Here is a 72,089-nt window from a genome sequence, read left to right as displayed (position 1 = left end):
GTTAACACGCCTAAATATTAAAAATGACCAAGAAGTAAAATTGTTGCCTTTAGTACAGTACCAAAAAACCTTTAAACTTTATAGAAGAAGGACAAATGGCAGAGCTGATGGACCAACTAGGACTGTAAAGGTGTGCATTAAAAAGGGATGTATTCCTAATGTTTAATGATGATAGGTCATGGAGATAAGTTACAAATCTGGTTGTAATTTCCGGGCATCATGCCTCTTTCCATTTTTATTCCTCATGGGAACCGATAACAGACATGCCTGAAGTGGCCTAATTGGATTAAACAATTTGTGTCTGCCTCCCTTAAATCATTTTCTCCCGTCTCACCACAAAAAAAAAATAACAGTGTCTGGACAACAATGGAGCTGTGTCCTTGCTTTCTGCTCCAATACAGTGACCATAGAGACCACTCGTTTCACTGGGGTGCCTTGTTGGACCGGTGCCCAGGAAATGGTCATTGGCCCAAAGCTTTTGGCAAAGGCCTTGTGGGCAGCTCAAAAAATATGAGTAAATGGATCACTGTCAAAAAACAAAAAAAAGGCTGTAGAAGCCTGCAGAGAATATCAGATTGCATCATAGAGAATACAGCATATAAGACAACATACTGACCAAAGGAATATCCAGCCAACCCAAGAAAGCCATCCATCCTCAACTGTTCCAGTTTTCATCCATCTTCATGGAGCTCTGCAACCTGGCACTGTTCTGATTCACTAGGTCTAAAAAACGAAGGCTGAGGTGAGTCCTCACTCCTCACTGTACTATTCAGATTTTATGTTTTCTAACCTCTTGGTGAACAGAAAGCCTCCTACCATCAGAGGGAAAGTCTGCTCTGCCTACTCGAGGTCTGGCAGCTCATTAGGTTCTATTCTTGACCATGTGTGGGAAATTGTAGAGAAAACCCAGTCCTTCCAGTGGTGTTTTATATATTTGAAGACATTTGTACAGAAAAAGACTGATTCTGCTCAACCACGGTGCAAGCCGGTAAAACATACATTGGTAGTAACTGCACCATGACGATGCATGCATGAAAGTATTCCCCATTCACACCAGCAATCTTTCTTCTACCTACTGTACCTCCAAGACTCTATTTTGTGACTAGTTCCTTTAGTTGGATTGAGGTGCATTTTAATTTTCCTTTGGGATATTTACTTTGAGTATTCCTTCTTGTCCAATTTTCCACACTGGATAAAGCACATATGTGGTAAAGGGAAAGGAGTTACCATAATGAATATAATGTTTGCAAATATTCTTGAAAGGAGGTCCTTTTCAACCCTAGCTGCGTCAAGACTGATTGTTAGAAACGCAGAGTCAATCAAGAATATTGGACTTTCATGTCTGAACTTGCAAGCATCATTTGCAAAATCTTTGTGTCCAAGTCTAAACCTTGGGTGCAAAAATGGGAAGCAATCTTTCATCCTTGATTCACATCATTTGTAGAACATTTGCAGAGCTCCACCAATGGTCAGATGGTGGTGTCATTGTTGAGCAAGTATTGTAGCGAAGTGCTAACAATGGCAATTAATCAGAAAACCCAGATCTAGCAAACAAAGCACCAACACAGACTGCAGAAAGAAGGATTAGGGCTCCCACAACGCAAAGTTGTCCCGTACCAAGCTTAGACTGTCACTAAGATCATGTAAATGGTATTCCCAATAAGCTATCTTTTAACACATTAAAATGCCTTTTTGTCATTGTATGGTAACCTTTAAAAAAACATGTATCAATTGGGAAAGGTTCAATCAATATAGTTTGAGTTGGATTTTCTCCAATCCCTGGCTTTCAATTAAACCATAGATTTTCAGTACTCACTATCTGCCAAGCTTTTTTTTGGTTCCCACCAGTCTAGTTAACTTGCTGCTTAATGTCTGTAGATGTTCAAAAGCAAATAGTTCAATATGTCTGTCTGCTGTTTGATGCAGGGCTCGTATACACAAGGGCTCTTAAGCATGAGGTTGAAAACAGCTGGATATCTTGTTAAGAAAAGCAGTGCACAGAAACAGTTCTGTTTTGTGTAATAAGTAGAGCACGACCGATTTATCAGCCAGCCGATAATATCGGCCGATATTAGCGTATTCAATGACTATCAGTATCAGCTCACTTTGCCGCAGATATGCGCCGATAAAATACTAGCTTTATTCACCAGTCAAACAACCTTTCATTTCAGTTTCATTGTATTACACTTGCAGATCTATTTATATCTCTACAGGTTGTACACAGATCTAAGGAAGACACAGGCCGATATATCGGTATCTGCCCCAAAAATCCCATATCGGTCGTGCCCGAGTAATAAGACTTGAAAAAAGAGCTGAAAGATGTTAAAATGGTTTCTAGACCTTATGGGGAATGCTGACTTTGGACTATGTGAAACAGATAGTGGAAGTTTACCATTTTGCAACACATTTTGAGAGTTGATTAATTGTAAATGCTGAAATATTCATGATAGTGGTTAAGAGACAAATATGCTTTGTTCATGTGTCTTACATTTAAAGCCTGTTACGGGTAGTTTTGTCACGTTTGAACACCAACCTTTCTTTTTTTTTCTCTTCGCTTTAAAATAAGGCATCACAGAGACTCTTTTGATGAGCGAAATTGAATTAATGCGTTCAAATGCACTCTGATCAAATCCAGCATCATTACAGATATGCTTTACTCCGATCAATTTCTGTTTACATGGCGAGATAAAAAAAAAAAAAAAAGCAAAGCCTTTTAAGATTAGCATGATCAAAGTGAGACATAATGATGGCCCTTAAGACATCAGCCCATGCTAGTCCACTGCCATCTTGGTGTAGACTCATGTGAGGTTGCCTGTTCATTAAGTGCTCAGGTTTTGTCACTTGATGTTATTAATGGAGATCAAAGCTTCAACACGGTGAAACAGCTCCATGTTTTCCACATACATTTTGACCTTCCAAGTTTCAATGAAGTTACTCGTTTTACTCCAAGTTTCAATGATTGTCTCTTAACTGGAAGGTCGGGGGTTCAATCCCCAGCTCCTACAGCATCATCCATTGTGTCCTTGGGCAAGACACCCCAAGTTGCTCCCGCTGCTTCAACAGTGGTTTTATGAATGTGTTTGAATGGCATTAGTTACTTCTGATGGGCACTTTACATAGCGCTTTGAGTAGTCAGAAGACTAGAAAAGCGCTGTCCAAGCTCAAGTCCATTTTCCATTTATTACCTTGCCTATATGAGCTCCTGACCCTAAATGACTTGCATTAAACGTGTCTTAGTCAAAGTTTTGTCTTCAGATAACCCACCATGTCTTCTACAGGCTTTTCCACCTTTCTACCCAACAATAATGCAGAATTCATGTCATGTTTTCGGTACAAACAAGGTGAAAAGTGCACTACAAACAGGATCTCAGCAGGCAGGTAAATGACAAGCCAAAATGTCCTTGAGCAAAAGACTGAAGTACATTTCACATGAGGCGAGGAGAGAACAGCGAAAAAAAACATTGTTCCCGCTCAACGGAGACAAGTAGCATTTCACAGCGGTCTGCCTCTTCCTCTGCTGCTCTGAGATTTACAACATTTGGCAAAAAAAACGCCTCTGTTTCATTTGTGCATACTCCCGTTCCTTCCCTCTGCCTTAAAGTCAGAGATTTGTTTCTCACCGCTGCGTATCTGTAGATGTACATTTGTTACTGAGTATTATCTACCAGAATCTTAAAAAATATCAATATCCTCCCATATCAGCTGAACACCACAGTGTACAGGAAGTCAGGTTTGATATGGTTCCATTGGGAGCCCAGTGTTTTAAATGTCTTATTTAACTGGTTTCATGTGACTTTTCCATCACAACAGATCCAATTGGCGCTTCTCAAAGGTGCAATGGTGCACTCCAGACTGGCCAAAAGCTGCCATTTAGCATGATTGACCATCATCCAATCAACGTAAGATTGGTTGGTGTGCTCAAACGATTGACCTGCGCACCCAAATCAGTCCAAGCTGCCAAAAAAAAGAATGTAAAAGCATCACGACGGACCGCAGTGCGCTTTAATATTGCACACAAATGGAATGTTTTCCCAGGGAGAAGAGTGTAACAGGAAAGCCTGAGAGGGACATGGGAGTATAGAGAGAATAAAAAACAAAAGGAAGATTGGTTTTGATGTGAGGCCAGCAGGGACTGTATGTAGTTTTGAGAAGAAGGGAGATTTACCCTGCACTTTAGCATTGTCTCCCTGCATAGTTTATCTTTTTTGAGAGTTCTCCAAGCAGCACGGCAAACATGACAAAAAAATCTGTGAGGGATTGAGTATCCCTTGTGAAGCAAAGCGAGGGGGACCTGATTTCTTCAACAGACACACGTATGGACAGGGATGTAACTGGGAAAAAAATATATAAATTCAATCACTTCCATTCCTTTCAGCTGTGTGTGTTGTGTTGCGATTGTGGATCTGTGTGGGCTCTGTTCATCCCGAGAATTATCCCTGCTCAGCTGGAGTCACTCACGTATACAGCTCCAATACAGGGCCCAAGCAAATACATTTAAAAAAACCCTCGCTGGGACTTAACAACAGGGCTCCCCAGTGCAAGTGAGAGATGCATGCACAGAGCTTTTGAACATTTCATTTATTGATACGCATTTTCATCATGCACTGACAAGACGACTGAACACAAAACAGGCAAAACAACATCTCACTACACTTGAATACATGCGTGTTTTCATGCAAAGACAGGGTAAACATAGATGCACTTCCTTCCCATCCTCCCATCCCAAGCAATGTAGAATATGCCATAATCCTTAGGTGAGTTATTGACCTTGGCTGCAGCAGCAGGCTCAAGAGGCTGCATTGTTTCCTTTCTAGAGACACAAACACAAATAAATGCACGGACCAATTCAATCCTGCAGCGGAAGGTGGGCAGACTCCTTTGCACTTTTGATACATTTTGAAACGTTACCCAAGCACAGCAATATGCAACACTTTACAACCCACACAGACAAATTACCTGGAGGTGCAGTGGAGATTTGTCGGACTGTGCCACCGTAGCCGTAGAGTGCATCTAGCAAGCAGAGCTGTTGGTACGGGGGGTTAGGTGAGGTGGCCTTGGCCGCGCTGTGGCAAGCCATCAGCTGGGGCAAGAGCCAGAGGCGGCGGGCGTTGATGGGTACTGGAACAAATAAGAAGGGAAAAGAGGCTCACGGTCCCGCAGTCCCGGCCTGAGCTGACTCCACATCGACTTGACACATGGAGCACTGCGCACCGAGGAAAGGAAACGAGACACACAAAGGCTTTATGCAAACGCAAAGGGGGGGGCGCGAGGGTGAAGGGTTGGGGGGGGGAGTGAGAGAGATTGAGGGAGAAAACACCCACAAAGGTAGGTGGGCTAAAAAGTGTGTGTTTGCACTTGGGGTGTGTTTGAGTGTCCACATGTGGTCAGCAAGGAAGGGCTAAGTTTTGCTGTGAGGCACTCCAGGGCCTCTGACAGATGCTAGCAGACAAAATAAACACCGCTCATATTCTAACTTGGACACACAAGGCACTCGCACACACAAATCATACCTCTGTATGTAGGGTGACCAGGTGTCCTGGATTTCCATTTTTTTCTTCCTTTGAGACAATGTCCTACATTTGATGAGCTCTAGTTTTCAAGGTGCAGGATAGTCACCCTTCTAAAAAGACTTTCATGCAATAGCTGTGTAGAAGGCAAGCGAAGGCTATCAGCTTGGCCCAGTTTCGATTCTAGAGTCTGTTGGGGCCCTAGGCAAAAATCAATTGGGGGCCCCTCCAAACAGCATTCTTAACCATCATGTCTACCAGTGTCCCAACGCTTACTCGTCTTCCTCTTATTTCCTGTTCCTTTTTTCTCTCCTATATAGACGGATAATTCCTCTTCATTTTTCTTGTTGACTTTCATTACCAAACTTTGGTTTTCACAGGGTAACGAGAGTGAGTGCTGTCAGATGGTGCCCCATTAGGGAGGTTTCCTACTGTCGTTGCAAAATGTTGACATTTTGGGGCCGTTGCTTTGGTTTAATTTTGTTAGCCATCAGGGGAACCCCTACTAGTGTGGGGCTCCAAGCAGTTGCCTGCCTTGCCTGTTGACAAGCAGAGCCTCTGCCATGGCCTGTATTATTTAAGTTGTTGCTAGTTCTGCTTTATTTCTGTGTTAATTGTTTAGCACCAATACGCCAAGTCAGATTCCTTGTATGTGTAAATGTACTTGGCAATAAAACCCGATTCTGTCAATCCATCAGCCAATACATGAGGTCAAGGGCTCAACCGGTCACCACTATGACAGTCCAAAAATATAACCCCCTCCCCCACACAAACACAAGTCTCAAACTGTGTTCAGTCGAATTGTGATAGCCCAAGACCTTCACTGTGTGTCAAAGGCATGATCCACTGCCCTCTCCGCTCCCTCTTTCTCATTATTTATCTGGAGGCGATTTCTTCAGAAAAACGTCCGGCAGAGTCAATTCCAAGCTCAAACCCAAACATTTTTACCCCATGACTCGTGCGTAATGATCTGTTGCTTCTGTGATTTATTTTGTTCCGCAAATGGCCTCCGACTGACCCCAACCAAAGCTTTCATTCCTTGCTCTACCAAAACCCTGTCCTTTTTCCTTCCCGCCTCTTTTTAAGAAGCTAACCGCTAATGTAAGAACTGACTATATTTGTCTGACATTAGACATATGAAACACAAAGTCGGCAAAAAGAAAACATATATAAACATATTTAAATGGAAAATAAAACCTGCAATGCCCCCGTAGGATTTTCTTTTCTTTTCTTTTTTTTCCCAGGCTTAATTACAACTTGTAATGCATTATGTTAATGTCATGTGGCCTGTGTGCTATTCCCTGATTAAAAATCCACCCACACTGCCTTTTGAACTGGTGGAGATTGGGAAAAAAAGCTCTCGAAACACTTCTTCATGTTGGAAAAAGTGTTGTGGAATATTTGCCCTGTGGCTTGATCAAACAGCTCGTAGTGAGTTATCAAAGTGAACCACCACCCCCCCCCCCCCCCCCTTCACTCAGACACCTTTTTTTTTTCCAAGGGAAGGATTCCTACGCAAAGGGGGGCCTCTTCAAACGGAAAGACTTTCTACAGATATAGAAATAGCACGCAATGCATGAGGGAGAAGATCATCTCAAAGTGAAATTAGCCAGGAGGAAATGTAAAGGCTTGTCAGATTTATTGCACTTAAAAGGTTTGAATTAGCTTAACATTTAAAAAAGGGATGGACACAATTCAGTTCCTGAGATGATCAAAGATAGCAGCTCATCATCAATATTTGCTTACAATGACTGCCAAAGAGGTTCTTGTGGATTTAGAAACTTAAGCATCTTGTAGCCCCAACACTACTTTGTCATTTAAATTTGTCTTGTACATGTTAAGAAGGGTTTTTCTACAGAACGTACAAAAGTACACCAAAGGGATCGCCTAGCTTAGCATTACTATGCTATAAGAATCAGGATTACCCAATGGCAAGATACTTAAGTGCTGTGGTTCTCAACCGCTGTAGCCTCAGGACCCACCATCAACACCTTCATTGGGAATCAAAACCCTACATTTCAGAAATGTTTCAACCAATCAGATACATTGAACGGAAAATTGTGCAGTTTGGACCGCCAGTCATGTGGCAGAAGAAAGACACAGAACAAAACAACTGTGTTTAAACAGTGCCCCATAGACGTATGCATTTTTTTTGCTGTCCAGGCACATATTCACAACCAACTGAAAACGACTACATGACCCAACTTTTGGGTCTCGAACCACCAGTTGAGGACCACGGCTTTAGTGAATTCCGCAATGCCTGTGACTCTTTAAACATCAAAACAATTGGTCAGAGCCTCTGATGGAATGTTAACTCAATCAGAGGGAAGCATTTAGGATCCATCGACGAGATGCATTCCAATAACATGGTCCAAATGGGAATATAGATTATTTTTTCTAATGTATTTGTTCATGCCTAAATCTTTTATCACAGGCCTACACAAAGGCTATAGTACTTTTGTGACTTCTATCCCATCTCTTCATTGTATTATTGACATATAGGCCTATGTATATATTGTCCCATTTTTTGACCTCCTTTCATTGTTTTTCATTTAGCGCCAATCTTCCAACTTGTTTCACCTGTCTTGTCTTTCTCTGGTGTGCTTAGCCCCCTGCTCTTCACGCTGCTGACCCACGACTGCGCTCCATCCTTCAGCAGCAACCACATTGTGAAGTTCAGGGACGACACAACAGTGGTTGGTCTCATCTCCAACAACGATGACACGTACTACAGGATGGAGGTCAGCCAACTGGCCATGTGGTGCAGAGACAACAACCTCTTCCTGAACATCGACAAGACCAAGGAGGTTGTTGTCGACTTCCGGAGAGTCCCCACTCCTAAACCCCCACCATCGACGGTGCTGCTGTGGAGAGAGTGAGCAGCATCAAGTTCCTGGGGGTTCACATCAGTGAGGATCTCTCCTGGACAACCAACACCACATCACTGGCCAAGAAGTCCCAGCAGCGCCTCTACTTCCTCCGCAAGCTGAAAAGAGCACGAGCCCCCCCATCCATCATGTGCTCCTTCTACAGAGGCACCATCGAGAGCATCCTGACCAGCTGCATCACTGTGTGGCTTGGGAGCTGCACTGCTGCCAACCGTAAGACCCTGCAGCGCACAGTGAAGGCTGCTGAACGGATTATCGGTGTCCCACTCCCCTCTCTTCTGGACCCTCTACGGTACCCGCCTCACCCACAAAGCAACCAGCATTGTGCGTGACCCCACCCACCCCTCACACAGCCTCTTCAGCCTCCTGCCATCGGGGAAACGGTACCGCAGCCTGCGGGCCGGCTCCACCAGACCGGGAAAGTTTCTTCCACCAAGCTGTCAGGAAACTTAACTCTCTCCCCTCTCTTCCTTCCCTCCCCTCTGCCCCCACGAACACTGGACGTTGAAACCCCCTCCCGTTTGCCACCAAGAACTCTGGACTAATAACTCTGAAGCTAATTATTCAAAAGTACACTCAGTTTACTGCACATTGCGTAAGTTTACAGAACTCTGGACTAATAACTCTGAAGCTAACTTTTCAAAAGTACAATCAGTTTTCTGCACATTGCACATTTTGCACAAGTTTACTTTTTCTTAAAATGTTATTTTATTTTATTTACCATTTTGTACCTTTTGCACAATTTAGAATTTATTACTGTAAATATTATTTATCTTATTTTTACCTCATTTTATTTGATCTATTTTACCTTATCTTATTTTACCTTATTTTGGTTGTATTGCACCGCGGGACGGAGCCAAACGCAATTTCGATTCCACTGTATGTCTGGCATATTTTGAAATTGACAATAAAGTTGACTTTGACTTTGACTTTCATGTGATTACCTACCAATGGCTGTAGGTGAGGCCACACCACAGGTTTTTTGCAAGCCCTGAAGAAGACCTCAATGTTCTAATCTTTAAAAATGATATAGCCATTGGTGTTTTGTTGATTGAGCCATTATAATAAAACCCTTTTAGGTATGTCCTTCCCCATTGTTAAATTTGTCATTCTTGGAGTGCCTATTTTCCACCGTTTTGTATGTATCACACCTTCCCCGATTTTCCAAGAGCACCCAACACATTTTCACATTTAGTTTAATCTACTTTGACCACATTGATCAAACCAGCCATCCTCTGTTTCCTCTTGAAGCCCTATTTGAATTCATGTGGACTATATTGGAGCAGTGAAATGTTTCAAAAAGGACAGCAATAATTTAGACTGCGTTAAGAGCAATGTCTGTCTCTGTTTCCCTTGCTACCTTTACCCCATTTTTGACATTGATTCCAAGTACTGTGTGAAACATTAATGATGCGGATTTACTCCGGGCTGGTCACCCTTCCCTGTACTTCAGTTAAGCTCCAATTGTTTACAGGCATTAAGCCATTCTCAAATTTGAACCCGTCTCAGTTTATTTTTTGCCTCTTTGTCCCCCGTGAAAATCAAATGGCAGCTCAGACATTAATTGTAATGTGAGCTCAAAGTTGAGCTCAACTGTCAGGGCCCTCACATCAGAGACTTTCTAGAGAAGCTTCCTTCTCTTCTAATTTGAATAATGTATGGTCTAATACTCTAAGCCATTACATAACTTCTTTCATTCCACTTAACTTTTATGTGTCGCTCTATTCCCCACTGCTCTGTCATTTCAAACATGTCCTTGGTCCCAGCAAGTCCTTTACACAGCTTTTCACAACAGTTATGCTTCGAAGAATGACAGGAAATGACTGAAAACAGTAGTCAATGTTGACCATGTCAGTTGCATAATGTAGGAAATTTCCTTTTTTCCCCTGCCAAAAGGTAGTCTATCAAATCCAGATTCATCTGCAACTAAAAGGAAAATCCAGAGGGAATTCTGTTCATATTTCAGGATAATAAACAACAAATTGGACAACCCAAAAGATATTGTCATATTTGGCTATGGTTATGCTAATTTAGGCATTAATTAACTTACCTGATGTGTTAGCATTAGTGTCAGATAGCTAATATTACCAATTAGCAGATTACATCATAAAAAAGAAAACATTAGCAAACATAATTAAAGCTTTCATCAAATAACTAGTATACACAATGATGGCTTAAATTGATTGATCTAGGCAGTGTTTGAATGTTTCTTTTTACGAGCTAACGTAATGTTAACTAACATAATGTTATCTAGGATGTGGTTAATGAGATAATTAGCTGTTGTCAAAAAGTAGCTAACGGGTTAGTTAGTATGTCATTTGTTTTACTTCAAATATTTCCAGAAATCCCTTTAAATTTTCACTACAGATAATCTTTACCATTGTAACAGCTCTTAAGCTTCCAACCCTGAGCAGGAAGTCCAAGTAAAAAGACTTCCCTTCCAATTGTTTTGATTCTTGGTCCTCTGACCAAGCTGCCATATTGAACATGCTGGAAGTCTAAACAGGCTGCCTCATCAGAAACAATCTCAATATGTCAATTTCACAAGAGTACGTCTTTGTGAAAATAAAATAGATTGATAATGACTCGAATATTTCCTTCCTCTGCTCTTCCTGTTCACGCCGTGTAAATTATTAATGATTCTACCTGCACTTTCGGTTGGGAAATTTTGATTGACATCTCTAACAAGGTTGTGGTCCAGTACTCATTTCCTCAACATCGAGTGTATTTCCCATATATTTGCTGGAAAGGTTTTCAAAAAACACATGGGATTCTTGGAGGAATTTACAACCACAGTGTTTACCACCAACATTTATAGCCATCATTAAGTTCTCCTAAGAGCTGAAAACTAGGTTGCCTGATGCAGGGCTGGTTTTGGCCTTCCATATAATGGGGAGCTGGTGCAAATAATAGGTGGGCAAAATATGTGATAGGCAGCGCTGATTATTTATATTTTAGCACTGATTATATTGAGAAATATTTATTAATGTAAACATCAATCCAGATGTAGTTGAATGTCATACACAAGTAACTGCTTATTCATGCATTGATAATATAGTATTCTTTTCATACCTCCCCCTTCCGGTTGGGGGATGACCAGCTCTACCTACTGAGCCTCAGCCACCCCTTAAATGGAGTTGACCAAATGTTTGCAGTGGATAGGTCTGCTTTAGGGGTTTAACTGCTACTTGTTGGGTCAGAGGCAGCCTAGCCCTGATTTTTTTTTCGAGAAGTCAACTGAAGAGATGGTGATATTTGAAAAGCCGGAAACACTAATTTATTCAGTTATTCAGTTGATTTGAAATGCTGCCATTTATCTGCAGGCTGCCCACAACCTTCATAACGGTTTGTACTTAACTCTGGTTACAATGGATCAGCTGGATGACAAGTCTTGTTTATTTCAGCATTTATTTGGAAAGCAAAGACAGATACATATTGTCTTAAATATATTTACTGCTTGCCGTTTGATTAACCCATGTAGTTATCTTTCTAGTGGCTGTTTTCTCATCTGCTTTAAACATCCTAGTGTCCACACAATCCTCTACATCTATCCAAAAACACATGAATGAAACATTTGAAGACCTGCTTTCAGCGTAAATGTTAAGGTGCTATCACCATCACCTCTTCTGTTGAGTGACAACACAATGTTGCCCATTCTGCCATTTAGAATTGTCTTTTTCGACTTGCATGAAAGCTGTAAAAAGAAAATTAGATTAGACAAACAAACCAAATCCGCCTTATTACTAGTTAGACTAGTTAGAACTTTCTCTGCAGTGATTATGAATTCTTTATTCAGAGCCCCAACTGGCCTGAGGTGTACCCCAAGGCTCTATCCTTGGTTGCCTTTTGTTCTTTGAGCACATGCCTTTACTAAGACCATAGATTGTATATACTTACTGAGGGGCTTTGAAAGGCTTGAATGGCGGTCACCATATAAAAATTACTGTATGAAACAAACTTTTGGTCAACCTTACACCAGGCACAGAGTTGGAGCTGAGGCGGGCCTTAAGCCTCCTGACAAACAGCTACACCGCAACCGCCTACAAGTCAGGTCAGCTACTCACCTTATAAGAGCAAAAGACCAAATTAGTTTTTTGAATTTCTTGCATTGATTTTGAGTCGATAAAGCTTGTTTTATCACATTCGGTCCTTTTATTGTAAATTTTTTCTAATTCAGAGTTAGGCCATATATAATACATATTTTAACTGGTTTAAAAAAATTTTAATTTATTCTTTCCTTTATAGTATTCAGACTATGATAACCCTTTCCCCCCAAAATGGTACATGATTTAAATGAAAGTGAGGTTCCCAGAGAACGCTGACATTTCCATTATCGTATAACGTGACCTCATTTGATATGATTTTCTACGTTATCTACCCATGTAAGTGCATTCATTTGGGAAGAGAAAACGTGGAACTAAAGACAGTGTTGATGGAAGTGAATTAACTATCTCTGCAAGATCAGGAGAGGAACAGATAATTGGCGTGTGTGTGAAAGACTTCCCCTGGAATCCTCTCAGTGTCTGGTGACACGAGGAGTCATACATTGTAATGAGTGTCACAAAAGGTTAATGAGGGGGGCCTCCTTCAGCGACCTGCTCCTGGGAAGACTCTCACCGCTGATAGAGATGGAAAATGAAAAACTAACTCTTAGGTACACATTTAGATCTCGATTATAGTGAAAAGTCGACAAACCCTACCCTCTACTCTCCCCCCCCCCCCCCCCCCACACACACACACACATACACACTCGCAAAGAATCTCCAACAGGCCGACTCTCGAGGACCTCTAAGGATAGACAGAAAATTACTGGTTGGATTATATTTAATAATTGGTTCTGTCTGGTTCTGCGCTCTCCACAGTCTTGAGTGAAAAACCAGAATACTTTAATTTTAAACAGAATTTCAATTACACTGAGAGCTGCCTTGGAATAGACTTTCATGTTAAAAAAAATATACTCATCTTCTCAGCCTGAACCTCAGGTTACCCCAGCTATAAGGCAACTTATTTGAACAAAATAAAAGAGTATATTTGAGGGTATGTGCACTGGTGGATTCTAAAAGTAATACGATTACAATTCAAAACTATGTAGATGTTGTCAATTAACAACATTTTTGACCTTTCTTCTTTGTGTTTCAACAATGTTCCCCCCTCCCTTGGGTTTCTGTTCTTCTTCAACTTCAACTTATTTGGACAACAATATGTGTTGAAATCAAAAGTTTTTTCACCTTGCTGTTTTTGGCATTTTTTTCTGCTAATATTGCCAGCAGATTGCCTCATCAAGTTTTCCATCCAAAAATAATTTTCGATTTTCACTTTTTTCTAACGATAGCAGGCTAATGCATTATTCCATTGATCAAGCCATTTTGCAAATATAAGGACATACTATAAATAGGACATGGGGAAAAGAGAACATGCTGTTTCTGTGTCTGTAGCTTTAAATGCTAATGAGCTGTGCCTGACCACGCCCCCCATTAGAAAGCGGATGTGGCTCTGGTTTTCCTGCACCGTGCCCTATGGTTTACAGTGAGAAGGCAGACTCAGAGGGCAGAACAACCACCTAGCTGTGGGAGTGTCACCCACCTGGGGGAGGGGTTACTGCCCTTTGTGATGTCATAAAGGGAAAATCTCCAAACGGCCTGTTTGAGCACACATTTTCTGAAAAGTGTAGCAGGAAAAAAGACGGAGAGAATGGACTTTTCTCATAATTAGTGGGTTTGTAGACAAGCTAGGGACACATATTAGTGTTAGGAAACTATGGTAAGGTGTGTTTAGTGTAATATGTGACCTTTGGTGGAAGGCGAACCAACCTCATTTTGATAGACAGCCATGTTGAAGATGATGAAATTATTGCACTTGCAGTCTTCTCCCAGCACCTCACGGAGATATTTTTTAACACTTTCCATCTCAGCCAAAACAGGGAAGGCACTCTGTGAGTTGTTCTTTCCACTGAAGTAATAATACTAATGAGTGGAAAAGACGACATAAATATATATCTATATATATATATATATATATATATAGCTCCGTCACTCTGACATCTCTCCATTAGTGCATGTCCGTAGGATCCTGTTTGTGCATGTGTGTGTTTATTGCAGCCTATGTGTGTGTTGCATGACTTACAGAGTGTAAAAAATGAAATTTCCCCTTGCGGGGATCAATAAAAGTAAATCTTAATCTTAATCTTATATATGCCTGGGAGACGAATTCATTTACACATTTTTACACGAGTCTACAATCTGTTGATATATGGATGCATTTACACTGCAAACAATGTATTTAAAAGGTATATGGGCATTTTTTTCTGTCAGGCACTTTGAATTTACCAGCATCAATCCTGTGTAGATCTAAAATAATGGTATGCTTCCAGTTTCTTACCTTTTTCACCTTATAATGTTGCGTTTCAGGCGGCTCTACTGCAGTAAGAGTAATGTGAAGTATGCTGTTTATTTTTCATTTCATTGTTATGAGCTTTTATACTTACATGTGGATTGTTGTTTGCCTTTTGTGTTTTTATTAAAATGATGGTACTGTACTGTAAAAGCAGCTAAATGTGTGCAGCATTTGGAGTCCAAAGACAAATTTCTACATTTGGTAAGAACTATGCTGGGGGGGACTGGTTCACCCAGGATCTCCATGGGTGCCCTTTTTTGGGTTCTTCACTTTGATCTGACAAGACTCTGTTGCCTTAGTCCCAACCCTATATGTAGATTACATTCAAAGTACTCCATGTAAATGAAAATAGAACACTTCCCGGCAAAGCTGAGAAGCTGAGTTTCCTTTTCACCTCTCTCGGAGATGCAGAGCCAAGGGTCCTTTTCCTACCCTCATATATTTAGGTATGTGTGCAGACTTGTGTTTACAATCCGTATAGGGTCTCCAATCTCCGAAGGGATATCAAAGCAAACAGAAATTGCGGTGCGGGAAAGTTTCCCCGCCGAAAAAAAAAATACAATTTGGCTGGGCGAAAGGGGAGCTCTACAGTAAGTCTATCTCGGAGGAGCAGGTGTGTTTTGGAAGGCAACTGTTGTGATTGTCATCTATTATAGAGAAACCCAAAGTTTGCAGGCACTTTTTTGGAGAATTGAGGAAACTGTCAGAAGGAGGCACACAATTACACACAAGGGGGGGAAGGCGGAGCGGTTCAACACAACACATTTCTATGCACGTACCAGTTTGGTTTTTGCATTCATTTTTTACACCACAATCTGTTGAGCTATGTCTACAGGGTCCTATCTGTAAATAATTGATGTATTAGAAAATGGAGCATTTCTACCACTGTAAATGTCCATGAATAAATCACGATTACGAACACACACCCGTGTGTGTGGCTTACTTAGATTCCTGCGTCAGTGCTTGGACTGTTTGTGCAGTACAGCTCCCTATTAAGAGGCCCCCCTTTTACAAGCTTTTCATGTTGTCATCACACTCCCGCTCCTCAGTGCTGCGATTGATTTTTTTCCCCCCATCCATCATCCTTTTATGCTTAAGTCTAATGCGGTTACTTTCAAAAAATGAATTTTTTTTTTTTTTTTTTTACAAATGAATGATTAGTGCAAGACACAAAAGAATGGCACGACACAGAAATCAATACAATTGGATTAACTCCATCTGAGCTCCCCAAAGTGTCATTACTTCACTTGTACATCTATGGGGCATTAATGGACCAATTACTTCAATACACTTAAGCTAATTTGAATGTTTTTCTTTTTCCATCGTAATTAAACCCTCATCTATTATTTGAAGACTTGAACCCGAATGTGATCACACATTACAGTTCCGTTGGCGCTCATTCATTTGGGAAAAGGGGATAAAGGGAGATAGGACAAGATGCAGGATTGTAGTCCTTGTGTTCCAGTTGTCCTCACTTCCTTGCTTCTAAGGTGGAGGCCAGGGGGGCTGAGACAGGTCGGAGGGAAGTCAGGTTATGGAGGGCTTTATGGGTGATGATGAGGAGTTTGAAGTGGACACGCTGGGGGATGGGGGGGCCAGTGCAGGTTTTGAAGGACGGGGCTGATTTGGTCACGGGTGTGCCTTTTAAAAAAAACACTTTAACTTTTCCCAGATTTGAACATCACCTTTGTGCGTCTTTCTCAATTCAAACTAATTTGCTGGCCATTCTAACTTCCGAATCATCAAGTCCATCACACCATCCATCCATCTTCATTCACGCGCCCCTATGTGCTTCCCACCGACAAGAGGTCAAAGGTGGAATGCCATTTCGGTTTGAGATGTCACCGGCCGCTGTGATGATTTATCACTCCAACGTCCAGACACCGTCATATGGAAGGAAAGTAACCCAGGACTCAAGACGGAAGAGCCGTCCTGATTGTGATCTATGAGTGTGACTGTCGAACATGTTTGTCTCTCAAAATCCAAACACAGAGATTGGCTTTTATTAGCTGTAACTCAATCAGCTTTGAGATCCATGTATGGAACACAGGATCGGCCCCAGTGACCCCAAACGGGAAAAGCGGTATAGAATGGATGGATGGAGAGTATTATTAGTCTATTTTTTCAGCTCCTGTTCAAGTCAGAATGGCTGATCCAAAATCCAATGTATCTTCAACTGTATTGACCGCAGTGAAGTATTCTGTGGATCTTGTAATAGCCAATCTTACAAGAATATTGGAACAATTGTAAACCTTTCATGGTAATATGTTTGAATACAAACTGAAATACCAACAGAATGATTTTTTATTTTCAGAAAAATCCACATTTTTTCCTTGATTTCCTAATTATTTCAGACAGTCCTCTTAGTTGGTGAATTTCATCAAATAGATTAATCATATTCATAAATACCATTTTTTTTTTTTTTTTTTAATCCAGCCGAAAATTGAGAACATTTTGTAATTAAAGAGGACATATTATACCCATTTTCCATCTTTTCAAAACAGTCTCCTATGGTCTAAATGAAACATCTGTGCTGTGCTTTGGTCAAAATATTACATGAATCAAGCACCAGAGGAGGTTTGTGACCCTGTATAAACCAGCTCTCTCAGAACGCTCCGTTTTGGTGTGTGTGTCTCTTTAAATATAATGAGCCCCCCTCTCAACCCATGGGGTGTGCTGACACGATGTCAGCATTGAGCTTCCATGGCAACTCATCATCGTGCCCCCTCGGAAAACATGGCTGCAGAAGATAACACAGGAGGGGAGGTTTTTTTTTTTTTTTTTTCCAGAATCCCACTGTGACATCACAAGGAGAGCAAATTTGAAACGGAGCAAATGTGTTGTAAGACTTACGCAGACCACAAACAAAAGGACTGGATGTTTTTTTTTTTCACATTTTGTCGGTTGTTAGACACTCAGGTTACCCAAATATATGTTCAAAAACACTGTGAAAGTGGATTTTTCACAATATGTCCCCTTTAAGTTACAACGCATTGAATGGTGGCCGCCACTTTCCGAGGCACTTTTGGCCCTCCAGTCCTCTGAGCCAGTCATGTAAAATCCATGACTACATCCCATAGTGAATGCATCCCCAGCTATTCCCTTAGCAACCCAATTATTGTGTTAGCATCCGAGAACCGGGGGAGAAAGAAGCCTTTGTAGTAGGTGTAGTACAACTCCTAATGTTGTCAATCAAGCTCAAAAATAGACCGACAATAGCTCATTAGGTTTTTGTGTTTGGTTGTTGCTTTGTCCCTCTCAGGACTTCTTTATTGATTTATTCTCGTATTCAAATGCTCATTAGATGCTCAAACTTGGCAGGAAATTGATAAGACAGAAGTTAATGTTTTCAGGAGAATAAAGGAACAAAGGTTTTTTTCTTTAATCAAATATACAAATACAAAGATTTCAGAGAAGAAGCGTCTTTGTGTTCTGTAGTTGTTACCGGGCTCAATTTGATTTGTTTTCACGCTGCCCACAATGGGTCATCACAGGGGTGACAACGCCGACAAAAGACGCCTGCTGTCTCGCAGATCAGAGAGCAGCATGCGGCAACACGGTGCAATCACAGCAACACGAGACGAGGGTAGAGCAACGGAGACAACAAACAACAACAAAGACATGACGAAAAAAAAGCAGGAGGATTTTTCCATCGTGTTTAAAAAAAAAAAAAAAAAAAAAGGCTTGCGCGCACTCGGCACCCGAGGTTAGCGCTTAATGCTTCCTGCTGATTGACACCTCACCTGTTAACGCGCCGCCTTCCACAGCACTCAAGGTGAACGCTCGTCCCATTGATTTAAATCCAAGGAGGCTCGCACACACCGGACGTGTGTGTGCTGATCAAACACGCATAAAGTCAATAATTTGACAGGTCTCAAACCCCCGCTTTTCCTCACTCTCCTTTACTCTTACCACTACAACTTTCTTTTTTTTCCCCCCAGCATTCCTTCAGCACCAGGACTCCAGTGCCCCCCCTGAGTATTAATTATTTGTACTGCCTTCCCTCTGATCTGAGGTCTCCTGTTTTGGATTTGCATGGATGGTGCAAGGCTGGCATGTCTAATCCTTTGCCACAGAGAATTCCGCGTCTTTATATAATAAGGAACATGACGAAATGTTACCAATACAAAAAAAAAAAAAAAAAACTAGGGAGCTATTAGTTGTTTCTCAGATTTTCTCCAATTGGTTAAAAGATGAAGGACTCTACAGCTGCAGAAAAAAAAAAAAAAAAGAATTTCACCCTATATCTAACTCTTTGAATTTGGCAGGGGATCACTCCGAGAGAACAAAAAGATTAACTGATGAACTTCCATTATTCACGCACTCAGGGACACTTTTGAAAGGAGGCCTTAAAGAGAGATGCCTTGAGTGACGCCTCAATTAGACACTGATATGAAATTAAATTACCATTATTGAAATCCCAAGGTCACCATGGTATTTTTGGCAGAGGGATTAAAAAGACCAATTTTTTATCTGTGGATCTCTTATTTTCTGTCACTTGAAGCCTGATGTGCAGGACATGATCCGAGACAAGTGAAAGCTCTTAGTTGTATAAAAATGTGTGAAAGATAATTGAACTCAATTCGGAAAGGAAATTTGGATGAATTTTCAAACCCCTGAGATTTCGGTTTGGTCTTGGAGATTTGCTCCAATGTGTCACGGGCGCCCCAAAGTCTTTAAGTGCAACTGCATTGCTGTAAAGACATAGGGTTCCCCCCCCCATAGACATTTGCATTTGTTGGAATTGGGTCTTTTTCGACTATTGAGAAACGCTTCCTCTAAAATCTTCAATGTGAGGTAGATTTGGTTTTGGTTGATTTTGGCTACCCCCGGTGGACAAACTGTACTTCTTACCCCTTTAATGATCTTGTCATGTGCTGTTAAATACTTACCAGCCTGATACCTACCCCTTGGCAGCAGTTTTCAGACATTGAAAATAGATATAAAGCAATCGCCAAATCATTGAAGTCAGGTGTCTTTTTCTAAGGCCATATCACAACAGAAGTCATTTCCATATAAAGCACATTTAGACCACAGTCAAAGACCCAGCAGTGGTGTATAACAGAATCACAAATCAATACTTGTCTGGATTTTTTTTCTCCGTCTGTGTGTCTGCGTCCTGCTGTGCTTCGCTGAAGGACAGACTGTTGCACAGCGTGAGGAGTCGTTGAGAGGAATGCACAGCCACAGCCCAAAGACTGCATTCCAAAAATCCCACGACGTGCTAACACTGTCGCATTGGAAGCTTAAGAGCAGCAATCACAACATTCCCTCCCACTTCTTCATTGTGATTAATTGAAGTAAATTTCACTTTTGCGTTCATTACTGCGTCGACATGTGGGGGGAATCTGCATTTATCTCAGTAGATGTTTACACCCTCAAATTCCCTTTAATCCCCATCTTTGAAAGGTTCTCTGCAGACTTACTTTTTTTTAATTTCACCAGATCAATTTAGCACTCTTTGCAATTCTATGTACAGGATCCTTGTGAGAAAAAAAAAAAACCCGCCCCCAGATGTGTCTTCGCCTGCTTGGAATCAAACCCCACCAGGGGCCGACTCAATATATTCTCCCCCACTCTTAGACTGTCTCAATTAGGAAGTACTACAGCGTCTCCCCAGGCATCGCAGTTAATGAGAGAGTTCTCTTAATCTTAGCTCTGCTCGTGTTTGCCTGCTTAAACACGTGGATGTAAACAGCAAAGGAAAAAGTGGAATTTTGCACTTAAATCCCTAATTCACAGGAAGCTTTGTGTCGGTAGTTGAACCTGTCTAGTTGGAGATCGAATCCTCAAGCTGGTTGTTCGTGCTGCGATAACTCCTTCTGATTTTGTCTGAGGAAAAGTGGGCGTCTTTTTGAATACAGCTAAATGGTGCATATCTCTCATCAACAGCCCCAGTCTCTTGGTGGCTTCCATCTTTTATTTTTAATTGAATTCGATAGAATGCTCCCCAGGGGGGATGCTAAGCTGTGACCAATAAAAGAAAAAATAAGAAAGCAGAAATAATTGTCACTGTCCATGCTAATGTGTTCAGATTTCTCTGTTTGTACTGAATCGAGGACTGAATTTCATCGTGCTGAATATTTGAATGAACAATTCCATCCTTTTTATTTAAATGTGACATATTGTGCAAAATCAATTTTATCATGTTTTCTAACACTAATATGTGCCTAAAAACATTTATGAGAAGAGTCCATCCTCTCTATCATTTTTCTGCTCAACTTTTCAGAAAATGTGTGCTCAAACAGGCCGTTTGGAGATTTTCAGTAGATTTTTTCAGTAACTTTGACACCCAATGACCGTGGGTAGTGTAGTTATTTTCTGTTGTTATTATGTTCATGTTATTTTTTGAACTGAGTTGATATCATATAAGCTAATGTCTTCTCCAGGGCATATGCCATCGGTTCACACACAGGTAGCTCATGGTCAGTCTAACTGTGATAGTTATGGTATTATGGCTAACAATCAAATCCACTATGGAGAAAATGAATGGGATCTTTACTTTCGGAACCGCACTGTTGAGTCCTATTGCATTGAATCAAGAGCGTTGTGTGACTCTGTCCGAATCAAAACTGTTCTGCCGCTGTCCATGGTTCTAAATTCAGAGTTGTGTGTCACTGTCCATGCTACTGAAATTAGATTTCCATGTCATAGATACGGTTTTTGGATCAAGAATTGTGTGTCTCTGTTTTTGGATAAGAATAAAAAGGTATGCCACTGTCTTTGGTTCTGAATTTACATGTTCATTTCATGCTACTGTCTTTGGTTCTGAATTGTTCTGTCTCTGTATATGGTACTGAATGAAGAGTTGTATGTCGCTGTCCATGATACTGAAATTATTTTCATGACAGAAATCGATAGATATTGTTTCCAAATCAAGAATTGTGTGTCTTTGATTGTGTAACAGAATAAATAAGTATACCACTGTCAATGGTGCGGAATTTACATTTTCATGTCATGGTTAATAGTTAATAATCATGAGTTGTGTGCTGCTGTCCATGGTTCTGAATCAAAACTTTCTGTCTCTGTCCATGGTACTGAAATAAGAGTCGTAAGTCATGGTGAATGGTTCTAAGTTCAGAGTTGTATGTCACTGTCCATGGTACTGAAATTAGATTTCCATGTCATACATCGTGTTTCTGGATCAAGAATTGTGTGTCTCTGTTTTTGGATAAGAATAAAAAGGTATGCCACTGTCCATGGTGCTGAATTTACATTTTCATGTCAAGCTACTGTCTATGGTTCTGAATCAAAACGTTCTGTCTCTGTATATGGTACTGAAAGAAGAGTTGTATGTCACTGTCCATGGTACTGAAATTATTTTCATGACATAGATATCGTTTCCGAATCAAAAATTGTGTGTCTTTGTCTGTGGATTAAAATAAAAAAGTATGCCACTGTCCATGTTACTGAATTTACATTTTCATGTCATGGTTAATGGTTAATAATCATGTGTTGTGTGCTGCTGCTTTCTGTCTCTGTCCATGGTACTGAAATAAGAGTTGTAAGTCATAGTAAATGATTCTAAGTTCAGAGTTGTATGTCGCTGTCCATGGAACTTAAATTAGATTTCCATGTCACAGATAGTGTTTCTGGATCAAGAACTTAATGTCTCTGTCCATGGTACTGAAATAAGAGTCGTATGATAGTGAATAATTCTGAATCCAGAATTGTGTGCCACTGTTCAGTGCACTGAATCGTGAATTGTGTGTCTGTCTGTGGATTAGAGTAAATAGATGTTTTGCTATCCATGGCACTGAAATAAGCTTTCCATGTCATAGTTATTGGTTCTGAGTCAAGAGTTGTGTGCTGCTGTGCATGGGACTGACATTAGAGATTAATTTTCTCGGTAATGGGACTGAAAAAAGATTTCTGTGTCACTTGATTGAGATGGAAAGGTGAGCAGCTGTCTGTGGCACTGAAATTTAAATTGAATTTCATAGTTAATGGTTCTGAATCAGTGTGCCATTTTCTTTGTTACTATATTAAGAATTATAATTCATTGTACATATTTACACACTACGCTCTGCAAATGAAAGGCATCTGATCCAGCCTTTACAAAAGGACCCTATGTCTCTAACAAGACACTTCTGCTCTCTCGCTCCCCAGTGGTGGAATGAACTTCCAAACTCCATTCGATCCACAGAGTCCCTCTGCACCTTTAAAAAAAACAAAAAACTAAAGACCCAGCTCTTTCACGCACTTAATGATATTGATGATTTTGATCATGATGATGATGATGGTTTTGTTTGATAAAGATGATTTCAGGATGGTTTTGATGCTTATTAGAACTCCCAGCTCTCCATGTTGTACTCACTTCCTGTCAGCACCTGTGTGTCCGATCAGACTTTCTAGATCCTTTATGTGTTGTACATACTCTCTGACGCTTTGGAAAAAGCATCTGCTAAATGAATTGTAGAATTGTAAAATATTAAGACGGTGTGCCTCTGTCCTTGGTGCTGAAAAAGATTTGTGTGTTGCTTTGTGTCATACTGAATGAATAGTTATAAGTCACGTTTCATAGGACTAAAAAACTTTATTCATTTCTCTCAATGAAACTAAACCATGAGTGTTTTTTATCTATTGTATGTAGAAGAATGTAAGAAGAATGTGGGACTGTTTGATCCAGTAGATGTCACCCTTGAGCACCAGCATGAAACCAAAACAAACTGCTGTTTAGCGACACCTCCACCATACCAAAGCCTCCGCTCTCCTCCAGGCTCCCTCTGCTTTATAAAAGGCATTTTACCGATTAGATCTCTGAAGGCGACAGACTCAACCGTTGAATGATCGCCTGCGTTCTTTTTTCCCAGGATGCCGCTGTGCTGACGTTCGCGTCGACTCACCTGCCTATTGTCGGCTGATTAAAGAATAGAGTGTCATGATGTCATGGATGAATAAAACTTTAGTGTCCAACTTTCTGATTTAAGGTCAGTGTCAGCAACCATGTCGACGAATTACATAACCAAGCTATGACAGAACTGAAAAAAAAAAAGAGTTAGAACTGCGCCTGATGTCTCTAAATGCATCATCTTCCTCCTGATGTTTACTCAACACGTCATTATGGAATCTGCACTTGGAAGTAGAGTACAACACATTGGTATTCTGGTATTCAGCAGCATGTGGCGGGAATATATTCCTGAGAATAACCTTTACACTTGATTATACAGACATATTCATTTATTCTGCCAATTATTGTGATGTAGCCACAGGCTCTGTCTGGAACGTCAATATTCCGCTCCTACCTTGGAACTTCTCCTTAACCCCGTTCATTAAATATCTATATCACGAGGACAATGCAGCCGTCCAAGGACAAGATTATGAAGAATATTGGCAAGTGTTGGTGGGATCCGAATGTGTGAGTCCATGTGTGTTTTTGTTTCTGGTGTTTTTCCCCTCGCTCAATAGTCCCAATTTCATCTCAATTTTGTCTCCTCGGTTGTGTTCATAGTACTGTGTCATCAGCCTCCCTTTTTTGTGGATCTTCTGTTGCTGGTGCTTTCTATTTGTGATTGTATTTACTCTCCTGTTTTTTTTTGTGTGAGAAACCACTCAGAAGCCCTTTTGTTGGATAATCTTTTATTTACAAAAAAAAAAAATGGCCGCTATTATTGCCATTCTTATTATCTTATTCATGTGAAAATAAAACCAAAAAGCACAACACAGTTACTCTCCTTTAGCACTGCTTCTATCTCATTATCCCATTGGTAGATTGAGATCTGTCCTATTTGCCTATAATGCAGTAAAAACATTTTTGTATGGAAGAACCTGCCTAACTAGCTGCGCCCCCCCCACATGACATTCGGAAAGGACTTGCCACCACACAGCAAGCCTACATTAGTTTTGCTAGGCTGAGTGCAAAATGAAATGAGGATTACAAAAATCTTGGAAATAAGCCCGGAAACCGTTCAAACAGGGGACAACCTGCTTTTTTCTACTGTCACACGCTACACAGGCCGGGAGGGGGAAAAAAACCTTCTGAGGAAAGAAGCTACTTTCAAGAGATTGTGGAAACTTAATAAAAAAAAAAAAAAAAACGAAGAAGAAGATTTTGATGAGATTTATCACTTTATTAAAGCTGCGTTTGGGATAAGGTTGTGGATATACAGCACTTGTGTGTTTCATGACAGAGACCTTCAGTCAGCATCCAAGTGCGCCGAACCGAATTCCAACACATTGTTGCTTTAATTATTTACACCCTTAAGTGTTCTGAACCGACTGTTTTCCCTTGTGGAGACTGACAAGACAGAAATTTCGTTTCAGCCGTTCAAAACATTTCCCCCTTGGGAATGTAGCGACAGCCACCGGAGTAACTCAATCTCACATGACGCAGCATTGGGTGAAAAAAAAAAAATAAACCAGTAAGACGGATACTTATGTAGCTGTCAGTCCTTAGAACCGATGATTGCCACTCCATTACAAGCTACAGGCGCTAAGCTGGTCACATAAATGCCACCATGAGAGGGGAGGGAGAGAGTATAGTGTCATAGTGCTGGAGAGAGACCATTAAACTGTCCCAGTGATCCACAGTGTGTACATACATGTGTTTGAAATGGGTGGGGTGTGTGTGTGTGTTATACATATCATAAAACAATACGCTGCTGGGTTGCATGCGCAGGGCCCGAGCATGAGCAGCATTCACTCGCAGGTCTTTTATTGCTCTTTGGTATTTATGTTCAGCCTGACTTGCTAAGGGCTTATTGATCTTGCGGAATGACGGTGTTGTTATTTGATGAGAACAAAGGTTGAATTGAATGCGCACACACTGGAGATCCATTTAGGGCCTGCTGCATATTTTGCTTACAGTCATGAGAACAAATGGGCAAATAATAGCCATGATAGAAAGTCCAACTACAGGGTTTGTTTTCAACTGCACCGCCCCCATCAATGCAAAGGATATTGATCCTTATAGTGATAAAGTTCAGATAAAGAACCTTAAAGGCTGCATATTATCCTACTTTTCAACAAGTTAAAATAAGTCTCAGAGCTCCCCAAAACATGTCTGTGAAGTTTATTGTTCTAAATCCACTCTGATCTTGTATTTGATCATGCCTATGAACCCCCCTATTTCAGCCCTGCTCAGAACAGGCTGTTTCTGCATCTGTAGCTTTAAATATGCAAATGAGCTGTGTCTGACCACGCCCCCCCTCTTGAAAGGATTGGGTGTACTCGGGCTTTCTTGCTCCAAACCTGATTGTTTATGTTGAGAAGGCACACTCAGAGGGCAGAACAAACACCTAGCTTTGGGAGTGTCACCCACTTTGGGGGGAGGGGCTAATACCCTTTGTGATTCGCAAATCTCCAAAACGGCGATTTTAAACACATTTTATTGAAAAGTGGAGCTGGCAAAAGACATAAAGGATTGACTTTTTGTCATAATTGGGGGTTTGTAGGCAGGCTAGGGACAAATATTAGATGACAGATCCTTTATAGACATCAAACACTAAGCTACCAAACAGCACCCAAGCGAGCCTTGCCGAGCTTTGCTGTCTTTGACTTTATGTGAGAAAGAAGCAGCTCGGAATACTTAAAAAAAAAAATGTCCCCCACCCTAACTTCCCATTTTCTTAATGTGAACCTTGACATCACCAAAGACCTGGGCATGTTTGTATCCACAGTTATACATGTGATGAGCTCTTTTAAGGGCTAAGAATCTCTGTGATTAACTTCCATCATTACAAGGTCTTAACTTTAAGCTGTAATTCTCAGAAAATGTCCCGATTCTAAGGATGCTCTTAGAACACCTCTTAGTACTTAGGAGGCTTCATGAATACCGCCCCTGTTTATCAAACCCTGAAGTCCTATAATCTTTCCTTTGCGGTGTGGCCAGGGAAATCAAAGCTACTGTCACTTCTCAGAATCAACAGTGGAATACAGAGGAGAGGCTAACAGTACAATGGTGTAATCAGAGACGGGAAAAGGGGTACTCTTAGGCTATAACAAAGTACATTTAAGCCTCAAAAGCCTGATTGAAGAGCTATGATCACTTACCAGGGGCCCCAGATCTGTCAGAACGTTCCAAATTAAGGCTCAGATCTTCACAGGAAGAAGGAGGAAGGTTGGACACAGAGCTGTCGTAAAATAACACCGAGCTCGCAAACAGGAAGTGTGACACATAAGTGGAGCTGAATTTAAAGTACCTCATTCACACACACCGCTGTCGTTTGGTGTCTATTTCAGCACATATACCACAGCTGGAATAGTTTGAGTAAGCGTCACACCTGAGGACATGCAGCAAGGGGAAAACGAGGAGTCCAGGAAAGTCCAAGGCTGAACACAGTTTAAGTTTAAAAATGAGTTGAACCCTGAAAAAGACATTTTTAAGGTAATTCCCGTTGAGATTAAGCACATTGACAATGTCGATCTTTCAAAAATGTAAGGGATATAAATAAAGGCATGATCAATAAATCATAGGATGGGATTGAGTCCTTGAGTCACAAGGTTTACCCTCACACCACAAGGCCTAGAGAGGCCTATATGGGTTTTCTCATTAAACAGTTCTGGGGTCTTTTTGAAGAAGAACATGGCTGTTATAGGTTTATATATGTTTTTAAGACTAAGCAAGTGACATTTACTTCAATTCAGACAAAAGCATCATAATTAGAAAGCATGAGACAATCAATGTATTACTAAAGCTGGACCATCTGGACTTTGTAAATCTACAAAAAGGAAGATGATTTAACTTGTTGAGACTAGCAGTTTTTGCAGTGTACTAATTTGTAAGTGGCCTACAGGTGGAGTGTAGCCAAGGAGTCCTCAGGCTGATGAAACACACGTTCATGTTCTGTTAGCCAGAACATAGCCTTTTCCAGTATGTGTTAGCATCAAGCTAACACACACACAGATATAGATTCCAGCTCAATTGTGTTGTAGGAATTTTAGAGACCCTGGAGAACCTTTTGAGGGTTATTTGAATCCTAAAATGTATTCCAATGTTGTTATAGGGGCTATATGATTAAATATGTCATAAGACAAAAAAATGACCGCCATCTTTTGGTTGACATTTAACGGCAACAGAATTTGTTTCGGGAGAAATGTTCCCTTTTAATACTTAGGTACTTCCAAGTTATACAGCTTACTCAACCCAAAGAAGTTGGAATTTTTAGAGTGTTAATAAATAAAACACCTGACTTTATTTCTTCCAAATAGATATCCACAATCAGTCATTTTAAAATGAAAAAGAACACTAGTACCGCAACCCTCAGGTCATACCCTCATACTTCATAGATCAGTGTCAGAAGCGCTATCACTCCTATGCATTTCTTCAGAGAACGGCTCTGAGGCTGTCAGGATCATCAAACCCTCAGACAGAAAACAAATATCATGTTGGACAGAATCTTGTCAGGGATCACAGTTCGCCTCTCTGAAGCCTTGAGCTCTACAGAGGGGAGAATGAAAAATGATGATAAGGCAGTTCTGGTTTGACTTACGGGTCGCATTGAACACATGTTGGAGGACATTTTTTTTCACTAATATTTGATCAACGCTCTCAAATCTGGACTCTGTGATTCTTCCCTGTGTCGTTTGGATTCTATTTTATCAGAAATTGCTTGTAGAACAAAGTCGTGCTTCATTTGACAAAATTTCCCGCCAATTACCCTGAGATCAAGGCTGCTCGCTGACTCTCGTTGAATATCTATGTCCAAAAAAAAAGACAGATTTGGTGGCATTAATCAGGCTTTTTTTTTTTTTTAAACAGTAGATCAAGGCCCTGTTACTTAAAAGAACCACTTTCTTCTAACTTTGCTTACATGTGGATATTTGTGTCAGATTTTGTGGAACGTTTTGAAAGCTTAATTGGCAAATTTGGCGTCAAAAAGCAACACATGAGTAAAAAAAAGATTGAAATAAATTGAGGAGGTGTGTAAATACACACAGTTTGAGTTTGCTCGATTGCGACACCATTAAATGTCACTGAAGTAAGGTACCTCAAACATGATTTAGACTCTGCTTTTATATGTAAATGTTTACGTAGCCAGTTCTATAAAAGAAGTGTTTGAGGAGCAGACAATGTGTTGTCGACTGGCTGTGCATTCGAGATGGCATTAAAGCTTTAAACAACAATGAAGGAATGAAAGCATGGAAACTTTTCCCCCCTCGCTGCGAAATGTGTAGGTTGTTTTTTTCTTTTTCTGTGATTTTTCACTTTAGCTTAGTTCATTATTTCACATATACTCCGATCACATAACTACCCAACTGGACTTTAAGTTGTCTAGCTCTGTAACTACACTCAGACTGAGGCGCTGCTTTGTCAACAGGCAAAGAAGGCAACTGCTTGATGCCCCAGGCCAGAAGGGAAAAATCACAGCAGTGACTCAAAATGTCCAGATTTTGCAATGACAGTAGGAGACCTCCCTAAGGGGGCCCCATCTGACGGCACTTAATATAGTTACGCTGCGAAGCATCCCATGCATTATTCTCATGAAAACAAGGTTGTTTTTAGGGAAAATAAAGAGAAATCATCCAAAAGCAAAATAGAGGGGAGACACTTGAATTTCATAACTTCTGTTAGCATTACATTTTGGCGTCATTTGTATGACTTAAAAAAAATGTTAACTTAGCGATCAGAGCAGCTGACGGAGTGGAGTGTGCACTGTGGGAAGCGAGAGACCAGCAATGGGTGCAAAATTTTGCAATGACAGTCGGAAACCTCCCTAAGGCGCCCCATATGACAGCACTCACTATAGTTGCGCTGCTATGACATTTAACATTCGTAAACTTAGCTTGCACATCGGCTGACTGAGTCGAGTGTGCACTGATGGAGGCGTGAGTGTGGCAGTGGACTTGTTAACTTAGCTAGCTAGCTGGCTGAAAGTACATGGACAAGCTAGTTGTTCCACTGTAATGAACAAATAAAATGCCAACTTTTCCTTTGGGAAATGTTACCAAACTAAACATACTCTCGGTGATGGAACTTTAGAAATAAAAAACACTAAATGTTATCTGAAAGGGGACGCGCTTGACTGCCGCCTCATCTGTATTATTATTCACTATGATTCCTTTTTTAAAGGAGGCTTAAGGGCGCAGTGGTGATACAGCATTGTCTCGAGGCCTCAGTGGTATTTTAATGTTATAATTAAATCCCTCTCCTTCAAGGCAAGTGATTCACACAAGTTGTCTTTTTTCTAAGATCTAAATGTTCACATGAATCTTACCTGCCGCCCCCCAAAAAAGTCTCAGTGTTCACATTCAGTTGCTTTAAGCCAGAACACATATATATATTTCAGTATATATTCCATCTGGTCGTGCTTCACTGAACTCTCAGCTGGCTTTTGGCGGCTCAGCTGTGTTGACAGGAAAAGACAAGGGTGGGGGTCGTATGGAGTTTGTGGATAGATGTGTATGGATTTGTAGTCAAACATTCTGCTGATTCCCCAAATGGCTCTGTGGCTCGATACATTGGGGGGCGGGTCCTGCTGCTTCTGCCAATAGCTGTATTGACTTCCAGTCTGCACTTGACCCATCTTTTTCTGTACATGACACATCTGCAGGAGCTTTGCTGCATAATTAAAAAAAAAAAAAAAAAAAAGGTGTTACAAAGGGATTCCAAATTAAGTACCAGTTTAATTACTATACATTCTGATACATATCGCTTGTGTTACACGCTTTTTGTTCTCTAAAGCTGTCATTTTCAGTCAGTTAGCATTAACAAATTTATTGCGATTAAGGTCTGAAATTAATGCAGACATTCTTTTTAATCGCGATTAATCACTATTTTGGGCACTTTAGGCACACCGTAGAAAAGTGTCTCCCTATAGTCACAGTGATTCAAAACAATGATACTCCTGCGTCTTTGAATGTCTGAATTTTGCATTTAAAAAAACTCTGATAGCTCAGTTGACCAGTCCAAAGTAATATCCACCTTCAGACATCAAACGTTTCACAGATGGAAAAAGCGACCCAATTAGGCGCTTAAAAAGGCGATGGCAGCAGGATCAAATGAGTTCCTCAGTCTCTTTGTCCTACAGGCTGAATCTGCGGCTTTAACAGGCAACTACTTGGGGCCCCAGGCCACTTAGGGGCCGCCCGATTCATGAAAAACATTACACCACAGCAGTAGCTCAAAATGCGCAAATTTTGCAATGACAGTAGGAAATCTCCCTAATGGGGCCCCATCTGACAGCACTGTAAGCACTCTAAGCAACACTAAACAACACCAAACAAGAGTCAACAGCACAACAAGTTGTTAAGAATTGGTAGAGAAGATTTGGCATTTTTTTCCAGGGCGCAACCCACATACTCAGCTCTGCTGCTCATCCCACAAATACATGTTCCTTTCAAATGTGGCACCATTTAAAGTGAAATAAACAGGCTTTCCAACGGTATGAGATTTATTTCCACGAAGCATTGTTACAACAAAGACATAATCTACCAAACACACATTTCCTTACTTTTTGTGCATTGTTTTTATATATATCAGGTGAATGGAAAGATTATTTGAAGATCTGTTGTTCCTTTATTGTCAGATGACTCAGAATTTCTTCCATTCACCTCAACTACTGTATGATCAAATGTTATCCAATCACATTCCATGAGCTGTAACAAACCTCAAACCAGCCATACCTGATTTTGAATGCTGTCTGCAAATACCCAGCCGAACTTGCTGATGCGAAAACTAGCTTAACTTGTCTCCTGACCTGTTATTACTCGTGGAGTATTTCAGTCCTCCTCCTCGGAGAGAGTACTTTTTCCCAAAGATGAGCGTGCACATCTGGATGAAACTAAAGTGATCTGATGTGGCGTGTGTTTTTCTCCCCCATCCTGTCAAAAAAAAAAAAAAAGAAAGAAGGGGAAAATCTCAGTGGGGGATTTGCAGTGCCAAGGGCAAAGATCTTACTTGCTGTTATGAGACGATTGCTGGAAACTTCCAGATGGAGAGACTTTGATATGGCAGAGAAGCTTGTTGCTATTTTTACTTCAATCCAGGTCATTGACTCACAAACAGATTAATGTTGAGAACGAGACAAAAGTAAGTCTTTAAATACATGCCAAGGGGAATGTCAGGGAGATTGTCTGACTGTAAGAAAAAAAAAGAACAGACAAGAGAAACATGTAGGCTAAGCTTATAGAAAATCAGGATTTTGGGAACTAAATTTCCTAAATTTGACATATAAGCTCTTCCTGTTGATAATAACATTTACTCAAGCTGGACTGGAACCATGTAAGGGGTGTAGCATGGCTCCAAATCCCACCCATGGGTGTCAATAAGGGCTGTTTTAAAAATATACCCGCCAGACTTGAATAGAACAGGAGAGGAAAAATTGCAGGCAATCATGTGGCACAGCATCGCCCCCTGATCGAATGCTATTGATTCTCTTGAGTGTTTGCTTTTTTTTCTGCATCACATCTGCACCGTGCAAACAATAAGAGAGCAGAAGGCAATCACTGTCTTAACTACCTGAATGGTTGGACGCCATGAAAGCTACATAAATAGCTCAGAAGACGGTCCAAACAAACACCCCTTGTGTCAATAATGGTTATAGTATAATTATGTAATAATAGTGTATTTAAGTGTTTATATTCCACAGCTGCTTATTCTTTTGTTTTTACTCTTACTACTAAGGCAACATGTATGGAAACCCCAAGAGGACATACTGTACAGAACATACATACATTTTACTTGACTCAATTTTCATGTGAGAACTAATAAATCAGTTATTTTCTAACTAATTTATCTTGTTTACCATCACAAGAACATTTCAGTTGTTTTCTTCAGACATTGGGAAATGAACTTGTTACAATGGAAAACAAACGCCGTAACCTTGAGATAATGACATCATTTGGTCAAGAACTATAGAAAAAAAATTACTTAACAGGGACTTTATTTTATTGTATTTCCACTCAGGGCTTCCGTAAATGTCAAAAGCATGTCCATAATGCACAAAAAAACATTTTAGTCCTTAACCAGTTTAATAAAACAATCCTGTTACCACAGCGACAAATTGAGATAATGACATCATTTAGTTAAGATATCAAGAAAAAAAGGGAATTACTTGAATAATGGGGGGGGGGAGAGTATGGATTTATGTACACTTAGGGCTTCCGTAATTGTCAAAAGCATGTCCATAAAGACAATATAAATATATATATATTTTTTTCAAACAAATTGAGATAATGAAATCATTTGGTCAAGACATACAAATACTTGAACTACGTAAAAAACTGTTACAAAAAAAAAATGGTTGTATGTTCCCTTTGGGCTTCCGTAAATGTCTGAAGGATGTCCATAAAGACAACACACAAAACCTTTTTTTTCTTTTAACACTAAAAAATACACCTGTTGTCATCGAGACAAATTAAAGTAATGAGATAATTTAGTTGAGATATCAAGAAAAAAAAAAGGGAATCACTTGTATCACCGAATTAAACCAAAAGCGTGGACGTAAATGTATATGCAAATTACTTTTTGTTGGCGCATTACCACTTGCAAATGCACGTTTCCATGGAGACACATTGAGATAATGTCATGATTAAGTCAAGATATCGAGGAAAATAAACTCATTTGTGACTAAATAGGAACGGATACGGATGAAAAAAAATGTCTTGAGCCAGACAAAAAGAGAAAACAAAGATACACGAGCCGACAGGTGTGTCTGTGTGTGTGTTCCCAAGAAAAAAAAGCAGACGGAGAGACAGGCAGGTGTGTGGGTAGGGAGAAATCATAACCAGCCAATGGGCCATAATGGGAATGCTTTACAGACATATGTAGGTGGTCCTAATGATGTTTTGCTTATTGCGAGCACCGCTGCTGCGATGCTGGAATCTCCTGACATCGCACTTGTGTGAGTGTGTGTGAGTGTGTGTGTGTGTGTGTGTGTGTGTGTGTGTGTGTGTGTGTGTGTGTGTGTCCCTGTTGTTTCCTCTTTGCAAAAACAGACACAAGGAGTATTTAACTTTGCTTTGCCATTTTTCTGTCCTGCTCTTAATTCCAACTGAGCACTGCAGATGGAGGAGGAGAGAGAGGAGGAGGAGGAGGAGGAGGAGGAGGAGGAGGAGGAATGTGGTGGTGTTAGGGGGGGGGCTGATAACTACCTCAACTCCCCCCTTCTTTCTCTGATGTAACACCCCCCCCCCAAACAACTGAGTATAATAAACATCGATAAGAGATGAGAATCTGTCCAAACTACATCGCCTCTTTCTTTCTTTTTTCTCTTTATAGTTGTGGGTCTATTTTTCGCGATTCTTTTTTTCATATTGGCAAAAAAAAAAAAAAAAAAAAAAGAAACGTCACGCACACATGCGCATATAGGGGTGCCACACTGACGCATCGTTTGTTGTATAGTCAACTGTTTTTTTTTTCTTCTTCTTCTTCTGCTGCTGCTGCTGCTGCCGGACTGAGGCATGCCTGTGTCGGGATTATTGTTTTTTTTTTTTATCGCATTCAACAGTGTTTTGAAAGCGTGAGGCTGTGACAGCGGAGGGGCTGGCGGCGCAACAACAAAAAAAAATAACGAAGGGGAGATATCCACCAAACTAATGCCGCTCATCCTCCCAAGAATGCGGGGGTAATTGAAGGCATTGAACTGAGGGATCACGATCCCTAATGTGAGATCTCGACAGTGGGGTTTTCAACGATGCCGACTTGGACACTTTTGCCGTGGAGCTGCGCGCTTTCAGAGTGACATTGACAGCAGGATGGGAACGTATTTTTTTTGTTGCGCCTCTGGAGGGGACATATCCTAACAAATCGACAGCTATAAAAGTGTGATTAAAAGCAAAAGAAACCTCGACCTCGAAACGTGGATTGATTATTTTCTTCTTCTCCCCCCTCGTGCTCTCTCTTCTCAGCATTCCCTCAGTCTGACTGGATTTTTTTTTTTTTTTTTTTTTTGCCGTAACAGCTCAGTAGAGGGTGTCAGATTATTCTTAGAGCACCGCGCTAGGATGAACACTGTCTGCGCGTTCCTCCTTTTGTGATCCTCCCGATTTTGCAAACCCAAAAAAAAAAAGAACCCCCCCCCCAAAAAAAAAAAAAAAACACACACACGCACACACAAGAAGAAAAAGAAAGAAAAAAAAAAACCGCGCCGAAGGATGTGAGAGGGGGATGCGGGTGTTTTGGATACAGCTCCAGCAAGCAGCGCGGGGTGTGAATTCAGCACCGCGGGAAGAGGGGACAGCTCCCCGACCGCCGCAACACAGCAGCAGTAGCGTCTGGAGGGAGGAACAAAAAAAAAAAAAAGAAAAGGGGCACGGATTTGTTACATTTGTTTCCCCCCCCACAAGCCAAGGTCAGTCTTTGACGATTTGAAAGAAAGAAGAGAGAACAAAAAAAAAGCCTTAAAGATGTGTCGGACTCTACTGCCGCTTGCTGTGTTGCAGCTTGATTTTCATCATAAACACGCGGAGGCTGCGCGGATTCAGTCGACGTGAAAGAGACGTTTTTTTTTTTTTTTTTTTATGTGGTGGTTTTTTGCAACTGGAGTGGACACAAGTGCAGGTTAGATGCAGCATGGATGTGATGTAAAAGGCTTCACGCTCTCCCTAAATGTCGCTAAATATACCCCTCTGTGTTCCTCGCATTGATGCAGACTCAGTTCGCAGCTCGCACGTCTCGAAACCGGGGATGAATTATTCACGTTAGAAAAAATGCTGCTCTGGATTATCCTGCTGAATGCGGCTCTTTGTGTTGCGAGTGGGAACGTTACGAGGGACGTCTGCAAGGAGCAGATATGCTCGTGCAACGACGTGGAGGGGGACCTGCACATCGACTGCGAGAAGCGGAGCTTCACCACGCTGCGGCACTTGACCGGCCCCAGCTCGCAGTTCTACCACCTGCTCCTGCACGGGAACTCTCTCTCGCGGCTCTTCCCCAACGAGTTCGCCAACTTTTACAACGCCGTGAGCCTGCACCTGGAGAACAACGGGCTCCACGACATCGTGCCCGGCGCCTTCCTGGGGCTGCAGCTGGTGAAGCGGCTGCACATCAACAACAATAAGATACGCTCATTCAGGAAGAGTACGTTTCTGGGGTTGGACGACTTGGAGTATCTCCAGGCTGATTTTAATCTACTGAGGGATATTGACCCCGCCGTTTTCAGGGACCTAAATAAACTTGAAGTGTTGATACTTAACGACAACCTCATCAGCGCGCTACCTATCAACGTGTTTCAACATGTGCCCATTACGCACCTCGACCTGCGCGGGAACCGAATCAAAACGGTGCCTTATGAGGGGGTCCTCGAGCAGATACCGGGCATCGCGGAGGTCCTGCTGGAGGACAACCCGTGGGACTGCAACTGCGACCTGGTGTCCCTGAAGGAGTGGCTGGAGAACATTCCGCACAACGCGCTCATCGGGAGGGTGGTGTGCGAGGCGCCCACCAGGCTGCAGGGCAGCGACCTGAACGAGACGTCCGAGGTGGACCTGTGCCCCTCGCTGAGCGGCGGCGTGGACACCAGCCTGGTGGCCCCGCCCACCCAGGAGGAGACCTCCGCCCCCGTGGCCCACGCGCCTGGGCCCACGCCTTACAAGCCAGCCGGCGGAGACGCCGGCGGGCCCCCGACGCCCGGTGGCCGCGGCGCCAAGGGCCGCTCCAAGTCTCGCGAGAACTGGCAGCTGAAAACCAAGCCCACTCCCGTGTTGACAGGTGTGAACGGGGACAGGGAGCAGCTGCACAACGTGACGTGCCCGCAGCCGTGCAACTGCAAGCTAGTGGGCTCCAGGCAGGGGCTGGGGGTCAACTGCGAGGGCAAGAAGATCGAGAACTTATCGAACCTCAAGCCGAGGCCCCTGGCGGCCCACGAGTTGAACATGCGAGACAACAACATCCACGCGGTGAAAAAGAACCAGCTGCTCGGCTACTCCAGCCTCAACCTGCTCGACCTGGGGGGGAACAACATCAAGATGATTGACAACGGCACGTTCCAGAACCAGAGCGAGCTCAGGTGGCTGTACATGGATAAGAACTACCTGGATACGCTGATCGCGGAGATGTTCGTGGGCCTCGTGAATCTGGAATATCTCAGTTTGGAATATAACGACATCCAGATGATAGTGGCGGGTGCGTTCAGCCCCATGCCAAGCTTGAGGGTTCTCTTCCTCAACAACAACCTGCTGAAATCTTTACCTGTGGATGCTTTCCTTGGGATTTCTTTGTCCAAAATTAGCCTGCATAATAATTATTTCCCCTACCTCCCCGTGGCTGGCGTGTTGGACCAGCTCAATTCAATCATACAGATCGACCTGCACGGGAACCCGTGGGATTGCTCGTGCCACATCGTGCCCTTCAAGCAGTGGACGGAGAAGCTGGGGGCCGACGTGATCGTGAGCGACCTCAAGTGCGAGTCCCCGGAGGAGTTCTGGAAGCGCGACTTCCGCTACGTGCGCAACGACCTCATGTGCCCCAAGCTCTACGACAAGGTCTCCCCGACGCCCCTGTCCAAAAACAGCACTTTCGCCCTGGACTCGGGCACGCGCGCGAACTCGTACCTGGAGCCGAACCGGGTCTCCATCTCCGTGCTCGTGCCCGGGCTGCTGCTGGTGTTCGTCACGTCCGCGTTCACCGTCGTGGGCATGCTCGTGTTCATCCTGAGGAACCGGAAGCGGTCGAAGCGGAGGGACGGGAACTCCTCGGCGTCGGAGATCAACTCCCTGCAGACAGTGTGCGACTCGTCGTACTGGCACAGCGGGCCTTACAACGCGGACGGGAGCGCGCACCGGGGCTTTGACTGCAGCACGCACCTCTCCACGACTAATGACGCGTAAAAGGGGAAAAAAAGAGACTCTGCTTTAGTACAATATGCCTCCACGAGACTGGATTACAAACAGACACACAGACAGACTGACTAAATGACTCAAAAACGGAAAGAATCATCCGCTTTTTGGGGCGAACACAGACTTGTTTATGTCTTGTTTTTCGCCAAGTTGAACCAAGTAAGTCAGTCTGCTGCTGCTGCTGCTGCTGCGCACAGGCCCCACTCTGTAATATATGTATATGCCAAGCCCCCCCCTGGCTTAAAAAAAACCTCTCCCTCCTCCTCCTCCTCCTCCTCCTCCTCCCAGTTCTGCTATTTGCCGCAATCGGACTACGGATCTGTGCGAGACAGAAAAAGAGGGAGCGATGGGGGGAGAAGGCGTGTGTGTGAGAAAGCGAGAGAGAGAGAGAGAGAGAGAGAGAGAGGACCCGGGGAATGGTGCACGAACGCATGAATGTAAATGTAAATACTCGGACCGATGTATCATAATCTGCATGATGATATTTCGCATGGTTTCAACACACACAAACACACACACAAGGACGGCGAGGAACCATAATCCACCAACAAAGAAGCAAAACTCGACCCCCCCCCTTTTTTTTTCCATGTTATATCAATATGACGACGATATATAGATATTAAGAATTATATATGACTATTTACAAAAAGTGCCATTTCTCTATTTTTTTTTGTGAACCTGCAGTTTAGGATTTTGTATTTGTTGTTTTTCAAAAGTTGTCCGGAGGGAGAAAGAGAGAGAGAGAGAGGGTGGGGGGGGGGGGGGTGATGACTATCTGGGGGGGAAAAAAACGAGTGAAGGTGTCAGTGCATGTTCTTCTTTCTGTTTGTTATCATTTTGATTGTCGGTAAATATTGAAGGGTTATTTATACCGTGGCTAGGTGGCGCAGATTTTTGAAGAAAAAAAAACCCCACATCGTCTGCTGCAGTCATCATCATCTCCTTTATGAATGTAAAAGAAAAAAAAACAAAACACAAAAAAAAACAAAAACAAAACTGTTGTTATTTTATGGTGTGTGCCAATTGTTGACTTTTCAGATACTCCGACAACGCAGATGAGCATGACCAGGTGACGTCACTCAGATGCTTTTTAATGCTGCAAAGTTAATGTAGCTTACAACAAAAAAAAAACAGTTCTGTGTTAATTTTTGTGTGCGTCAAATGATTATAGCCTGCTTTTGGGTGAGAGAGGGCAGAAAAACACTAGTCATTTAAAAAGAAAAAAACAACAAAAGAGGGGGAGGGGAGGGGGCGGGTGGGGGTTTATACCATCATATTTTTTCAACAACCGAGCAAAAGACGTGTTTTCAAATCGAGCTATGTGTAGGTTTTAATTGGATCTATGTAAAGCAGCGCAGGTAGACTGAGAATAGAGAGTAGGATGCTTTTTTTTTCTTTCTTTTTTTTAACGTCAGAAAAAAAAGTATTCCCGCATACACACACACACACACACACACACACACACACGAAGAAGCAACTTCAGGCTATGATTCACTTTCATCATAATTGTGAGCTTTTGTAAAGCCATCTAATCTTTGTCCAAATAAGAGAACTGAAACTCACTGTATTTACTAGGGGGAGGGGGGGGGGTTCTTTGATTTCTAACAAACTGAGATAGAGAGAGAGAGAGAGAGAGAGAGAAAATAACTCAGCATGTGACCAGGCCTTAGTGATACAGGTGGCGCTTGAGGGAGAAGCAGACACACGCACACACACACACACACAGACACACTAAAGCAGCGGAGGTAATTTGATAATGCAAGATGCCTTTTTTTTTCTCTTTTTTTTTAATTTTTTTATTTTCCAATCCAGCATTTTGAACTTCTTCTTATGTTTTTTTATTTTTATTTTTATTATTTTTTGTTTTGTGAGCTCATGATGTGGGATAAAAACAAAACAAATGCCATGATTGAACAGCCATGTTTTTTTTTTTTTTAACTCAAGCTGTTGTCAGGTCTGCTGCTTTCAGAATACAACAAACAACAAAAAGCATTATGAAAACGTTGAGGCGCTATTTCCAGAATTCCCCAAATTTCCTACATTCTCTAACTTCTCCGCGGTGGCTGAAAGAGATGCGAGGAGTGTGTAATTTGCTTTTGTTTTTCTGTTTTGTTTTAATGTGAAATCCTCGTGCTGATGGGATTCCTTCTGACTTTTGCTAACTGATTCTGAACTCCACAAAAATGCCAAATTTTGAGCGACACTGACGCAGAAATCGACCTTAAAAATGCAATGGGTATGATGAAATGATGATGTACAGGTGTCGTATGTGAGGTGGGCTTACACCCCACCCCATCCCCCCTTCCTCCTCCCCCTCCCCGCACCACCACCACACACCCCCCCCCACTTCTCCTCTCCCCTATGCTATTAGGCCTTCAGAGCAGACTAGCGCTGTCCATGGTGCTGAATCACCTCCCTTTTGCTTCCCTTTGTCTGCCTGTCCCTCGCACAGTTGGGTGCGCAGGCATGCAGCCCTGCACGTGTGCGGAGAAAATGAGCGAGAGAGAAAGATAGAGAGAGAGCTTCTGCATGTATGTCTATACACCCTACCCACTCACCCCCCCTCCTTACTCCCTCTTTTGCGTCCAAAAACATGCGCAGCTTGACCTTGGGGACTAACATCTCAGCAGATCTGTGACCAACTCTCATCATCATCATCTTCATCAACTCCCTGCATTCCTGTCCAGTCATCTCCCCCCTCCCCTGTTCCCGGCTTTCCTTGTCCAATCACAACAGGGGTGGGGGTGGTTGGGGGGTAACTATGTGTCTCTCTTCTGTGGAGTTATTCCTGTGCCACAGCCCACTGATGATTTGTCATCGTTTTCAAAAAAATCGCTGTGTTTCAAAGTTACATTTCTATGCTTTGCGATATTTGACCTGCTTCTATTTTGTTAAATAAAGTGTGGTTGAGGTTGAGTAAAAAAAACAACAAAAAAAAAACAACAACAATGTTTGCTTTAAGGTTTTTTTTTTCTCGGTGTAATGAGACGTGTGACAGCTTTTGATTCATCGTCTGTTCTTTCATCATTCTGAATCCTTTTACAGCCTGAGGGCTTTACATACACTCAGCTGAAAACACGCTAGCCCATATGTCTTTCTTCCTCGGTATGGAAGAAGTGTCAAAAAAGGTAAAATTGACTCACGTTGATGTGTGGGTAACACAGTTTCATTGCATCCCCGTGTTTTCATATGATCTTTGGAGAAGTGTTCCTTGATTTCTTGGACGTTTTTTTTTTTCTCGGTACCCTTGAGAGGAAATGACACATTTAGACTCCTGCTGCAGTGCCGCCTGTATTATTACACAATGCACAACACAGCAAGCGTGACTGTGAGTGCGTCATTTCCTTTGTAAGCCAACAATTGACAAAAAAAAAGTTCCACAATTCTCACTGGTGCAAACTGTGGAAGCCCAAAGGGACACACTTACCTACATTTCATTTTACTCTGTTTCCCTATGATAACAGTTTCTCTCGAGCTCAAGATGTATCTATCGCTTTATCTCACCTTTGTCTTCTTGAGCTCATGACTTACTTATCCCGTTATCTCACGATAACATCGATGGTTTCACCACAAAAACGAGTATCTTTTTGTTTGATTGCGATCTTGACTTATTTACTTTATTATCTCAAGATAACGCCGGTTGTTTGTGATCAGATTTGGACTTGTATATCTTGTTGTATCAAGACATCAGTTGGCTTTCCCCATGATAACGAGTACATTTTGGTTGTTTTATTGAGATCTCGTTCCATTTATCTCGTTATCTTGGGATGAAAATGTTGGTTTTCCCATGCTTTCTCAAGATCTTGACTTATTTATCTCAAGATAATTGAGAATTTCCCCCCAATGATAACAAGTACATCTTGGTTGTTTTTCTTAAAATTATGGCTTTTATTTTTTATTTTTTAAATGCTGGGTTGCCCATGACAACGAGTACATTTTATCTTGTTATCTTGGGATAAAAATGCTGGTTTTTCCCATGATAACCAGTACATTTTGTGTTTGTTCTCTCAAGATCTCGACTAGGTTATCACGTAAAAAAGAGCATTGTTGTCTTGAGTTAATGACATAAATACGTTTTGATCTTGACAAAACAACACACAACAAAACACAATGTTATCACGTAAGAACCAGCATTATCTTGAAATAACAAGATCAACAAGTCGAGGTTTCAGGAAAACAAACAATTGGGAATACCATTTGTATCTTGAGATCACTAAAGTTGCAAGTCAAGAGCTTAAAAAAACAACACCCAATGTGCTCCTTTGTCCAAAGATAACGACATAATTAGGTCAAGATCTCAAGAAAACAAATGTACTCATTGTCTAAAGATAATGCCATTTTTCCATCATAACGAGTACATTGTGTTAGTTTTCTCAAGATCGAGATCAAGACGTATTTATCTTGTTATCTTGGGATAAAAATGCTGGTTTTTCCTGATGACAACAAGTGAATTGTGTTCGTTTTCTGAATTTATTTCATTATTGCAAGATAACAATGCTGTTTTTTTTGGAAACAGCTTAAATTACATCATTATCCAATGAAAACCAGTGTTCTGATCCCGAGATAGTGACATAGATAAGTTGATATCTTGTTAAATCAAACAAAATTAACTCGTATTCACTGGCAAACTGAATTCAATGAAATGTTTTGATGCATGTCCCCTCTGGGCTTCCGTAGAGTACAAAGTCAAACCTCTTACGACTGATTTAATAACCAGAACGTAATGCATTGTTTTGCTGGATTGGGTGCCATTCCGACTGCTGTTATACATTGTATAAATATATGGGCTTCTATTTACGTTAAATGGGAAAAAAAAAAAAAGCAAAAGTCATATTTGGTGCAGCAGAGTGTTATATAGGATAATAGATCACACATCCTCTGCTTAAATCCATTAGGAATTGTTGGCTGCCAGGTGTTCCCATGCGGTAATAAGTCCTGTGTGACTCAGAGTCTAACAGTAGGGCCCATTCATTAATGCGATGGGGGGGAAAAAAAAAAAAAGGTGTTGGAAACACAGCACAGTCGGGGTAGCCTCTTTTACACGCTGGGCACACAGCACTGCAACACTGTTGTGGCCCAGCAGGCCTGTCGTAGTTTCGTGCGATACTTTCCCCCCCAAGGAGTTGGCAGTTGATGCGACACTTCCAGCATGGATAACATCATCTGCACACCTCATGTACTCAGCTTTTGGTGGGGAGTCTCAATGGGCTTGCTTTGGTTTAAAAGCCTGGGTCATTTACTCCTCCGTCTATGGAAAGCAGTTTGTGCATTAGTTCTGTGGTGGAAGCCGTTTTCCTCTTTTTTTTTTTTGCTTCTGGGTTCCTTCTTTAAGAGGAGAAAAGGTGGTTGGTTTGGGGTGGTTACTCATCGAATGGAAATCCCATTACAACTTGTACACCCACTCCTAAGATTTTTTTTGTGCTACCTCAGGCGAGTCTACAGATTTTAACATGTTAATTTTATATTGCTTAAAAAAAGATGTTGTAGATGTTACCCCCCCGATGCCCGATACCAAGCAGGTAGCATTTTGACAGAAAAAGATACTGAAGGAACAAAAGGCTTAATTCTAGCTAAGCAGCATTAGAGATGCTTCTTGGAGGGATGGAAAAATCAATTATATATATATATATATATATATATATATATATATAAAAAAACACTGAGACACCAGTCTTTCCCTTTTTTAATTTGCTGTCAAGCAACCGTGGCTAGCTTTCATCTGGCTCCCCGTGGTCGGATTCACTGTGTCTGCTCTTGTTTAGCCTTTGTTGAGGAACCCAAAAAGATATTAAGCTTGGGTATTAGCCTTTGATGTTAGCTTTGATGAAAGTCCCATGTGCTGTTGCCAGTAAAGCTGCACTTGGAAACTCTGCAGCCACTTCAACCTTTCCTGCTGTTTTTCAGCCCATGGGGGTGTGTAGTTGTGATTATCTGGCATTATCCCCGGGGATTTCTTGGTGTTCCTCCCAGATATTATCATTATTAGCCCATCCACTGCACAGCACTTAGCCTATAAGTCTCAGTGGTTGGGTTTTCTATTAGTTCTTTGTGGGCCACGATATGACAGACATGGAACACTCGTTTTCTTTAATGTCGTGCTTGGGACTGAGTTTAGCTTACGCTTGATTTGCAAGAAAGACACCCAATACTTCTAATAAACCATTTGGTTGGTGGCCAATGGTTATTTAGATTATTATCGCTTTGGTTGGAGGTGTCAAGTGATTGATTGGTCAAACAAACATCGCCTTAGATTTGATTCCCTTGGGAAACTGCCGGTAAATGTTGAGAATACATCTTCATTGTGACATGTTTTACCTACCTTGGCTTGCTGTCATATATTCTGTTAGTGGTCAGTGTCGCTAAGCAACCGCATAAACAGCAGCGTCTCGTTGTAGGCACAGTGATGGAAAAGAACGACAACTCTGTGACACTCAGTGGCTCATTACACTTTGAAAAGTCGACACCTCGTGACATGAAACATTTCACATTTTTGACCATCCTCTTCAGCTGTTTTCCCCCTTTGGTTTAGTTAACGTTGTAACCCTTTGGTCAACTACAAGTTCCTTACTTTCTTTCAAAATGAAAGGAGTGTGGGGGCGTTGTGATTGGGGCGCACGCCCAATGTGCGGAGGCTGTGGTCCTCCAGGTGGGCGGCCCGGGTTCGTGTCCGACCTGTAGGCATAGTAAGGTGCCCTGAGTTTAAGACACAAAATGAAAGCATAGAAAAACCATTTTGAAATGGAAGAACTTTGAGATCTCAAACATGAGATTAATTGTAATTTAAAAAATGTAACAATTTGACATCCCTAATTTTAACCTAAACCATCATTGCTTTCTTTACATCTAACCAAAACTTTGGTGCCTAAATCAACCCAACTGTGAATGTTTTACACTGTAAAACACACGTTAAGAATTGCTGTATGTCCAAAGTGGAGAATGAGGTACCTTTGTTGGCATGCTGATTTATTTGTTAGTTGTTGTCATTTCATTGTGTTGCCCTGCACAATGGCTGTGGCAGCGGCTGTGGTCGGTTGTCTCTCAACCGGAAGGTTGCGGGCGTTCGATCCCCAGATCCGGCAGTCACATGACAACGTGTCCTTGGGTGAGACGCTTAACCCCCTAATTGCTCCTGCTGCGTCAGGGGTGTCTCAATGTGTATGAATGGGATTTTTTACTTCTGATAGACACTTTACATAACAACCTCTGCCATCAGTGTTTGAATGGGTGTGAATGGCATCCAGGGTGTGTCTGCTCGATATACTCTTTAAATACAATCATAGTACATTGTTTTAAAAAAGGGAGAATCAGTCTTATATTGTTGCAAATCTGCCTCCCTGACAACTGATCTAGATCTGGTGAAGGGTGGAGCTTTAGCCTGGTGAGCAATACATGAAACGACTCCGGTGAAAGTTGCATAGTTCATAAGCGGCTCCTGGTTCCTTCAAACGTGGGCGGATAAAATCAATCAAACCACAAGGGGCTCAAATATTTCAAGCCTCTCCTTTGCAATGCCCCATGTCTGCCAGACAGACCAAAGAGAAAAACAGGATAAGTAATTAAAAAGGACCTCAACTCATAATTGACCCCGATGTGGTGTCAACCCACTTGCGTGCCGGCTTGTGTCAAAGCACAAAGCTGGGCCTTTTAATCAAGATGAGTGAATGCATCCCGGGAGTGTTTTCCTCCGGCTCTAAGTAATCCTCTTCCTTCCAGCCCCCACTTATCGATTATCTCATTGATTTCATTCAGCCGCCACACACGTGCCATTCCCTCACTCGCCATTCCAGGCGTTATGTGGCCCTACCTCGTGATTACACCGCCCAAATGGGAGCTACCGCTGCAGTACAAAAATGCTTGCAGTCCAAAAGTAAGAAACTGAGATTTTTTCAGGGGTGTTCCCAAAGGACATCTCCATTTTAAGTTACAGGTTTGAACACATCCTACCCTACATATGGATGTATATTTGTTCTGCAGCGTGACACCAAGGTTTCAGACATTTCTAGACCTGTATGTTTCTTTGTATGAACACCATCTTGTTCCTTTTTGTGGTTATCTATCTGGGAGGAGAATGTCTTCCGACTTGGGAAAGGCCAGTCAGGCTTATTGTGGCTCAGTAAGAGCCTCTCAAAGTCCAGACAAGTTGTTAACATTTGCAGTTTATATATTAGTGTAATTGAACATCCAAGGCTCTTCTCTCTTGTTGGTAGAGTTACACTTAGGTGTTGGTTGCATACAATGATAGCCTAGGTAAGGTAATGCAATGGTAATTGGTTTGGAGATCTTATCCACGTGTTGATGCGCCATCCAGGCACTCTTGTTGTCCCTAACATATTTTTGAAATTGGAGGAAGTGGAAAAGGCAAAATTGGGTACTTCAGATGCTTAAGGAAAACCTCTCTTGGCCTTTTTTGAGTCAGTTGCCGGATTAAGTTAAATGGTCGAGATAATTGAGCATTAATGGTGGTTTCCAGTTTCAACAGTTTGTTCCTGTGTGTGATTATGTGCACTTGAAAGCAACGATAATGCTTCTTTTTGTTCTGTGTGTTTCCACTTGTTATTGACCGAGTCATACCAGGAAACAAAGCTTTGCAAATCTTGTTTTGGAAGCACACATGCGTTACATCATAATAGAATCTTAACTTTTATTTGCTTTTTTAATTTAAAACTTGTTCTTGTGGGCAATTGCATCCTAAAAAACAATTGGCCAATGTTAATGCCAAGGTCCACCAGTGTTTTTCCATTAAATATGGTTTTTATTTTATATCTGACCTCATCAAACTCCATATGTAGAACAAAAAGCTCTTAATATAGGCTGTGCTTGGAAAAAACACTGTATTTTCAATTGAAGCCAATTTTATAGCAAGAAATGTACAGTATCCTATCCCATTGTTGGTTTAACATTCAGTGGCGTCTAACTAGACCCCACAGGTCTCCATAGTGTCCGTGCTTATACACCATTTTGATGTAGTCTAATGAAGCTCGATCTCGCTATCTGGTACTCTAGGATTAGCTGGTGCCAGTTAAGTTCTAAAAAAAAAGCTTTACAGTACAACTATAGTGAGTGCTGTCAGATGGACCCCTCTTAGGGAGTTTTCCAACTGTCATTGCAGACTTTGCACATTTGAGCCACTGCTGTGGTTTAAAGTTTCAGTCCTCAGGGGTCCCCCTACTGGACTGGGGGCCCCTAGCAGTTGCCTGCCTTGCCTGTTTCCAAGCATTTGACAACCGTTAACACGTCATAGAGTGTTTAAAAAAACTATTGTGTTCAACAACTTGGCTCTCTTAGACGTTTGCTCGGAGAGTCAGGTCTTTGGCCACCAAATGGTCCTTTAAAGTGGGTGCAAGTGGTCCCTAGCTGTCTATATTTATTGTATGTCCATCCGTATGTACCACAATGACAGATTGTATGCCTTGTATTTGAGTCATGAGTTTTATACACTTGCAGTTGTCTCACAATCTAAAAGCAATAATCCTCTCAAATAGGGGACCCTGGGAGAAAATCTTATCAAATGGGTAATCGTGGTTATCTTGTTTGTGTCATAATCACTGCTTTAGGACAAATATATCTCGTAAAATCAAGTCATTTTGTGGCAATAAAACAAGTCACGTATTTTCTTTGTGTTTTTTTAAGAGTGTCGCTCCAGGGCCCTCATTTATCAACAATACGTAGGCACGGATGTGTGTGTGAGAACATGTGTGTAACAACATTTCCAAGCAAAGAGTGATATTTATCAGCTTGTACTTTTACTTTGGAAAGTTTTTGAATATTAGCACAAGGTGAGGTTTCATGTTCTAAATCCACTCTGATCCTGCACTTTATCAGGCTTATAGGCCGCTTTATTTCAGTCCTGCTCAGAACAGGCTGTTTCTGTGTCTGTAGCTTTAAATATGTAAATGAGCTATGTCTGACCACGTCCCTCTGGACGAGGATGTGGTCTGGGTTTACTAGCTCCACGACCTAATGTTTAGGTGAGAAGGGCAGACTCAGAGAGCATAGTAAACACCTAGCTGTGTGTGTGTCACTCACCTGGGGGAGGGGTTACTGCCCCTTTGTGATGTCATAAAGGGGAAATCTCCAAACGGCCTGTTTGAGCACACATTTTCTGAAAAGTGGAGCAGGCAAAAGACAGAGAATATGGACTTTTCTCAAAATTGGGGGGTTTGTAGACAGACTAGGGACACATTTAAGTGTTAGAGAACCATGGTAAAGTGTATTTTGCTTAAGATGAGACCTTTAACAGAGAGCTGTGACAGTACCATGGCTCATCGTGCCTTATTGGAAGATTTGGCTCTCCGAAGGGAGCACGTTTCAACAGAGCGGTGTTCATTAATTCTGGTTAAAAAATAAAAGTTGTTAGGCTTTCATGGTGAATTTTTTTAATTGTCTTCAGTTGAGATTGAAGGATACAACATTAACTTAACCACTGAAAAAGGAATTCGTTACAGATTAAAATAAATATGAAAACAACTTAAAGGATGGTAAACAAAGGGAGATTTTTTATGTCAAAAGGTGGATACTACTTTAGACTCATCAGCTGAGATGTCTGGGAGTTTTTTTTTCAATTGAAATGAGACAGGAAAGATGCAACAGTGTCATGTGTTTCCATTACTGAGACTATAGGGAGACACTGAAGGCTTATCTAAGGTGCGCCTAAAGGGACAAAATAGCATGTGATTAATCGCCATAAAAGAAAATTCATGCATCAATTTCAGTTAATAATTAGTTACAGCCGTGATTAAAACACTTTTTAATCTTCAATTCACCAATTCAATAAGAGCAAGATGACATAATTCATAATGATAATTTGCATCCAATCATCAGGTTTTTTGAAAAAGCATGAGATGTTTTTAGGGTTAAAATAGTTGGAGAAGTCATTTTGTTCTTATATCAGCGTGAAAAAAAATGGTGGCTGTTATTTGTTTATTCATACATATGTCTAAAAAGAGCGACATTGTCCTTTCTCTGATCCAAATAAGACTTTGGATTGTTGCCTTGGCGTTGAAGTTAGATAACTTTTTATGCACTTAAAAAATACAGTTTTGGTCAGTTAAGTTGGAGTGTTGGAACGCCATCATTTGACTCTTAACAACACAAGATGTAAAATGAGTTCAGTCATTTGGTAATTTGGACATTTTTCAGAATTGGCAAAGAAGCTCAGCTCCATTATTTATGATTTGCACATTTGAAATGGTACTTCAGCTCAGCTCCACACAAGGGCACATAACTTAAGCTCTGTCTGAACCAATTCAAAGTTTCATGAATCGCAAAGTAGCGCAATTACCCTTGGAAGAATCATGTGTAACCAATGCGGTGTCATTCCAAGGATACTTTACTTTAAATTCAATGAGTCATGTGTTTCCAAAATGCAGTCTATAATCAAGTGGGTTTTTTTTTTTTTTGGTTTTAACCTCCAACATGCTAATTCGAGTGAGCCAGAATAATCTTACCAGACACCTAAATGCATCATTACCACAAACAAAAATAATGTAGGCTTCTCTTTTGTGTCTTTTTGAGTGGATGGTGTTCAAATTGCGTTAACCCAACATTCAACCGGATTTGCATACTCATTGCTTCTGCCAACTTTGGGTTTTTATTATGTTGTTTTGCCTTTCTGTCTTTATTACATAGGACAGCTGAACAGAGACAGGAAATATTTGGAGGAGAGAGTGGGGGATGACATTCAGGAGGTCAGATTCGAACCCATGGCTGCTGTGATAAGGACTATAACCTTGGTCGGGCATGCGACATGATTGCTAGGCTAACTAGCGCCCACTTGGCTTCACTTTATGAAACTGGAAGCAAAGTGAAACACATCTGCATTGCCTCAAACTGCACCCAGTAATACGAGCCTCACTTTAATACGGGACACACTGCTATATGCTTTGATAAATCAATGTTAAGTTTGCAAATTTGCATGACATATGTTGGCGAGTGTCCATATGTTCATGGAATGAGCACATATGGGCTTCAAGTCTGGCCTATAGAGGAATCAAACACACTGATGCTTTAAATCCAACTGTGCCCAAGAACAGGTGCGCCAACTGAATGGATTAGCATTACATCTATATGTAAAGTTTTGAAGGAGTTAAAGACAAAATGCTCGCCATCCAAACAGCCATAGAAGAAATGAATGGAATCTTACATAATGTGATGGTTGCATTGTCACTTTGTAAAGTCTGTTGTGAGGATCCCAGGAAGAATAGCTGTTGTAATGTTAGCTGCAGCTAATGGGGATCCCAATAAACTAAACTAAACATACTGTTTTGGTCAAATTTGACCTGTTTTGGCAATCGACAGCAGTTAAAAACGACCTAAATGCCATTGTCTCGACTACAATTTGATGACTTTTTTTTTCTGTTTCAAATCAAGGAAAATAGACGGCAAAATCTCAAATCTAACAACACATATTTTAAGCCACATTCAACCAGCAAGTCCACATAAATCTAATTTTTATAATAATGATAATCAACTCAATTTATATAGAGCCTGTCAAGGTTCCCATGGATGCTTTACACAGTGGAGTAACAATAAGAAGACTGAGGCAAGTAACAAAGGAGAGGTTGTAGACTGTGGTGAACAAATGGTGTTCTAGTTTTTTTTAAATGTGTCCAACGATGGGGCATTGTGGATGTCTGAAGGGAGGGGGGTTGTGACGCTGAAGGCCCCGTCTCGATAGGTATAGGACTGGTGTGGGGGATGGAAAGCAGGCCAGCCACAGGTTCAGGGACTGAGGTGTATTGAGGATAAGGGCATGGAGGGATTTTTCTACACCAAGTACACACAAGTAGTTTTCTACACCAACAGATCTTGATATTTTAAGATATAAAAAGCCAAAATAAGGCCCACATTGGTAGTAACAAGTCAAAATAAAATTGTCAATGGGGAAAGAAAAAATGATCTTGTTCAGTGTCTTATACTTTATATCTAAATAAGTTATTACATTTTCAGGTTTTTTCAAGACATTCACGGTAACATGAACCCTAAAAGTTCCATAATGTTCTTGCCATTTTATTCCAAATTAAAATTCCATTATTTCTGGTTTAAAGAACACAAATTGTTATGGCTTATTTTTTAGATTTTATTGTTTTAAGCTTAGAGTACTACAGATTCAACCGTGTTTTTATTTTGAAATATAGTAAGGACCTTCTGGTAGATTGAAGGTTACTACATCAACTAAAAAAAAAGACATTCAAAGATGCAGTAGAGTCGTTCTTTTTCCAACCCAGTCTCATGTCAAAATATGTAATACCTACGTTGGTCCACAGCGCAAAACGTAGTAGTTTCACAATAAGGGCTCTAAAATTGCGACATGCCTACGTTCCCTTTTGCCTATTTTTTTGCATAGGCATACCTCAGGTCACGTGACTGCCCAGTTTTCCCCTGGCGAAATAAAAAACATGGCGGACATCCCTTCTACTTTCGGCGGAAAATGCAATATTTTAAGATAGTTTGAGGCTTAAGTGTCGTTTTGATAACCTTTCTGGCGACAAATGTACATTGTACCTTCATAATCTTTGTTCGGTTTTTGTTTATGATCTTTAGTTTGTTCGTTCGAAGATTCTTTCAGGTCTCGATAGAAAAACATTGGACTGTTACGTTTTCTACTGTTGCTATGGTGGTTGCTATGGACGCTATCAACAACGAACCGGAAGGAAGTGGACGTTCGGTTCGCGGCTCTTAAAACAGGTTACATCAAACCCTAGACATCAAACTAATTTTTGAAACACATCTTAAATCTGTGTTAAGATTAAAAAGTGTGAAAATGTTCCAAAAGACAGAGGGTCATTCTCCACTATATGCTTTGTGAACAAGACTGATGTTAAAAACTCCTTTTAAAGGTGCTTAAAAGAGCTAATTTGACTATTTGAGGCCTAGCAGAGACATGAAGCCTTTTGACCTGTTCAGCCCTGTTGCTCTATGAAAGACATTAAACTGAATGTTAAAACAATGAATGATGACAAATTAGATTAACTCTTCTATCAGGAAAGAAGGATTAAAAAAAAGTACTAGGATGAATTAATATGGACAAGAGCATAAGAGATTTGTACTTTTAGCCATAATTCTAAACCAAGCACTTAAGACTGTCCTCCAAGCATATAGTTCCCCAGATTTTATGATATATTTTCACCAAAACAAACAAACAAACAAACAAAATAAAAAATTGAAAAAATAAAAACATTAAAAAAAAAACAAGAGCTCTAAGAAAGTACGTAAGACCCCATGCCTATAAAATGAGAATATTTAAGTTTTTGGCTTAGAGCTGAACGACATACATCATTGGAAAGGTCTCATCCTGGAGAGTAACATATGTGAAGATGAGGTTTCAACATGACCCCTGTTTTGAAATAAAGCCCTTTGAACCTTGACCCAAGGGCATGTTTGAAGGCTTATACCTCAGCAACAAAAGGGGCTACAGACATGGGAATAACTGTTTTAGAGAGGTCTTGGAACAAAGTACCATGTGAGTACCATTTTAACAAATGTATCAATTATTTTTAAATAGCTGATAACATAAATGTGTTTACCATCCAATTAAACTCCCCTGTGTACCCTCAATTAAATATATATTACTTCTTAGATAAGGGAAACACTGAGATTTGTCTAAAAGACTAGAGTCAAGTCATACAGCTTGATACTGAATGGCACCATAATTGTAGTCTTTTCCATTTCCAAAAAAAGGTTGTAACTAGGATTATAAAAGGCTTACAAAAGATATATTCACTGATTATGTCACGGATCTCGTGTGGCCAAAGTATTTATTGCATAGTACATATATCAGTTAATTTCAGATATTTTGACTGTTATTCTAGAAACGGGAATTTTGGTAGTTATGTCTGCCGTTGTGCACAGAGGGAACATAATTAGGGTTGTAAAAAATGTATGTATTGTGTACCCACTATATTAAAGCCGAATGGGTTTTGTAAAATAATCTAGACTATATATATTGTAAAAAAGTGGTCAAATCAAACCTGTTTTAAAAGATAGTATTAATCTGTCAGGATTATTTTGTTAAATAAAATCATATAGATCACACATGAACTGTATTGTCTTTATGTATCAAGGATTGTTACATTCTATAGTTTATAATGTTGCTAATATGCATCGATCTGTTCCAATCGTTTTATTAAATTTGGTTGTAATGAAAGACATCCATAAAAATGTAACAGAAATCATTATTTATTGCATCGGAGCTTAGTTTGATGTCTAGGGTCTGATGTAACCCGTTTTAAGAGCCGCGAACCGAACGTCCACTTCCTTCTGGTTCGTTGTTGATAGCGTCCATAGCTATCACCATAGCAACAGTAGAAAACGTAACATTCCAACGTTTTTTCTGGCGAGACCTGAAAGACTGAATAAACGATATCATTTGCAATGGATTGTGGGATGGGTAGTTCCTTGACTCCGGACGAAAATGATGTACACGGTCTTGAACCTATACCTTTGTTTCCGTTTTTAACGCCGTTTTGGTGCCGAATTCAATGTACTATAGTCACGAGTGTTGGGGTAGCTTGTTGTCTTGGTCCCAGGCGTCAATCTCTTGATATAAGGATTTTGTGAAAAATCAATGGAGGATTTGAATGGGAACCAGAGCAGCCGAAAAAAGAGCCGCAAACCGAACGTCCACTTCCTTCCGGTTCGTTGTTGATGGCGTCCATTGCAACCACCATACTAACAGTAGAAAACGTAACAGTCCAACGTTTCTCTAGCGAGACCTGAAAGAATCTTCGTAGAAACGAACAAACTAAAGATCATAAACATAAACCGAACGAAGATTATGAATATACAATGTACATTTGTCGCCAGAAAGGTTATCAAAACGACACTTAAGCCTCAAACTATCTTAAAATATTGCATTTTCCGCCGAAAATAGAAGGGATGTCCGCCATGTTTTTCTTTTCGCCAGGGGAAAACTGGGCAGTCACGTGAACCTGAGGTATGCCTATGCAAAAGAATAGACAAAAGGAAACGTAGGCATGTCACAATTTTAGAGCCCTTATTGTGAAACTACTACGTTTTGCGCTGTGAACCAACGTAGGTATTACATATTTTGACATGAGACTGGGTTGTCTTTTTTTTATCAGTGCGACTATAGGGAGACCGCTCTCTGAAACTTTAAGTAAGGGTTAATCATCAATTTATTCATAACAAATAGGCTATTCCAATCCAATCATGCATCCATTTTCTTCCTCTAATGTTGTCCCTACTTCCTTCCTAGTCACGCCTTATCATTCACTCATGTGATGACTGGCAAATCGAGAGGCTGTTGACGACAGGGGGTTGACTTCCCCTCATACCCACTCTGTTTAGCCTGACAGTTTGGAGGCAGCTTCGCAAAACAAACACATCATCATCCCCCGACCCAACAGCGACGACGGAACGAGAACAGCTGACATGTGTTACCGACAAGCGTTTTCCGACAAGCATTTTCCGACAATTTCCAACGCGTCAGACAAATCGTCCACGTTCCTCTTTGTTGCCGGTAGTTATCGCTGCTTTTTTTTTGCGTCGTCGTGTTTGAGTGAAAAAGACACAACCTGTGACGAGACTTTCCTTTCTCCGGCTGCTGCCTCTTGCTTTCTAAGAAAAAGTTCTGCTTCCCAATCTTTTTATTGCCTGAAGGAACTTCTTTTTTTTTTTTTTTTTTTTTTTTCACAAAACAAGAGCATATCTTTTCCTCTCTTCTATTTCAGTGTTGAGTTGCTGCTGAGGACCTCAGGCTAAAGGAGCCGGTATTGTGCTCAAGCACAGGAGATATGGAAATAAAGGTTTAGAGCAGGAAGTCACATGAGGAGAAGCCGGGGTTTTATTATTTCAGAAAACATTCATGACAAAAAATACATTTCTGGTGTATTTTTATTGTTTCTCATTGCAAATTTGCATTTTGCGATGGTTAAATTAAAGACATGTTCTTTACGTTTTTAATGTTCCCATATAAAACATACTTTTTTTCAACGTACAATAGAATCAACAGGCATGGTAACATGGGAATGTTACTCCCTGACCTAGCGCCCGCAGAGCTCAAACACACCCCCACATACAACAACAGAAAAGCATAGAGAAATCTCCTCCTCCCTCTTTCTCATCCACGCAGATACAAAAGAAAAAGAAAAAGAAAACACAAATGCATGCACAGATAAATGTTGTCCTTAACCTGCTGTACTACAACCGCTCAGCAAATGCCAGCTGGGTCAACAGATGCCTCGGGCGTTCCAGCCTGCTCTTGCACAAAGAACAGTAGAGCTGTCGGACACAAGGGCAGAAAAAAAAATAAAAACATGCACACATGCATGTGCCACATGCCTGCACGCTGTGAGCTGCAGTGCAGCAGCGTACAAGCAGATTAGGAGGTTTTATCTTGTTTTGTGTTTGGAGTGCTGGAATTGCAGCGAGCAGAGCGGTCAGAGGTTAAATTTAGTGGGTTTTATGACCTGCGTCAAATGGCTTGATTTAAAAGGGGGAGGGGGGGGGCGGGGGATCGCATTACACAGCATGAAAGCGATCACAGAGGCATGTTGATGTTAACAGGCAGTTACCAAAAGGCACACTTAAATAAAAGGTAATAATACCTCCCTTCCAGAGCCCAGAGACAGAGAAACAGTTTATTTACAAAAACATTTATTTATTAGTATTATTTCTTCCATCTGCACAATGGTTAGATATAAACACTGGCAATGTCCCAGTTCCCTCCAACAACCAATTTCACGTTTTGAGTCATTCTTAGTTTTTGGGAAATGGGCCAAAAAGATAGCTACAAGGCGGTAGTGGTAGAATGTCTCCACTATGGGATGAGACGCCGCTCGTGACTCATATCAACAGGAGCCAGTAGAGTGGGAAGGAAGCCACAGATAAAGGCTGATTGGGAGACTATGAAGAGACAACTTTAAATGTTTCTTGTGGTATTTTGTCCTTCTGGTCCATTTTTTTTTGTTCAAAGGCAACACGTGTGCTAAACACATTGCTGAAAAAGCAACGAAGCAGAAAGGTGAGTGAAGGACATGGCTTGGTGATGGTGAAGAGCAACGTCAGGAATAATGGATTTAGTCCTACTGGCTTTGGAATCTGGCTTGAAGTGGTCAAAAATGCAGATTTAACATCAAAGTTAAGAGTCTTATTTAGCAATCCACTAAACATGAAGTTCAAATAAATGTCCTTAACCATAGAAAGCCTATCGTAAAACAGTTTATTTTGTTGTTTGGACCATTTTCAAGACTGGATTTGATTGACATCTGTTTGAACTCTATTCACAGATTTTGCATTTTTAGCCGATTGACGCAATTGTACACGAAGTATTGGAAGCATTCTGGTGATAATTGGTCGTCACAGTATAATTGTCCAGCAGGCTTTGATAGTATGAGGGAAAATAGTCCAATCAAAGTCCAATCCTGGATCCTATTGGCTATAATCTGATGACAATATAGCTTTATACTCATTTCTATAAACAGACATTTACATTTCAAAGACAAAGATGTATGCTAGCTTGTGCTATTACGTCAATGTAAAGTACTAAAATCCTGTTTTACCCTCTGTGTGAATGTAGCATACTTCCTGCCTTGTGTTTTCCTGCCCTGATTGTTTTCACTTGTGCCCAATCATACCCCCACCTCCCCCAGGGTGTTAAGTCAAGGCCTTTCACTGTTAATGTGCCACTTTATTGCTAACCCTTGTTCTCAGTGTGTCTTCCTCGTAGTAATCCTTGCATTTCCTAATTGAATTTCTGGACCTTAGCTGTTAACATTTGATGATTGGCTTCTTTTTCTTTCTTCATTCCAGTTGAACTTGTACTGTCTTAAAGGTCGCATTTTCCCCTTGGTCATATCATTACATAATCAGAACTGTGCATTTCCTACGCCCTTGTCTGTCTGCCAACCATATACATTGTTGATAAAGTTCTGAGAAAAAACAACCGCTTGTCTTGACAGGAGCTGTGGTTAGCGGGTAGGTGTTCTGAGCCGGCCGGTGATTTGTGTTGAACAAATACTAGCAATAGGAGAAGGCCTTTGGGAGTAGCTGTCGGCAGCTCTCTGAGTGAGACATGGGAAAGACTTGAGGGTGGGGGGAGGGGGAGTGATGGAGGACAGGGAAAAGAACACATGTACAGATGCCGTGGAATAAGGTTTAAATAGATGAATCTTTAGTTCATTTTCAAAGCACTCCAAACGGTATATCTTTCTAATGCTTTGTTCAATTCCATGATGGCAGGAAGTGGAAAGAAATATCCTATAGAGAGGTACGTAGCGTAATTATATAAATACTGAATTTGATCGATAATAGGCATCCAAATTCAAGAAATTTTTTCCCTCTTAGTCGTTTCCATTTAGCATACAAATGTACTCCCAGAATCAGAGAATTCATTTCAACCCATCCACACTTGGTATCAAAACATGATTGCCAAAAATATCTCGTTATTGGCTAAGAAAAAAATCCATAACCTACAATTGGAGCCATTTTTGCATTTTCATTCAGGATTACTTAATACTTACCTGAGCAGAGGCGTTCATATACAGTACAGTACTGTACATCCCCATGATCCAGAACAGGTAAAAGGAGAAGCATGACTTCTCTCTGCACCAAAACCTTCAGCTTTTTAGCCACATATGTGCTCCCTGAAAGACAAGCTGCCACCAAGTAAAAACACTTAGCCAAGAAACTGAGTTGGTACCTTCTTTTAAATACTGTCATTTGTAAGAATCTTCTTGGACAATGCTCGTATAGCTGGCCTTGAAGATGTCAAGAATGTGAGTTTATTTTTGTCTGCATTTGGAGTTGCAGCACGATGCCTTTATTTCTAGTGCAACCTTTGCCATTGAATGGTTTGTGTGGCATATGTTGCATAAAGCACCGCAAGAGTGGGCGGGTGACTAGAAAGGAGCGATGTACACTGTAAGTGCAGTCCATTTACAACGCTGTTACACGTTTTCTGATGCCAGGTGCCTACAAGAAAAACAAAATCCTGTCATTTCTAAAAGCCATGCTCCAAGGAAGCAGTGGTGAAAAAAATTCTCTCGTTGGTAACCTGCATTTAAAGTCCGATCAAAATGGTGAAGCTGCAGAATTTTGCACAGGAACGGCCATTGTTTTTTCAGGTTACTTCAATCTTGACAAGAAGCCTCAGAAAAACCTGTCAAGAGAGGCAGAAAACGGGGTAGAATCTATGAGGGGCAGCACTTCAGGGCTTTGTCACTGCAAGTGCTTGCCTCAATACTCCCCAAGATGGCTCGCAGGCTGGGCGCTGATTACCACAGAACACGTCTTCTGTCTTGGTCTCTCTCTACAAGAAGGAAAAAAAGAGAGAAAGAGAGAGCGGCCAATCTATAACCTGTCACTGTCCCTCCCTTGATGGCCGGATGATGGATGACTGCATCTCCTCTAACAATACCAAAACACTCCCTGTGCGGGACCTTTTGCACAGGGACAAGGTTAGAACTGTGTGTGTGTCCGATGTGTTGTTTTTGGTTTGAGGGCAATTAATGGTGCAATTTTTCTCAATTTAACTGGAAGGTGACACTGTCCCCTCAAACGCATGACATGACACTTAACTCGACGGGTCAAATCTTTCTGTTTCAAAATTCGTTTGTGGAAGGTTTAAAAAAAAAAAGACTTCAAAAGGTGCTGCTCTGTACACCCCAAATTATCTCTCAACTCACAGGCCTTAACAAATGATCCATCTCAGTCCGTGTGATCTCCACAATATCCACACTTGCCGATTGTGACGAGTCTCGAATCAGAAAATCAGCCCCACAAAAAAATGATGAAAGCCTTCAGCGCCGCACGGTTGGTGGAGAGGATGGAGAGGAAGGGGGAGGGCGGGCTGCCGCCTCCCACTCCTTCTCTTGTTCAGTCTTTCGGGGGCCTCCGCTGGGTCCTCTAGGCCTCGTCTCTTTTCTCCTCCTGTCTTCATCTCTTGACTCTCTTACTCGCTCAACCTTTCTCTCGTTCTCTCTCTTTATCCCTCCCTATCCGGTTCTGTGTCTCTCCCAAGGGTTTAATTTATGGTTGTGGAGCTACAAGACACAGGGAAAGCAACCCACGCTCTCCTCTGCTTTGTTAGCTTGCTAGCTTGGCTGGCTGGCTCACTGACTGGCTGGGTGTAAAGAGTGTGTGTGTGTGTGTGTGTGTGTGTGTGTGTGTGTGTGTTCATATGAATGTACTGTATGTATGCTGCCTCAAAGCAAAATGGTTTTTCTCTTGTCTTTCCCAGTCTCATTATTTTTTCCCTTCAGACATGTTGCTGCTTGTGTTGCCTCTTGTTAGCCGAAGTAAACATCAGCCCATTTCATGTATGGGCTGCTTTCTGAGGCATTGAGAAATGATGGCCAGTGCTACACTATAACATAAAGCCTTCGTTCTATGTGTTGGGCAATTTGAGTTGTAGGAAATGGAATCTGTACAGGATCATTTAAAGATGGAAAAACACATTTTAAACAAGTTTAAATAAGTATCAGAGCTCCCTAAAACATGTCTGTGAAGTTTCTTGCCATAAAACCACTCTGATCCTGTATTTGATCATGTCTATAAACCCCTCTATTTCAGCCCTGCTCAGAACAGGCTGTTTCTGTGTCTGTAGCTTTAAATGCAAATGAGCTGTGTCTGACCACGCCCCCTCTCTGGAAGGGCTCTGCAGGATTGGGCCGTTTTGCACCATGCCCAATTTAGGGTGAGAAGGGCCGAACAAACACCGAACAAACACCTCAGAGGGCCGAACAAACACCTAGCTGTGGGAGTGTCACCTCCCTTGGGGGAGGGGTTACTGCCCTTTTGTGATGTCATGAAGGGAAAATGTCCAAACGGCCTGTTTCAGCACACGTTTTCTGAAAAGTGGAGCAGGCAAAAGATGGAGAGGATGGACTTTTCTCATAATTGGGTTTTGTAGACTGACAAGGGACACATGATGAAGTGTATTTTGTATAATACGTGACCTTTAAATTAAATAAAAAAACATTTTACATATTTATCCGCGTTAAAATAGAGAAAATAGAGCTTGCAAGTACAAAGCAAAAGAGTGGATATGTCTTCTGCCGTCTTCCTCTTTGTCTAACCCGCTGATGAAAACAGCAAGGACACCCAGAAGAAAAAAAGGAATGGAAACAAGCACTGGTCTCAGCAAAGCCTCATTGCCCAACTCCAGAAATTATCAAGGGGGCTCACTGAGTGACTCACACCTACGTCGCTGGAATGGCTTTGATTTCTTAACAGTCACTCTGACATATTACTTGCAGATGTGTTACATAAAAGGTGGTGGGTGTGCTGTGTACCATATGAGCCTCGTACATGAATGAACGCTTATTATACATGACCTGGGAGGCATGGATTAAGCTGTCAAACACACAGCAGTTGGAACAACGTGACAGCAAAAGAAGCAGTTTGTGACAATAAAAATACCACTCTCGTGATTACAGCCACAACAACAAAATGACTGTAATGTTTGCAGTGAAGCCATTTTCAGCCAAGCATTCCTGTTAGCATTCTACTTATTTTGACTGAAAGCAACATATCTCTTTCCATCAAACGGATGCTTACAAGAGACATCTCCACTGTGGCCTTTATTGCAAAAAAAAAAACAAAAAAAAAAAACACTCATTTCTGACGTGCGTAAAGATTAAGATGAACTAGACAAGACGAAATTTGAAAAAGACGTCCTCTGCTCTGGTTTGTTTAAAAGCCAGGAGGAGGACAGCGGTCTCAAACTGAATGATGGTAAAGGAGCCAAATCTGAATTCAGGATGAGTGTCAGGTTGATATTCTCCTGCTCTCCTCCTGCGACTATAATTCATTCGCCCGAATCGCGGCACGAAAAAGACATGAAAGCCTTTTTTTTTTTTTGCCCCCCACCCCCACCTCTTCCCTCTTCTCTGTTCTCATCAGTCGAAGCCTCGCACGCATCCTCCCGATTACCATCGCTCATCTTTTCCCCTTTTGTTTCTTCCCTCGTGTCCCCATTCAATCCATTTTCATTTCCCCCTCAGTTCCCTTTTACAGCTGCTTTCATTTCAGCCCGATCGCTCAATCTTCCCCCCCCAACCCCTCGATTCTACACCGCTCTCAAGTCTTTTCAGCAAGCTCGCTTCACAAGCTCCGTCTCACTTCCTCCACCTGTCTGTCTATCTCTCTTTCACCCTTTCATTCCAAACCCCTCCGTTCTCTGAAAGTTGTATCTCTTTCACATTTTTGTCTTTCTCTCCAACACCCCCCTCCCCCTCCGCCGCTACACTGTCTTTTGCGCTGTCAAATTCTCTCACCCCTCTTTCCCTCCACTCTTTGCCATGCTCTCTGCGGACCAATTAAGTTCTCCAGCATGCTGTCTTTTTTTCCGACCATATACACTCGGGCAGGCTGGACAGTTCGAGTGGTTCAAGGGCACAATACAGACACGGACACACACACACACAAGATAGACTCAATAATTTAGCCAGGAAACAAATCCACTTGTATAGTGTTTTTGAACATATATTTGGGTAACCTGAGTGTCTACTGACCCACAAAATGTGAAATAAACCCATCCAGTCCTTTGTTTGTGTTCTGTTTAAGTCTTACAACACAGAGAAAAATGCTCTGCTTATATTTGCTCTCCTTGTGATCTCACAGTGGGATTCTGGTTAAAAATAAACAAAAAACTCCCCTCCTCTGATATCTCCACCCATGGACTCCACCCCCAGCCTAGAACACAACTTTTGCTCAGGTCCTCTATTTTAGTTCTCTCTACAGAGGAGTGATGTCTACTGGGAAAACTAAGGGGGGGGGTCATTGCATTTAAAGAGACACACACACCAAAACGGAACGTTCTGAGAGAGCTGGTTTATACAGGGTCACAAACCTCCTCTGGTGCTTGATTCATGTTACATTTTGACCAAAGCACAGCACAGATGTTTCATTTAGACCACATGGGGACTGTTTGAAAAGGTGGAGAAGGGGGAGAATATGTCCTCTTTAGACATTTCTCTGAGTGGTTCACTCACAAAAAAAGGTCCGACTTGAAGTACAAAGGGCACAAACACAGCAGAAATAGTTGTCAGCGGGGGGAAAAAGAAAAAAAAGTACTAAACTCGTAGGGCATATTACACAACACACCAGGGTACTGTCACATTTGCGTGCGGCTCGTTTCTCTTGCGATACTGGCACTGACGCGAGGAAACATTGGTGTGTCAGCCCCGTGCACGGTGTCGAGCTTCCCGTGTTTGAAGCGCAAGTCTAAATCATTACATTCCCACTGGTACAGTAATGTGATATTTAGAGGAAAATAACGGCTGTGCCTTGCAATGAAAAGAAATGAAACCGTCATGTGTTGAAATATAATTATAAGTAATGAGAACCTGGTGCTTTTTTATCACACAAAATGTTTGTCTGCCTTTTTTTTAAAACCTACGTTAGCAAGGAAAGCTGTCGCAGAAGATCCACGCTAAAAGCAACTGATTGGCAGTTCAAGGAACTGAATTTCTGTCTGTTGCTTAGCTCTCTCTTTCTCTCTCTCCACAGTCAGACATCTACCTTCAGAACACAGGTGACAGACTAACTACCTTCCACACTGTCAATAAATCAGCTCCCGTTAGCAAGAAAGCTTGCCAGCAATTAGCGCTAATAGATTAAAAGATGATTGGATTTTTGGGGGCTTTTTCTGCCTTTAATGGAAAGATATGACAGTGGATAGAGTTGGAAATCAGGGAGAGAGAGAGAGTGGGGAACGAAAGGAGCCACAGGTGGGATTCGAGCCTGGGCCGCCCGCTTGGAGGACTATAGTCTCTGTACATGGGGCGCTCGCTCTAACCACTGCACCACCAAAGCCCCAAAAGATGAATGGATTTTGATTGCAGCGTTAACCAAATCAGTAGCTTTGTTGAAAAAAAAATGTATATTCAGGATGTCACACTGTCAAAGACAAAATTCCAAACTGGCATTATGAATGGAAAAGCCTCCTCAGTTTAGTCACATTGAAAGCTGTCAGCAACAATGGCCATTAGCAGATTGAGAGTGAGGCTAAAAATGGGCGAGCTATGTTTTTCCCGCAGTTAAATGAAACAATGACTGAGGTTAAAGTGCAGGTTTTTCAGCTCCAATTTTAGGGAGATTAGATCCTCATTTGAGAATATTCAAGGAATGGTCACCTTTTTGATCTACTGGCGGCACAAATCTTGGGGTACAGAAAAGAACTGGACTTGTTAACCAGAACTTTATCAAAGTCAACCAGAATCCCACTGTGACATCACAAGGGGAGCAAATATAAGCAGAGCATTTTTCTGTGTTGTAAGACTTATGCAGACCACAAACAAAAGGACTGGATGGGTTCATTTCACATTTTGTGGGTCAGTAGACACTCAGGTTACCCAAATATATGTTCAAAAAGTAAAAGTGGATTTTTCATAATATGTCCCCTTTAAATTATAACATCTTCACATTTTGTGCGGAGACAGACATCCATATCTATAACGAGCAGCTCTTAGCTAGGAGCTAAAACCGTTCTGGAAAATATCCCCCAGAAGCTGACAAAAGTTCTGATTCGTTGAGTCAAGACTATGAAGGAAACACCAAAAGCTTATCTCTTTCAAATGCCTCAAGTCACGAGTAAGCCGCGTCTATATTTAGCACGAGACTTTTAATTCCGAGTGGCGGTGTGATGTCACATTATTGATTTTCCTCTGTGTGCCTCTCTGAGCAGCAGACAAAGCTCCCCACAGCTATTGTTTTGTTTACTTTTTTTTTTTTGCTTGGTCACGGTCGTGGAGGGGGGGAGAGAATGAGGCAAAGATACAGAGGAAGAAAGGTGAAGGAGATGATAAGACTTGGAGTGAGACGGGTACACATGGAAGGCACATGATATGGCTGAAAACACACACACACACACCCACACACACACACACAGGCCATCAGCCTAATTACTAGCGACAGGGAAGGGAGCTAAGCGAAACAGCTAGAGCCATGGCCACTTGCAATGTGGTGCACCGCTGGCAGTATGCCCTACTTATGCGTTTAACACACACATGCATACACACAAGCACACATGTGTAAATAAACACTCGGCCACTCGGCGAAAGATTAGCACAATCTCCCGCACAGAAACAAGCAGGGCTGAATACACACAAACAAATATGCACATAGAGACACAGAAAAGTGGAAAATGAAATTACATGGTCGGTGGTGTTTATCATTTACGGTGATTCAGCACCATGGACAGAACCACGTGTGCGGTAATGGAGATAAAGCAGACACATTTGCTCCCTTGCTTTTCTCCTCTAACACATGCACACGCGCACACACACACACACACACACACAAATTGTAAAAGACGCCAAGTCCTGGGGCAAAGGGCCTACTGAATCTTTTAATTGGATGCATGTTTTGACAGGCTAATCTCAAGAACAGGACACTCTCTGCCCACCAGAGTCTTTCTACATTCACTTTAAGACCACAGAAATGCATCTTTCATGACCTCAGTGACACGTTTATTCAGTTTTATAATCATCTGCCATCTCTGTTCATATTCGTGTCTTTCCCAGTCACACATACGTTACAGGATCTCTTACACATATGGACATCTTTAGAGGTCAGCTGCAGACTAACCTCATCAGAGCCATTTGCTTGTCATTTGCTATTATCGTCCCCCTGTTGGAGCCTGATGTATTGCAACTGCTCGTATATATTATATACGTCCAGTTTTCAGCCTGCATCTTCTTGTATGTTCCTGCTCATGGTTGTATGGCAAGGACCTTTCCAACGATGTGTGCTATTTGCCCTTCTTGGCCAGACCACCTATTTGAAAGAGATCTTGATCTCAATGGGTTGAAAGGAATTCAAAATCTGTCCTCTAGAGAGCATGAGTATTTACACATCATATATGTCTAGACATAATTGCATTCCCATTGTGTGACCATTTCCACCAACTAAGGTAAAAAATATCTGATGTGTTGTTACATGAAACGGCTATTAATGGCTTTTTTTTTTTACTAATATACAAACACCTAGAAGGGAAGATAAGGCAGCAGAATACGCAAGTGAACACTGGCACAGTCAAATGTTCGAGTTTTCAACACTGTGACACACAATTTATTTCCTGGCAACGGCTTCACAGACCTTGAACTAGACCACATCTGAAAGCATTCATGTGGAAAGTGCAGGCAATAAGGCTTTGTCGTGCTGGCACATATGATCCTCCACACTGCCTTTTGTGACACTGGAATAGCAAGTGACGCCGTCTTCTCCTACACTCAGCTGCCATTTGAAAAAATAGGTTTTTATAGACAGCTTGCACTGTATCTGCACAGGCTGTACCAACCATCAAAGATATACCAAACACTGCTGTACCCAGTTAAAGCTAAACACACTCAACTGGGCGCATTATCCAAACAATTACCCATCAGTATGTTGAATCTGTTTTGCTTTCTGTTAGCTGTGTTATTCCGTGGGAGTACGGCAGCCAACATTGAGACATCTAGCTTTTATCACAGGGAGTGTTGAATACTCTGCTTTTGCGCTCTTCCTATCGCTTCAACTCCGAGTTAACGCATGCTAATTAGCCGTTCTTGTTCTCAGGCTTCTGTTTATTAAGGTTGTTTAAATTCTAAACCCTGGCAAGGTCAAATCTTTCATGTACTTGCTAGGGCCCCACCGATATGGGATCTTTGGGGCCGATATCGATATTGGAGAGGAATAAAAATCTGATACCGATATGTCGGCCGATGTTTTCCTTAGATCTATGTTCGATAGATATACACATTTATTGTGTTAATCCCTCAAATGACGATATAGACACTACTAGATAGTCACTCAACTGGAAAGTAATTGAGCATGGACGTGCACCACAGCTTGACACTCTGGAGAGTGATAATGCCTGGGGTAATCAGTTTAGTCAGTGCTAATTTATTACAATTCAACTCAAATGAAAGGCTGTTTGATTGGTGAATGAATCTAGTAATATCGGCGCATAGCTGCGATAAAATGAGCCGATACTGATGGTCATTGAACATACCAATATCGGCCGATATTATCGGCTGGCGGATAAATCGGTCGGGCTCCCAGATTATCTGTTTATCTTCTCATGCACTCAGGAATCTCTGTGTTTTAGTTTGAAAAGTAAAACTTGTGATGTAGTTACACTTAAAGGAGACATGCTGCTGCCGTTAAGCCTATCTCACTGTCATTGGTGTCATAATGGAATTACAATGCAGCGCACGCCTCCAACAGAAATCAAGACAAAGCGAGAGAGTGGAAAGAAGAAGGGGCGAGGGCACGGAGAGATCTCTCCTTAAATTACTGCTCCTGCTTTACTGACACCGGAGACGGGTTTATTTGTCTCACCTCCGTCGTCAGACACAGGGAGCAAGTGAGAGCAGGAGATAAGGGACCAACTGTGAAGATGTACTCTGTGCGGCAACTGAATTAAAGTGGGGAGATTTGGGCAAGGATTTCTCCCTCTGTTCCTTGTGGCATTAATTCAAAAGCTTTGCTCTGTTTGCCAAGGATGCGCTGACATTTTCTCCCCGCCGCGTCCCTCATGCTGTCATGCAATCAGCCTTGGATGTAACACAGTAATTATTAAGAGTCAATATTGAAAAGATCATCATGCAAATTGGTGTGTGCGTTGGGGGTAATGATGCTATACCGATTTCATTAACGCAATTTGGCCTGTTTCCTCTGAATGAGAATCAGTTGCTTTAGCGGTCCACTCTAAAACCTTCAACGGCAATCAATCTCATTCCAAACCATATAACAATCACAAATGCCACTGGCCTGCTTTCCAAGTGTGCTGAATTGGAAAAATTGTCATGATGGTCCTTTCTCTTGGAAGGCCAACGTGAAAAGGTCTTGGTATTTTGAAGGTTTTGTCGGAACAGTGGTTTGAATTGGCTTACAGCTGTGCTACAAGCAAAGGAAGTGACTTTCATTCCACTCCCCTCGCTTGTATTTCAAACTCTCACAATGCACTCTGGCACTATTGGCAAGTCTGCAGCTAATGTCCCACCTTGGGGAAAGCACTTGCCAGGACAATTCCAATCCAACAGCAGGTGGGGAAACAACAGTTTTAGCTGACTGAAATTGGTCAATTAGCTCCGAATAAAGCCTAATTTTTGCCCCTCTTCCTCCAGGGGTTATGGATGAAGAAGTGAACGGAGGAGGAGAGACATTGATTTCTCTCATTAAGGATATGTGATGATTTTTAATTACCCGATGGAAGGAGTCTTTTATTGAGCTACACGACTCTACACTGTCACCTGTCCGCTCTAATTGTGTGCCCACTCCTGAGGCAAGCTGGAGGGGAATGTAATTACGGTGAGATCAATAGTCAAGCGTCGGCGATGACACAGTAACGATTCATATTATATGCAGATTGATTCATTTGCGGACATTGTTTGGTTTAATTTAATGGAAGTGTGCGAGCTTGAGGGACGACATTTTCTCACATTCAGAGAACAAGGCGATAAAGGCAATTATATGGGCCGGTTTAATCGTCTGGGAACTATATGGACTTATTAAAAACCACAGTAAGAGCAACTCACTGTGGATTTGGGGTACATTAGGTGCCATGGTAGACACTTACAAAGACAGTTCATTTCATTCTTCCAAAGGCTTCACAAACAGGGCTTTCAGAGTGCTAGGGAAAAGACTTCACACTGTAACTAAAAAAGGCAGGACTAAGTCTAAAGCGGTGGTAATTGCTAAATGAAGCTGTAATGCCCTTTGAATAGACTCCAGATTGTTCTGGACTGGACAAAATGGTATTTTGACAGTTTGCTGATGCTAGATTGCATGAAGAAGTCCAATGTTTATTCTTAACTCAAAGTCAGGGGATCACCAAGGTCATTTAAATCCATCCTTTTGGGATTGGAATGGCTGCACCATAATTTGTCCCAAACCACTTTCTAGTTGTTTAGATCTGACCTGTTGAGTAATCCCTTGATTCAAGAGACCAGACAGTCATCCAGGTCTGTCTTATGAAACCCCGTGAATGTCTATGCCAAATGTCATGGCCAAATCTCCAACAGTTAATGAGATATTTTGCTTAAGAAAATGGTATAAAAAAAACATGGTAAACCCTTTGTGCTTTTAAAAAAAAAATTTTAGCAGTGCTGGGCCGGACAAAAGTGGCTCGACCCTTAGACGTTTCAATATTCTAAAAACAGTCAAATCAAGCCATTCAGTACTTTGAACGTGTGGTCAGGCCACTGAATAAATGTGAAACATGGCACAGCTGGATCCATAATTCTATCAATCTTTAAACATTTTCCTTCTTCCTATCCCAGGGAGTTATGGCAAAAGACAATATTTCATAGGTGGGTGATTTTCTTGGAATCCCACTGAGGATATTGTAAGGATTTCTACCAGTGACTTTTAAGTGCACATAATCTACACTTGTACAGTCTATACAAAGACAGCCGTCTCCCCCGATTGCTGAATGCTTGTCAGCTTGTACTGACGCCGCCAGAGCAGACATCTCAAAGCAGACATCTATAGTAAAATGCCACGCTCAAAAAACAATGAATAAGGATAGGTCCTTCGAGTGGCTGAGTCATTTCAAGATGACATTGGGATAGATGGAATAGAGGGGGTGGGGGGAGAAGGAAAAATAAACAGCAAGTGACAGAAATGGAAAGGGGACAGCAGACATGTCTGAGGGGTGTAACAATGGGATATGTCAGGAAGAGATGAGAGGTGCCTTGCGTGACTTCAGGTTTTTATGAACTGCTAACCCCGGAGACGGCGGTGCCACTCCAAGGGCCCAAGAGAAGAGGTTATTTGAGAAGGGACAAAAAAAAGAAAAATAAGCAGAAGACTTCTCTGTGGTTTGTCACTGTGTCCCAACAGATGACTGTAAAAAGACATGTTTGTCACAATGTTTCCCTCCATCTGGCACCATTTCAGCCAAGCATCCATTTACAAAAACTCAGAATGTATGCAACACTTAACTGGTAGGAATCTGACTGGTCACTTTTTTTCCATCTGAATGGAAAAGAAGTGACCCTGTAGACATATGACCCTGTAGACAATTATTTGTTGAGGTCATGGTTTAGGTTTTTATTGCTAATCTATGCATTACTTTCGGGATTACATTTCCCTATTAAATGCTAGCTCATACATCAATGGCAGTTGGTGCAAAATCCACTCATTGGGATGCTTCACCGGCTATTATATTTATATTTTCTGTACATATTTGAACAACAAAAGGTTTCTGAGAGCCAGGCGGTGTGCATGTCTTCCCCAATGATTGCACACCTCTGATTTGTTTTGTAGTCCCCGTCTTCTGCCCCCAGGCTTAATCACAGTGATCACCGTGCTCTTGTCACGACAGGAGAGCCGAAACAACTAGCTATCAACGATTGCGCCAAGGACAGGAGGGGAGAGTTGGAAGCTCAGGGCCTCTCTTTATCCCACACTACCCATACCTCTTGAATGGAGGACACAAGGAAGAGTGGAGTGTTTGTTGGAACCACAGCCACATGTAAAATGAAGCCTTTTTTATTCCACCTCCAATCAGGTGGGGAACTCAGTGAGGGTAGAAATCGCCCAAATCCCTCTTGTTTTGGGAATTTATTTGGCTTAGATTGCAAGTCTTTGTGTGAACCTCATACCGTCTCTTGCGGTCTTGCCCTGCACATGTCATACAACTCACTTTAACAGTAAGAAATAATCAGCTTTTATTCCTTTTCTCTTCGATTGTTGCTTTTAGCGATTCTGGTTTAAAGACAACAGCAACTCACCACTCATACATTGTCCAAGGTCGTCCTCAGAGATACCATGAATTAAACACCACAATAGAGTCTACAATCCTAATATCTTCATTAAAGAAGTTTTACTTGCACCTAAAAAGGTCAAATTGGAGGTTCTCGCTTTGATTTGAGAACAAAAGAAGGAGCTTTGATATGCTTAGTAGCTCTGAGTAAAGTCATTGTTTTCCCAGCAAAAGTACAAAGACTCCACATTCACAAATGTAGGACACTCACTTCCTTTTCTTTTGGAGTATTTCTTCAGCTCTGATCTCTGTTTCTCTTAAGCTGTCATCACTTTCAATTAGTTGAATTATTTATTTATTTATCTGCTGCTGCTGCTGCTGGCCATGGTCTTTTTAAACTTGAGATAGGTCACACTATTATGAACAAAACTTCCAGTATTGATATTTTGGGCTGTTTGGACTTGTTTTTGCAAAGACCACATGAGCTACAGCTGAGCCCATGGGTCTATATCGACATACATGCAAAGACCAAAAGTAGTTTGTGAGAGGCAAGGGATCTTTAGGGACTGTTCCCTGGTGAAAAGCCAACACATGCAGGTAGGGAAGCTTGGTGGACCGTAGAATCTGGGCTTTCAATCAATGTAAGCCGAGAAACTCTCAGGCAGAACAAAGACAAAAGAAGAGGCAGAGCTTCTTAAATGTCTAATTGATTAACGTGAGCCTGCCAGTGAGCATTCATTCTGAGTTTAGCTCGAAGAAGGCCTTGCCCGAAACGTTTGCATAAATAAGAAAAAGTGGAAATTTAAGATGTTGGTGTGCTGTCCTGAAATACTGACAATTCACACGAATGTGAAATCTAATGGAAGAACAAAATAAACTCTCATTATTGGCTTATTTTGTTTACTTTTTCTGAGAACTTTGAGATTGATAACTCATGCAGGAAAGGACTCAAAAATTCAGAGCCAAGCATCAAGTTCTCTCAACTGCTGTTGTGATTTCTTCACCAGTTATTTTAGAGAGCCCTGAGGCTGTTTGTCTGGCTGATTGGCCAAACTGGAAATCAAAGAGGAACCAGCCTGCTGGCATCAGTCAAGGTGGCCTTTTTCCTCAAAGTTCACTTTTTTTTTTGAAACCACTTTAAAACCACTGGAGTCTCGCTCTTGAAGACTGACATTTGGAAGTTTCTGTCCGCCATCTTGTATGTGCTGCGTACACTGTTTGTCTTCTCTGTTTGACTTTCCTTAATCCCATCGTACAGTCTTATGTCTTATCTTACAATTAAAACGATCAGATGGAATTGTAGACAAAGTTTTATCAGGCCAGATACCCCTTGTTGTTGGGACAAGGTGCCACAAGGTAAATGGTCTGAAATGGTTAGTGGTATTTGCCCACTGTACTGGATGCCGTCCAAGAAAGGGAGCCTGTTTTGTCGTCACTGTTTTCAAATAGAATGGATCCTAATGTTCAGGTTCTACACAATGGGTCTAACTGATGAACATTTGGACTGCCAGTTGTATCACCACACGATTCTTTTGTAATGGTTCAGTGTTGTCCCTTAAGCAGGGCCCTGAATCTTCATGTGTGAATAGGAGTGACGCACTTCCAGAACAGTCCTCAGAAGCAGAGCTAAAAGGAAAACTTTCACCTTTTTTGATTGGCTGGCTGCTGCTAGCAGATGGCGTCTTCCATTGAATACAAGGCCTCCTTTCCTTGGATTGACCAAAAAGAACCGTAAAAAAAAAAAAAAAAATCCCATGACACTCACCTGGATTCAAATAAAACACTGACACCATCACTTTTGTTCACAGGTCCAGCAGATTTTTTTTTTCACCATTTGCTTGTTTTTTTTTTTGGCTTTCTACTACAGCACTTGTCAGTTCTACTCTTTTTAGAGCTGGCACTATCCTGAGCCTAGAGCTGAGTCAAAACACATTATAAATGTCAGCACCTATGATCGATAACCCAACCCTCACAGAAAGCAGAAACATCAAAAAAAGTGCAAAAGGCTCTGGTGTGAACAATGCAGTTGCAACCTTGTGTTTGTGGATCTGCCAGCAAACATTGACTTTTGTGACATTACCAACCTTCGACCAAAAGAGTACTCTCTGTTTGTTTGAATCTAGTGTGGGGGCAGTCAGGATGCCTTCTGCTAGGCAAAATACAGCTCTTGAGAAGCTTCGAAAAAAACTCCTCATTTCTTGTTTTTGGAGAAGCCGAATGGGAGAGATTTGCCGAAACATATGAATTCTGAGATTAAGTCAACAACAGCAACAGCCATGCCAGTTTAACGGATGCTTCTCCTCAAAGTGTGTGTCTGTGTGTGTGTGTGTGTGTGTGTGTGTGTGTGTGGGGCTCTGGTTGCTATGGTTATGCCTTTCTCTGGATCAGTCTGCAGGCAGATAAATAATGCACACTAATGCTGGCATGGTGACAGCACTGCAGCAAGCTGTTGCTCACCTCGGCTCTGCTCTGGAAATGCTCACAAATACAGACATAAATATGCTAATGTGCACATGCGGCATCATGAATGCACGCATACATGCATACATCTGTATGTGAAAGTAGATTAAGTTAGCAGCCACATGGGAAGGATTTCTTTTATAAGAACTCCAGATTGAGAGAACAAAAAAATAACAGAGCTGTCAGTTTGCCAAAGCTGTTGCAACAGAGTAAGCTATCTCAAAACCTTTGACACATGCATATTTAATGAAACAGCTGCATAGACCTTGATGGACTTATGTCAATACTTTACCCACCATGCGACACATACAAAGGTCTCTATCAGTGTTTGCATCTACTGAAAATAACTGGAAACGCTAAATGTGCAGTTTGATGCCAAATTCAAACAGGCCTCAATGCAGTCAAAAGAGGTGCTGATTGTCAACAGGCCAGTAGGGGCAGTGACTAAAATGTGCAAAATTTGCAATTACT

The 72,089-nt window shown here is 41.5% G+C and overlaps 1 protein-coding gene across 1 annotated transcript; it reads left to right on the top strand.

Annotated features, from left to right (window-relative positions):
• Positions 1-34,052: 34,052 nt before the first annotated feature.
• Positions 34,053-43,143, top strand: LOC109984111 (SLIT and NTRK-like protein 1). The gene has a single exon (XM_020634128.2). It carries the CDS (start codon positions 35,378-35,380, stop codon positions 37,493-37,495), a length of 2,118 nt encoding a protein of 705 aa, XP_020489784.1. The 5' UTR covers positions 34,053-35,377; the 3' UTR covers positions 37,496-43,143.
• The last annotated feature ends 28,946 nt before the right edge of the window (positions 43,144-72,089 follow it).

Source organism: Labrus bergylta, chromosome 24 (assembly GCF_963930695.1).
Source record: "Labrus bergylta chromosome 24, fLabBer1.1, whole genome shotgun sequence".
Taxonomy (NCBI): domain Eukaryota; kingdom Metazoa; phylum Chordata; class Actinopteri; order Labriformes; family Labridae; genus Labrus; species Labrus bergylta.
The sequence above is the reverse complement of the archived record's forward strand: the minus strand, read 5'-3'. Positions and strand labels throughout refer to the sequence as shown.

What these genes read in the sequence shown, in the direction of transcription:
- LOC109984111 (XM_020634128.2), top strand. Translation starts at nt 35,378, where the DNA reads ATGCTGCTCTGGATTATCCTGCTGAATGCGGCTCTTTGTGTTGCGAGT.